The following is a 72,089-nucleotide window of genomic DNA, read 5'->3' as shown; positions in this document are numbered from 1 at the left end:
AATGGACAGACTTTCTGCCAGAGCCTATCCCCCTTCACCCCATTTTCTCTCTCCTCCCCACTGAACAAGTGTCCTCATCCCTGCCACAGGCTCAGTGGTGGCTCCATCCGTATAAAAGCTTGTTTAGCAGAAGTCCTGTTCTTGGTTCCCTCAATTCCCCTGACACTGACCATGCTGTACACCCATGTGATAACTGCAAAATATTAAAAAAGCCCCAACAATAGAAGCTCATGGAGGCTTCTGAATCCAAGTCTGAAGTGAAGAGAAATTTTCAGAAAGACAGCAATTCAAAGGACATAGAAGAAAGAGGAAGGAAGAAGGGCTTTTCCCCTTCCCAGGGCCTCTTTGTGGGCAGTAGCTGTCAGGGAAAGGATGCACTGCAGCCAATCCTAGAGTCCTGCCATGGCACAGGAAAATGCCAGAAATGGCCAGAAAGATGCTAAGGCAGCTGATAAGATAAAATACAGGGAGTCTTTACTGAGGAACATGCACTCCTGTGCTGCTGTTTTTTTCTACATCTCTTCACTTCAGCATCCCTGGGAATTCACATCAACCTCAACCCTCACTGGCTCCCATTCTACAAACTTGGGAGCATTTCTTTTGTTATCAGCCTTCAGTGCACATGCTGTACTTACTTTTCTTTCCCTCATGACATGCCTCCTTTTGATTTCTCCAATCAATCAGTGTCATGCAGTGCCATTTCAAGATTCTGGCCAAATCTGAAATATCTCCAAGATCCTGGGACAATAAACATCTGTGAGATGATCTGCACTGAACCAAGGTTAAAGCATTTTGAATCCTTCTTTTATTCATAATGATGGTGTTGGCATTTTTAGGAAAATGGAGATGGTTTCTTTCAAGTGTCAGATCATGTATTTGCCAAGAAGCCAGTATATTGAATATGTTGAATACATCTCTGACACACAGTTAAGAAAATATACAATTCTACATAGCAGGTACAGCAAACCCTTCATTTAGTCTGTCTCCTCTTGTAAATCACAGAATGTAAACATTCATAAAAGTATATTTGAAACTAATGTCTTCACTCACATAGCCACAGAGGGCCAGACTTTGTGTCATCACTGGCATACACCCTTCAGTAAAATCCCAGACACCATTATCTTGCGATAGGTTTGCATATGTACTTTGCCTGGAAGAGTCATTCCCCAATGTAGACAAGTCTTAGGTATTTTGTTAAGATACTATAGAGAAGTTTGCTATCCTGCACACAAAGGGGTAATTTTGCTTTTCAGAGTAGCTGCTGTAATAGTTTTCAGAAAAAATTAATTTGCTTTTAAAAAGCAAAGCTATGTTTTCCAGTATATTCATGAGCAATAGTGTATATATATGTACATATACTAGTATATGTACATATATATACACTATTGCTCATGAATATACTGTACTGTATATAGTACAGTGTCTATATACTCAATAATTTAGTATTTCATTCCTGCAAGGTACTATTTAAATCACAGCATAAATTCACAGCAACATCTGCTGCCCATGTTAGGCCATATTTCTTCTTTGGTCTTTCAAGTGAGAGAATTCTATTGAAGTACAGCTAGAAAAATTAGCCTTTCCAGTTGCTTTTCACATGTATACATCAAACTGCCATTCTCGGAAACAATTCATTGGCCTGGTGTGTTGGATCTTGGAAACTTGTCTTTGCTTTTGTTTGCTAACAGATTACTTTGTTAATTCCAAAGGTTTAGCAAGCACCTTGTTTTTTCCAGCAGAGTTTCAGTCATCTGTTCTTGATCTATATGAATAGATGTCTTCTGGTTACTGAGAGATAGGACTTTGCTTTCACATTCATACATTTTCCCCTGGCTAATTGTTTGAAATGTTTGATACCCCAGATGTACAAACAGTCATTGGCCTCTGTGGAGTTTGTCAGACTGCACACTGGCAATGGATTTAAGAAATGCATTTAGACGTGTTTTGAATCTGTAAAATGATGTATGCACTGTAGTGCATTAGGCCTGTTCTCTACTGCCCTTCACAATCATTCACATTGTCACAAAAATCAGAGCTGACTTCCATGAGTTAAGGATCAGGCTATTAAGGAAAAAAATAAATCATAATATTTATTTGACAAATGGAATTCCAGTTTGTATTCTCAGAACTATCATGACCAAAGAGGGGTGGGTTTTTTTGTTTGTTTTTTTAATTTTCTGTTGCTTAGATTCTTTTCCTAATAAATACAGTGTTACTGGCAATGTCAACATTCACAAGTCAGGTCACCAGAAGACCAGACGATTGTCTTGAATATGGTCCATTTTGATTGCGGTCTGAAACAATCAAAGAGGAAGGAGAATTGGAGAAAAGACAAAAACCAGTGAGAATCTGGCTCTGTGAGTATGTTTATGAAACCCCTTTGAGAGGCAGAGAAGATCTCTTCTCCAGACCCTGACCTACTGCGTATTTGAAGTAATAGTGAAGGTTGTGCTGCAGCAGGGACTGCACATCAGACTTCCCTCCTTGCAGGATGCTATAGCCACTGGGCTATAGGGACATACCATATGTGGTTAAGCTCTTAGTGACTGGGTGTTGCATAGCTTTGCAATGTGGAGAGGAACAGCTTCAGCAGGAAAATCAGTGTGTCTGGAAAATATCCCATGCCTGCTGAGTAGTTCAAATCTTACGGAGATACTAGGAATGCAGTTAAATGCTTTGAAATTTATAGTAACCAAATTTTGATTTTTAATTTAAATACACGCCAAAAATAACGCTTCTTTTTCCTCAGCTTTAAGGTACAGCAGATTTACCTAAGTCTCTATGCTTGTGGTGCACAGTAGTCATCAAGCTGCCTGTTGAATTATTTCCTTATAAGATCATTTAACTTCAAAACTTCATATTATACAGGTCACATGTTCTGGTGATATTCAGAAGGGAATTGTCACTTTCAGACAACTAATATCAGTCATTCTTCTATCTATATTTGGATTGCAGGCTCAGGAAAGTGTGATGGCAGTTATTAACTGCTCTCAAGAAATCCACTTGCAAGATGGATTTATTTCTTGATTAATGATGGAGATTATTCAAGTATTAATTCCAGTTTTTTATATTGCAAACTTGATATCATCCTTGTTCTCTCCACCCTTAAAATTACTATGATTACTCTAATTGTTAGAAAGCTATTATTTGATTCAGATTTGCAAAGTAATTATCAGCTAGTAGCACATCTGCCATTTCTTACTAAATTTTGGTATGTATTGTTGTATCTCAATTAACAAAAGATCTACTAACTGAAGCATTGCTGTATGAATTCTAGTAAGGCTTTCAAGCATGACATAAATTTTGTCCTGATTGATTCTGACTCTTACTGTGCGCTGTTTAATTTGTTGCTTTGCATTTCAGAATTGTTCTGTGAACCCAGTGCTTGATGTTTTATACAATGATTTCTTCATCTGCAGCAATCAGATGTACATCTAGAGGTTTTAACTGATGGAGCATTCTTTATGACATTATTTTAACTTCTGCTTTGTGAGTTGTATTCTCATTACCTTTTTTCTTTGATTGTGTCACAGGCTACAGGGAGTAAATAGAATTATAGTTTTTAATCTCATCTTTGAGATAGTACTACTAACATAATGGGATAATTATCTCCACATGTCTAGCTTCTCTTTCATGAATATGAGGAGCAGTGAAGGCAGCAAACATACCAGCTATTAATACTGGAGCATCATTAATTTGCTTCTTACACCAGCTGTACTTCTTATATAAAGTTATTCAACCTGTTGCAAAATTATAAACCATTTAAGAATGAGATTTTGAGCATTCATAAGCACGCACAAGTGCAAATGTCTGTGAACATTTCTATATTAGACAAACAATTTCAACAACTTACTACTGAGCTGTTTAAAATGTGTCTTGTACAGAAAATATATGAATAGTTCAGTTCATGTGCAACGTTGCTTTCTTAACACTGTAAACTTCTGGATTATGAAGCTCAGCTTATGTATGTTTTCTGTAAAAATACTTTCACGACCTTTTTTAGAAGCTATTTTCAGACAAAATCCATTTCAAAGTGTCTGCAGGCTTTTCTCAAACTCCTTCGACAGTCTCCACATTTAGAACAATCTCCGATTACAATGGTTTTCCTTTACAACTTATTGCAGTAATTTTAGTTACTGGTTTTCTACATAATGATAGCCATGAAAATATTAATAGAAAGTTGAAAGTTAGAAAGAAAATTAATTTAATTTATGGAATCCATATGTAGGTTGAGAAGAGTGGAATATATACTTTCAGCTGCACTGAATGTCTGCTTTACTTGCTTATTTAGATGATTTTATTGTCCTTAGTATTTACATGCATTACTGTCATACCAGGAACCCTAGCATGTTGCTTGTGTATTAGAATGACTAAATAATTCTGAAACCCTTGAACAGACTGGATTGTGATCCAAGCTTCAGGATTTTTATGAAAGAGGAGCAAAGAAGGATAGTAAAATTTCATCCTGTAGTGGAGCTGTATATCCCAGGCTATAGCGATACTGCTTTTCTTTTGAATTGGTATCTAACCTTTTTATAATTTCTTGGGTTTTGAAACAGTACAGTATTCTAGTTATATATTTTGATTTTTAATATCCAGTCTGAACACATATGGTTAAGTCTAATCTGTTTACAGTACATAAATACATACATATCTGTCAACATCAACAATAGTAGAGTGGAATATTTGAATTGCTTGGAGCAGAATGCTGTAACACTAATTATTTCCATTTAGACTTGACATGGAATTGGCTTCTACAACAGCAAAAAGCTTGAATTACGTATTAAATCAATTTATTTAGGGTGAAATTCACTTCCTGTCACATTGCTGTTTTCCATGTCCAGAATTCTGGTGTGTAGCTGTTTGGAAGAGGAACTGTACTCTCCTGGGCATGGAGAGCTGGGATCTGCTAGGGAAGGCCAGCACAGGGGAGAACACTGAGGGTCATGAGTCTTCGATTTCATAGTCCTGCATGACATTGAAGATGTTCAGCTTCTGTTACAGGTTAGGTGACCCTCTATTCCCTTCCCTCTTGCAAGTTGGAAAATCAAGTATATACTAACTGATACATAGGGCTTTCCTTTTTTTTTTTTTTTTTTTAATTTATTCTGGCTTTGTTAAGTGTCATATAGTTACTAAAGCTTTCTCTAACATCCATTTGGACAGCATGGAAGCATGAAAACACTTTTCCAGAAGGCAGATTAATGTCTTTTTTCTTACTAATGAAAGTGGGGAAGCTGTTCTGTTGCAACTCACTGCTTAAAAAGGCAAATGTCTCCTTCTCCAAACCAAAACCAATAGTCTCTAAAAGAAGCCTATTCACAGGCTATTTTTCACTACAAGTTCAAATTTATCTGATATTTTTTCCTGGTTCTGAGGATTATTTCTCTACTCCTTCACTTGGAGAGAGGCAGCCATTTAAAAATCCAGCAGGCCTGACACTTTGTCTTCTTTCTACCTGATCAGATGTTCATTCTCAGCTCCAGACATACCAGACCTTAGATGCACTAACATGTCAAAAGTGTAGTGTAAACCACGCACTGTCTTCAAAGGACACAACAAGTAAGTAAGATCTATGTGCTGAAAATGCAGTGCTAAAATGAATGTTAAAACAGTTAAATAAAAATGGTAAGTGTTGAAAGCTGCAAAGGGTTTTTGAATAGCTGACAGCTCTATCTGGAGAGAAGAACTTCCCAGGAGCAAGTCCTTTAACTGAGACTTTGCTTGCTGAGCTATCAGGTTTACTCCAGTCTGCTACAGATTGTGCTGAGAAATCTGTTGGGAGCACAGGAAAATTAGTACAGTATGGTCTTCTGATAGAAGTAAAGACCTCAAGCCTGAGTTTTACTAACTTTATGCTCTGTGCTCTGTTGCTTCCAATGAAATTAGTTCATTTCCATGGTTGTTGGTAGAATCAGAATCAGGCTCTATATAATCTTCCTATGTTGTTCTTACAGTAGTTGTTAAAGTCTTATTCCAGGATGTTGACATAAGCTTCTTTCTATCTCTGATGAACTGGGAATTTTGGGATCCAGAGTTCTGCTTTGACAGTATTGCCTGACCCATACATAAAAAGGTAACTGATTAGGGGCAAAGGAAATCTTGAAGTGGGAAATTCAGATTGGAACTGCAAGATAGCAAAGTGAGCACAGACATAGAAGGACAGAGTAAATACTGGAGGAGGAGGAAGAGAGGATGAAATAGTTAATGCAGCTGGCCAGGTCTTCAGTTGTACTGGAACAGGTAAGATGCAAAGGAACCATTCATGAACTTTATATCCAACTTCTTACCTAAACATAGTGTGAACATAGACTATAACAGCCTTAAAGATCATAGGAGAGTCTGACCTCCAGCTTTCAGCTGCATCCTCTATGCCAAAGTACCACTGAAACAAGGTGGTAAGTGAGGTGCCACAGGGGCTTTCAGCCATTTGAGGTGGCCCTTCCAGGACATTTCTCAGGTGCTTGGATGCACCTGGTCAGGAGTCTGTGCTGGCTAAAAAGATTCAAAACTTGGTTAATGCTACAAAAATTGTGCATTTTGACCTATGTCCACATGATCCATTTGGCACAACACTAGACCTTACTAACAGATATGGAATTAAATTTATAAGTAATTATCACTATTTGGTGTAGTACAGATTAAGGATGTTACAACTGTTTTATTGTTTTAACATGCACAAGCCAGATAATACAAACCTGGGAAGGTCCTGGTTAAAATTACACTTCAAAGAAATTCAAAGGTTTAGGTGCAGGAGGGCACATTTAAATTGATCAACCATAGCTGTGTCCTATAGTGATGGTATATTGCTCCTGTGTGACTGTGGGTGGGACATTTTCATTTTCATAATCCTGTTTCTGATTACACCAACTCTCAAAGAGGTTTCATATTTCTTTTTTTCATTTTTTTTTCCTCATGGTGTCACTGCAGGCCAAACCTGACATATCCTCCTGCATCCATGTACATAGCTTCACCACGCTAGAAGAGGTATTTGTGCTCTGCTGCCTCCAAAGGTCTTCCATGACCTGTTGCAGGGAGTACAAGAAACGGATAACTGTTGGGTGAGCATAAATTAGTGTGCATAAGTTTGAGCATCTATACAGCTTGGAGGCTTCTTTTTCTGCAAAACTTTTATTTGTGCCCCTGAATGGTGGTTATTTTCAATACAGAAGAAGTCAAGTCTCAGAGTCAGCAGGTATGCCAGGCAGCAAATGTATCAGAAATTAAACTGTATACTAACTTACTCAGCTTTATAGGCTGAGACATTTTATTGAACTTTTAGAATAAATACTTGTATAAACTGGTGAAGGTCAACTGCAAAGGCAATGTAATTATCTGGTGTTACAGAGGCTCTCAAATAAACAAACAACCACCAAAAATTAAAAATTTATTGTCCACACAATTAACTAGCCCTCCACAACTATTCAATTAGAGGTTCAAATGTCCATGAGATGAGAACAGAACAACTTCCTAGGGTTTAACGACAACCCAAAATGCAGAACAAAGCACCACTTTCTAGGGTTTAACGGCAACCCAAAATAATCCATCACTCACCTAACAAGGGAGGTCTCTCAACCTCGAGGACATTCTCAGGGCAGCATCCCGACCCAAGTAATCTCAAGGAGTTTCCTTGGGCGGCATCCCAACCCAAGGGGAGAGTCATCGACTGCAGCATGCTGCTCCAGGGGACAAGCTCAGACTGGCTCCCCCAGGGGACTCCATTTATACCCAGGCCGAATCTGACCTGTGGTCAACAGCGGCTCCCATTGGCCAAAGGCCCCAACTACCGTGAAGCCCTGAGAGCAAAGGCAATCAGGAGCTGCTACGCTTCAGCAGCCAAGAAGCCCTGTTTTCATTGGGCGGGTGCACCTGCCACATCTGGCTTAAAGTTATTACCTGTAAAATGTTGTTAATAAAAGGTTCTCATGTTCAGGCCTAGTTCTCTTACTACTCATCATTAAGATACAGTTTACTGCAAGTGTTAGCTAATGTATGGTTCAAACGTAACTTCATTATGCAGAAGTAATTTTCTTTAGTGCAAAAAGAAGAGGAGAGCAATTGGCAGTATTTATTTATGAGAGCATAAGTGACCTCCATTCCAGCTATTTATGTCATATGCTGGCATTTCATCTGTGTACTCCCAAAGTAGATCTGCTGTAAAAAGATGACCTCTGTCTTATTTATGGGCAGAACAGAGGTGATGATGGTCAAAATGCTGAGTTCCTGACTTCCTGACATTTTTACCAACCCTGGTAATGCATTTCAGCTGGAAAATGCTGAAGCTGTCAACATGCAGATTTTGGATATTGTGTTCATGTCAGATTTTCTGTAATTCAGCATTTGTAACTGTTGTTTTCACTTCTAAGTGAGTCTCTTACACCACATGTACTGCCTCAGACATTCATGTACAAGCATGTAATTCATCCACTTAATTTTCAAGAACCTTTCTGTCTACTCATTAAATGGTAATTTCCTGTATCAGAAATTTGATGTCCTTTCTAATTGTAGGATGATATTTCAAGATCAGAAGATTATTTATTTTTATATGCTAAGTGGATTTGGGGGTTTGGAATTCAGGTAAAATACCTAATTTTATTTTTTTTCTTATTGCTTTTAAATTTTTACTTTAGGTTGTTTGCAAATTAGTACTTTGACATTCTCATCACAAAATGACATACTAACCCTACCCCTTCAGCTGTGATGAAAAACATTATTAAGATTGCAGTGTCAAGCTTTCAGAAGCTAGGGGGGAAAAATGGCATCTTGTCTAAATCATGCATTCCTAACTTGGCCCTTACCTCTGTTGAAAGTATTACAATATTGCCTTTAAGTATATGAAAAAGTCTATTTTTTCCTTGCCTTATTTCATATCCAAAGTAGACCTGTTTTGTAGATTAATCAGAACTGCATAATGAAGAAATGCTGGGTTTTGTTGCAGAAGTTGGAAGGTATTTAGCAAACTCAGTTGAGGATTACAGGAAGAAAAAAGGTTTGTCTATATTATGGCAGTTGAAGTTTGCCTTAAAGAGATGGATTCCTCTCTTTCACCTGCTGCAGTATTTCCAGACAAGTTACTGAAATCAAACTTTTCACAGGTGGTCACTGGTTTCTTTGTTGCTCAGGATCATTTCAAATATTCTGAACACTCAGAGCTGAAAGCCAGGGTAATGGGAGCTGGGCTTTGAGCACATAAAATGCTACACAATGATTTCATAAATGTGATGTCCAAAGTGAGTGTGTACATTTGACCTCAGTCTTTTAAGACTATGTTTCAAGATGTTCCTCATCTCTCAGGATATTTTGAAAGTAAAATGTATTATGGCTTACAAGGATAATAATAATAAAATAGTGATTGGCTAATTTTGTCTTCAGAGCAGTGTTTGAACTCTATGCACAGTAAGAAAGCTATGGATATGTACTGAATGATGAGGACAAAATAAATAGTTACATGAAAAGAATCCTCCTCCACTGTGGCATGCACGTGCTATACAAACAAACAAAAAGTTAAAACACATTGAAAAAAAAATATGAGAAAGCATAGTGACAGCTACGTAATCAGACTGGAAATATCTAAGCTGGGAGTTTTCAGGCTATGGTATGTGTATCACTAGTGGTATGAGAACTATTTCAAAGTGGTCTTCAAATAAAATCTGATCATCTGAGCAGAAGAATGTCTCCTCCTGTATGTGAGTTCCTCTTATCACATTCCCACAGGAAACTGGGATGAAGATCTGGAAGCATGCATATGGTTTGGTAGGTGCCACTCACTAATCTGTTAAAATGCAATTCTTTTTCCAGAGCAAACTAAATGGTTACTCCAGGCTTAAAGGATGTCCTGTTAAGCGATAGGTCACATTAGCTCAAGCAAAGTGCCATGTTATACACTTACTCCCCTACTACAACTCTTATTTAGCAGGGAAGATGAAATCAAATGGCATTGTGCCCTTCTAGGAACATCCTCAGGTGCACTTCACAGGCTTTTGCCAAGTAAGCTAATGGAGCCAGTGAGAACAAACAGGAGTAACTTGATGTCTTGTGTAATTTTAAAATAATTTGCCAACAGCTAAAAAACTGTATTAAATTCTGTCCCAGGCATTCTAGTACATAAAATATATCAGGCAAAAACTTTTCTCACCTGCTACTCCTCAAATCTGCCCTGACTCTTTTTATTCCTAGCTTTCATTCTCATCTGATTATAATTGCCTGGCATTTGCAGTTTGTATTCCTCAGGCTTCTCATAGCTTCTTGCTCAGCACATCTGGGCTCCTTGTCCCAATGCCAGTTATCTCTGTCGTTTCCTCAATCCAGTCTTTCCATCCGGCCAGCCCCTGAACCCCACCTTCCCCCATCTTTGTCCAAGTCTCAAGTTTTGTCCACATGCTAGGGCTCTTCATGACTAAGGCACAGCAGAGATTTTAGGGCTTTACTACTCAAATCTACATTTTTGGTGAGCAAATATTTCAAAGCAAGTTTTTCTGAAAGTTTATAACTTAGCAAAAGCTGGGTGTTTTCACTGTAATTCTTGCTATGCTTTCCTGATTAAAAGTTCCTGTTACAGTGAGGTTGCTGGATAGATGCATACATTTAACAAGTATATTTAAGTGAGTGCTTTATATCATTATATACTCTGCAGCTATGCAAGCAACCATGTACATACATATGACTGTAAACTAAAAGTATAGATGTAAGCTTAAGCAATTTTGCATAGGTGACGTTATCAGAGAAATGAAAATTTCTTAAATGGACTATACCCAACTAATGGGTAAACTCATAATTAGTTATACTGTCATTAGCTGGTCATTTAAGTAGGTTAATTAATATGTGGCTGTGCATTTAAGAACCAGATTTTAACTCAAACACGTATTAAAGATAATATTGCAATTCTATATCACTTGGAATATTTATTCATTTGAACATTTATTCAAAGAGAAGCAAGTATCCACTTAACTGTTAAAGATACATAAAAGTACAGTGATTTTTAGATCAATACAATGCATCAGAATTAATAGCGCCAAGTGAGTCCTAACCAATATATAAAATTAAATGAGTAGAATAATAACTCACTTAGTATTTCCAACAATGTGAGAGGTGACAAGTATTATTGCAAAGACATTCACAATTGACAAAGGAAAAATGTATTAGTGCTTCCTACTCTATATAATATAAAAGTAAATAGATGGGTGTACATATTTGAATATATAGTTATAAATACACATACATGTGCCTTAATTTGAATCTAATAGAGTGGTAGTATACAGTAATATTAATGGAGGACAATTAAAAATAATTTTATTGGGCAGTCAGTGCTAATGGATTTACTCTTATACTAAATAATGTATGCACGGCTGTTGACTGGTAGAATTATTAAAAACAGTATTCATTGTTATAATTCCAAAGCTAATACACTTAGGTAATAAGCTCTTTTGCTGTCTTTAAACATATACAGATGTTCCAAACTATGCAATATATATTAATATATTGTATCTTGACAGAGTCCCAAATAGAGCTGCCGGTGAAGTTTCTGCATTTCAGGTACTTTCTAGTACTTACAGATGTGTCTGAATGCTTCACTTTGTTGCTGCTTTTGAGAGGAGAAGAAAATAAAGTTAGGGAATGCCTGTTGAATATTTAGGAAAATATTCTGCTGCATAACTGAAGTAGCAGGAGATCCATGAAACCAGTCCACAGAAATGCTCTGTGGTTTATCAATCTGTAGTGGAGGTGAAAACTTCCCCATGGTTAAATCACTGTTTACATTCCATTTTTGGTATTCATGCACAAACTGCAGTCTGTCAGCATACAGCATTCTCCACAGAGGATCACTAAAATAATGTGTTTGGTAAAGCCAGTTTGGTGCTGTGTAGGAAGGGTAGTGTCCCCATGGCATGAAATAATTCATAGCAAGGCAGTGCTCTAGCTCCTTTTGACGCTCTTGTTTTCGTGACCTTCGATGTTGTCTGAAGTCCCCGTGAACAAAGTCATCTAAGTTTGATGGGTGGATACTCCAGTAGTTTCCTTTGCCATCCTCACATCTTCCCACCTTGATGAAGCAATCATTTAGTGAAAGGTTGTGCCTTACACTGTTCCTCCAGCCTTGACCTTTATTCCTGTAGAAAGGAAAATTATCTTCAATATATTTGTAGATAGCAGCTAAATTCAGTTTATTTGTAGGGGAAGAAAGAATTGCCTTTGCAATTAAGGCTATGTAAGATAGGGGTGGTTTTTCCAGAAATCTTGCTTCATCCACCCTCATAGAAGGACCCTTTTTGATGTGTATCTGACAGCTGGGAATTCGGGGTGGAATCCTGTAAAGCAGATTTCTTTCTTCTCCTACTGTATGGATGTCTGGACTTCCTTCATTGTTTTTGGAAAAGTCTTCACTCATTACAGCAGCATTAAGTCTAGCATTTGTTTTAAGTGTCCTGATATTTACTGCAAGTAGTCAGTTGAATAATTGGTTTGCTGAATATAACCAGCAGAAGGAATTAAAGTTGGACTTTAAATGTGCTGCTTTCACGTACCTAGATTCCTATTTTATACTCTGTTAAGTCAACATCCTTAACAATGAAAACTGAACTGCCTATGTTTACAATAGTCAAGGTGCAAGTCCTAGCTCAGTGAAAAAAATACAAAATAATTATACTATGTTAAGTATGAAGATAAACAGACCATGACGTTAGCCTCTCACTTCATTACAGTCTAGGAAAACACCCTTCAGTGTTCCCCATTGAAACATAATGATTAATGAAAAATTGATGGTGGCTAGATAGGGTTGTGAAAGGATTAGACCCTCCAGTGATATACAGAACAAATTGAAACCAATGTGTTGGTTCCTGTGTCCTACACTTAGTCAAACATGTGGTATTTAGTACAATAAACATTTGTTTTATGTGCTAAAAGAAAGTATTGTGTGAAATGAAACTTGATTCCAAATTTTGTAGCTGCAGGGTATCTATTCTTGGTGAAATCGAATTAAAGCGCAAAAACCCTCACAAATTGCTCCCCATTTTTATTCTTAACTCTCTGATTCCAATTGTGCAACTAGTTTTCATGCTGAGTATGCATGTGACCAGTCCTGCTGACCCAGGAAACCACTTGAGGGAGCAAGTACCACTCAGAGCAAGTAAGCGCTGTGCTCTTGGGACCCTCAAAGCATGAGCTGTTGTTTGAACTTTGATATTGCCCTCAGCCTCCTGAGGTCTGACACTGTTAAGGACAAGATACTCATCTCGTGGTTAGTCAAGGAAGGTAATTAAATGTTTAAATATGTTCTAAAGCAAATGAAACAAAATAGTAAAAGCTTTGAAAGAAGACGTATTGTCTTCTTTTGGGTGACTTTTGATGTTCAAAATACATATTCCCAAATGAGATCCATGTTTCCAGGCATCAATAACAGCCTTGAGTATTCAATCTTACAAGGCTGAAGTTGATGTTGTTTTTCAGGCTCTGATGGATTCCGAAAATAACTCTTGGTTGTTTCCTTCAGATGCTAATTCTGGTAAAGAGAGAGAGAGAGAGAGAGAGTGACTACGGCACCCATTAAATTGATCCCTTTTCCTCTGAGCTTGAAGTTCACATTCCAGGTGATCATCTTGACTGGGCACTTGCAAGCTTTTTCTCCAGCTTTCAAGTCCACCAGCCTACATTTCAGTTGGTAGCCAGAATGTTTTTAGATCAAGAAACAAGACTCATAACGTAATGCTATGGTTCACATGGAGAGGTTGGTATTTCTGTGTCAGATCAGAATTACCACCTACTTGCTTGCAAGATTTAATAGAGGACTTTTCCACTAACCATTCTGAATGGGATGTACCTGATCTTGTAACAGCCTTCACTGTTCAAAATTCTAGTGATGACATGGTGAGCTACTAATTGTTTTTCCTTGGTCTGAAGTCTCAGCAATTACTTCTTCTGAAGGCATTCATTTGACCTGCTCTGTCCCTACCAGAAATTCTCTCTGTGGCACATCCCAAAGTTGCCATCATCTTTCTGATACTGGTGGCTTTTCATAACTTTCTGATGACTAATTTACCCAGTTTGTTCTCCTTCTTTCTTATTTGCAGCTGAACAGTTGCCAGATCATATCAGAAATTGTTGAGATTAGCTCTGAAGTGTGTGATCTGGCACTTAAGACTATTTATTACAGATCATCCCATTTCTGCTGCTGCAACTGTAAGCGGGTCATGCCTAAAGGGGTTCCTACAATAATAACATCAAAAGTTTGATTTCAATTCAAAATACCAGATTTGCTATAGATTATTAGGTTATTTCTACTGAGATTTGTGTTTTTATGGAACACTGCAGTTGCAGACTGGAGAACAAATGCCACTGTGACAAGGACTATATATTCCTTCCCCCATGTCTCCAACAAAGAAACACAGAATCAACCACATGTTCTGCTATTTTTATAATGAATTTGTAAATGGAGAGGATTTTAAAGAAGGGCTAGGCACAGAGACTAGACTTTGAGTGCCTACAAATACCCAAATTAAATCAAGAATAAGCAAACCCACCTTATTAAGGTTTTCAATTTTAAGGACAGATTTTCAGAAACTGAGGTTATTAAAGGGAGCCAGACTGAAGAGTTCAGAAATTTAAATGTAGTAAAGGCCCAAAAGTTGAAAGCACAAATCTTGAACTCAAATCCTAAGCAAGAATTGAAAATATGTAGGAAAGGGCTCCATTCTTGAACAGATGAACAATCTTTTCAGTAAGGAAAGGAAGATTCTTCAGGGAATGAAAGATAAAAGGGTGAGCAAAAGAACTACATTTGGAAGGGCTGAAAGCCCTGATATCTGAGATAAAGGTGGGTTTTTATTTTCAGATATGCCCTCAAGGAAAATATTCATCCCATACTTCTGGGCATCTTGCTGTTTTCTCCTTTCTCCACATTATTTCTGGAATTAACTTTTGTTTTCCTCTGAGTCCTATCTTCAAAGGTGAAAGGGTGAAAGTTTCTCTCTTTCCCCAAATCAAGGTTCCTTCTAAAAAATATAAGGGAAATTCCCTGTTTTATCCCTATTTTTTGTGGTAATCTTCTTGTCACTGCCTGAAATGTCTGCAAAGGGAGAACAACCTTCATTGGCTCAATGTCCAGTTTTATCTGAAAAGAACAATCAGAGTCAGGGAAAGCATACTGTCTGCTTTTACTATACAGACTTTTTTCAACCTGGGGAAACAGATTCTTCTTCAAATATTCATACACACCTTATTAAAGCAGCATTTTTCTTACTGCATTTTCTATGGTGCTGCTAAAACTTTGGATGATTAGAAATCTGAGATTTCCCACAGAACACCACAACAAAGAAAGGGCTAGCTTTATCAGCCAGACTAGTTAAACTGTTTTTCATTTTGATTTGTCAAAAAATGAAATGTTCTTAGAAAGATGAATGGAGAAACCAGAGTATTTGGAAATTCTGTTACAGTAATGTAATCTGTTCCGAATTTTCACTGTGCAAAGATTGTCTTTTCCTCTGTCAGTGTTTGGCGCTCTGTCATCAGTTTAGGTTAAAGAGAGTTTTATCAGTGACTTAGCTGTAATTTTATGAGTGCGGGCTTTCTCCTTAAATAATACTAGTGTTTACATTTTTAATATTTACAGACTGCAATTTTTCCACTTGGCACTGTGAAAACAGCACAGATTTTAAAGGGTGAGCTGGTTTCTACTCTGGGTCACAAAGTAGACCAGTTGTGGACAAGTTTTGTAAAAAAATTCTGACCATGCATACAATCTCTAACTAAAAGCAAGAAACAACTGAGGGCAGCTTTTGTCCTCACTCGGTCTTTATTACTGATATTTAACTTCAGTCACATAGAATTTAGAGATAATATCTTTCTTAAATGAACTTCTGTGCTTACTTCCTTAGCCCTACATACTTTGAGAATGAATTGCTGTTTCAAAATACTTCTCGCAATATGCCAGCAATGTTTTTTTCTAAAGGATATAACCTTTAAAATCTTTCTTCTACCTCTTGTTCAGCACTTTTGGCCATTCAACAGTCAGCTAGAATAGTGTTCTCTGCAAGGAGAAAATGTTTTTATGCCTTATCCTAATAGATTTATTTAATAGCATCTCATACTCTCAGCTGAAGAAGTGCAGTTTTCTAGGGCACTAGAGAATACACTGTTAGGAAGCCAAGTGGAACCAGATTTTATGCTACTCATCTTTAGTCCATGCTTAAGACATAATTGTTTTTCAGTTGACACAGAAAGGTATGTTCTTTCTCCTTCCAGTTAAGGCCAAGAAAGATCAGCTGGCCAGTGCCAATAATAGATACGCCAAAAACATAGGCAGGTGCAAGGTTTTTTTAATTAAAGGTCAATTTGGCTATTGCTTTTGTTGTTCTGCTGTGTGTTCAATTAAGTCCCAAGCCTTCTAACTCTGTGGTGTTCTTCCCTGTAATGTTTACTATGCTGTTCAGTAGAGAATCTATCCCATATAGAGCTGTCTTATTTTCTACACAGTCTTCCTCAATTCTACCTGTTGTTTCCACTGTCACTTAAACAGTGTTTAAGAACACTTGGAAACCATTTGTCTTGATTCAACATTTGAATTTGGTGTGTTCAAAAACAGTAAGGAAGATGAAGCTTTAGAAAAGAAGTGATTAGAGTTGTCCCCCCATTAAAATATTCTAAAATTACCTGTTACTGTCATACTCCACAGAAAGGAAATAGTTACTCCGTTGTCTCATTTAGGTTGACTGTTTTGCAAGATGCAGATAACAAACAATATTATTTTTCATTAAAATGTCTTTACAGTGCTGTTGCAATTCTTATATTTTAAACTATGCTTGCTGTGGTGTAACTCTACATATACTTTTGATAAAATACTTGCACTGTCATGAAAAGTTTAACCCAGGCAAGTTAACCTGTCCAGGCAAGTCCTAAATCAGGTGAATAGATATAAACCTCTACTCCTCTGCGCTGAAGAAGATGAAGCTTATGGATAGGAAATTGCTTTCCCCAAGAGTGTGGCCTTTCTCTGTTCTCCGCTATGCTTGTTAGTCTCCACCCCTATAACCACTGGTCATTTCTTTCTTGTTGAAAGGCAGAATCTTTCTTGTGAAGGCAGAATCTTTTCCATCTTTTATATTGTTTATTTCTTATACAACATTGTTGTGGTTTAACCCCAGCCAGCAACTATGCACCATGCAGCTGCTTGCTTGCTCCCTCCTCCCCCAATCCCCGGTTGGATGAGGAGGAGAACTGAAAACAGGTAAAACTCGTGGGTTAATATAAGAACAGTTTAATAATTGAAATAAAATAAAAAAATAATAATTATGATGATGAAAATTAAGAGAGTGAGATAAAGCCCAGGAAAGTCAAGTGATGCACAATGCAATTCCTCACCACCTGCTGACCGATGCTCAGCCAGTCCCCGAGCACCAATCTGCCCCTCTTGGTCAGCTCCTGCCAGTTTATATACTGGGCATGACATCATATGATATGGAATATTCCTTTGACCAGTTTGGGTCAGCTGTCCTGACTGTGTCCCCTCCCAACTTCTTGTGCCCCTCCGGCCTTCTCTCTGGCAGGACATGCGAAGCTGAAAAATCCTTGACTTAGTATAAACAGTACTTAATAACAACTATTAAACATCAGTGTTATCAATGTTATTCTCATACTAAATCCAAAACACAACACTATACCAGCTACTAGGAAGAAAATAAACTCTATCCCAGCTGAAACCAGGACAAACATTTTTCTGTTTCTTATTTTAATGACCTGAGTAAGTACATGCTGCTTCTCTCTAGATAATGGTACAAGACTGAAGACTTTGTCACTCAGTGATAGCTCTTAGGCTAAATTGCTAAATAACCCTTTGGTTCTCAGCTCCCATGTTTGTTTACATCCAGGACAGAAGTAAAGGATTTTAACTCAATGAATGGCAAGACAGTTGCAGGTGCATAGAATAATCTGAGTCAATTAAAGTCATTGCTATTACTTGGTTTAAAAAATAAATATTTCAATACATCTTTGTTTTCAGGACATCCTGCAGCCCTTGTCATGCAACGTAGTGATTTGCTTCGTGGCTTGGGGAGAATAGTACCTGCTGAAGCAAATGGAAGGGGTGTCCTTGACTGAACTGGTGACGGACTGGGCCAAGACAAAGCACTGTTAAGTTTCAGCAATCATTAAGAAAACAAAAATTACAACAAAAGTAATCAACAGATCAAAACCCTCTTTAACTTAACTTTAATCTATTTTCATACAGTCTAGTAGCAATACTAGTTTCCATGGTTTTTCTTTTTCTGCTTTTCTCCTTCCATTTTCAACTAGAAATGAACCTATTCTCAAAGCGCTCTTCGGTCTGAGATACACCCTTTCTTTCCTTGAGCACAGATGGTGTTCAGCCCTCCTTCTTCCTGCACCTCCTACCTCCGTGACCCACCAGAGAGTCCACCTGGGAAGTTAGCTTCCCATTTGCATTTGTCTATGCAGCTTTTTGTTAAGAAACATACAGAATAAAAAAGGGGAAATAGCTTTTCACAGAAATAAGTGAAACCATTAGGATAACAGTGTCATAAATAAGTTAATCTTGTTTGCATAATTACTACAGTAATATTTCCTTCAATTATGTTGACAGAAGAAATTGAGATGCCATTAGAGCAAGAAGACTCATTTCCCAAACTGTACCTAATTCACATGATACAAAGCCAAAACGTACATGCAGCAAATCAGCTCCGCAGCTACGTGCAGAGCAGTAAGTGGGAGGAGGCAGAAGTGGTACTTCTGGGATCCCACTGCATGAGAGACATTCTGGACTCTTCTGTGGGGGGAACTCTGGAGATCTCACTGCTTTCTTAGACACTTATGAATACATGGCTGGATAGCACTACCATCCATCTTTAAACAAGAAATCTTGAATGCTTTTACTGTTGGCCTTTGTTGAAAAATACAGCATTGTACAGCACTGGTTCAAAATCAGTAAGACCTCAGAAGTTATGGGCTGTGGTAGGGGTTATGTAGTTTATGGTAGAAAGCTATTTTGTAAATCTCTCCTTGTATGCCATTTTCTCAAAGTATGATGGTGCTAGGAAAGTGTGACTGTTTTTAAAATAACAGGTAGGATGGCTGTTGAGACGTTAAGATGGAGAAGCATTGGAAAGACCTGGAGATGCTCGCATGGTGTGGGAGGATGCTTCATCAGAAAAGGGGATTCATGGTAAGATGTGGTTTACCTTGTCTGGTAATAGACATACCCAAGTCAGCTTTAAAGTTTCCAGTGACACTGTATCAAGAGGGAGAACAAATCAAAGTGGCCTGCAAGACCTGGGCCATCTGAAAATATGAATGAGGAATTAGGTTTCTAGTCTGTGATGAGATCTCTGATGGTGCCGCTAATGCTGTCAGTCTCTGATGTGGCTAATTCCAAGCAAGTCCTGTTATATTTCTGAGTATGTACTGCACCATTAGATTATAGTGTAGGTTTACCCTTTGAGACAGACACCGGGGTAATAGGAGAGGTTAACTAATATGAAGAAAAAAGTTGACATTTTGAGTTCATAATCTTCGTCCCATAAATACTGCATCTTTCCATGCATGGAATGCCATAAAAGTAAAAGCCAAATGCTAACTGATGAAGTTGATTGAGAAGCCACCATTTCATTTCAAATCATTGGAAAATGTCCTGCACAAAGGTTGAAAACCCTTTAAACGATATAGTGTGTTTCTTCCTCCTGTTTATAGCTGTGTGGTGGAGGGTTTGTGTTTCGGGGTTGGCTGCACAAGTTAATTCTGCAAGTTGCTTTTCTCTCCGTTTGGCTGGATGATGCTAAATGCAGTCTATCACTAGATGATTTCATAATCTAATTAGTGGTGAATTCAGTCATATTTACAATGGTGCATTACAAGTTCATCTTCAGTGTACTCCAATGTTTTATAACATTCCTGGTTCATTTAAGTTGTGATGGCTAATCCTTACCTAGAAAAAGCTGGCATAGTCCTAGGATCTGGCCCGCTGAGTTAGCATGGTATAAAGCCAGGGCAGAATGTGACCTTGCACTTTTATATCTGAAAACATTGTAAAAAAATGGCCTTGAAAATATATGCAGGAATAGTTTACAATATAGAAACTATTTACCTGATGAAGTGTACATCCTAATCAGAGATGAGTAGCTCCTCATTTCTGCAATGTAATGAATTTGTTGTGCAACATAAATTGATAATCTAAAATAGCTTCATTTGTGCAGTTTAACAATGAAAAAAAGTTAGTTTTTAAATACTATTTTTCCTCTTAGCACATAGAGTCACATAAAAATAGGGAATGCAATATTTGAAATGGATTGTTGAAATTATAATACCTAATACTGCCAGATGGAGAACAGACCAACATAGCTCACACACCATAGCATCTATTAATAGGCCTGACTCCCTTTTGCAATGTCAACGGTAACATTAATCCTTGTTTTAAATCACAGTGTCTCAAATATCAGCTGCTACTAGTGTACAGTTCTCTCAGTTTATATCAGAGAGCCCAATGGAGTCTTTTGAAGGACCTAGTCGTGTTAGCAGGGCTAACTTATTAGAAGTCCCCACTGTTAATGATTTCTCTTCAGAGGACGAAGATGTTAAACCTGACATTAAACTTCGTTTCTCTCCACTTCCTCGAAGGCGGACCTCTGCTTCTTCAGAGGAAGAGGAGGCAGATACCCCCACCACCATCGCAAGAAAAGTTTCATTTGCTGATGCATTTGGGTTTGATCTTGTGTCTGTTAAAGAGTTCGATACCTGGGAAGTTCCAAATACAGGACAAAACGATGACATAGAAGATCAAGTTTTCCCTCAGGAGGAGTATTTTTTCTCTCAAATGTTTACGTTACCTGCTTCACAAGAAGAACTTTTGCAAAAAGTGCGAGAGCAGAAAGTACTGTTGGAGTCAGTTGTGTTCCTGCCTGGGATTACCTGTATGAACGGCATTATACGAGTCCTCAATGTATCCTTTGAAAAAATGGTGTATGTTCGAATGACACTGAATAACTGGCTCAGTTATTACGATATCCTTGCAGAGTTCATGCCTAATTCTTGTGGCAGTGAAACCGATCAGTTCTGCTTTAAGTTGACTTTGGTGCCTCCTTACCAGCAAGATGGAGCTAAAGTGGAGTTCTGTATACGCTACGAGACATCGGTTGGTACCTTCTGGGCAAACAATGAGGACAAAAATTACACGCTGATTTGTCACAAAAAAGAAACTGTGCCCAAGGTGGATAATAAACCACACAAAGAGGTTACTGATAGACATCTTAAAGGCTGCTTAAAGACAACACAAAACAGGTGAGGTTGTACCTTAACTTTCAGTAATTTGCAATATAGCTGGCTAATTCTAACTTTCTAAGTGTGCTTGCTGGAGCTAAGATTGCCCATGCTGTTCTCTTCTATTATTTTTTTTAATGATAAATTAGATCAAGACTTGTTTTCAGTAAAGCTCTTGCACATAACAACCAGTAGTTTTCTGCAGACAGATCGGTCAGGATCATAGTTTTAATATACGGCATGCATGCCACTCATTTGAAAAGTAGTGTGAGGGTCTGTAAATTATGGGCTGTGTACCGATTTTGATCTCTGTAGGATATAAATTGAGCTGACATCAGTGAGAGCATTGCTCCAGACTGAGCTAGCTGTACAGTTAAAACACTTTGCATCCGCTTCCTTGGTAAGTTGACAAAAATTTAAAAGCAAAACAAATCTTGGGTTTTCACGTGATTTATTTAATGCTTCATTCTCTGCATACAATTATTAAAACCAAAATGACACTGGTGGTTCAGGAAGCTGATAACTCAGGGAAGGATCCTATTGCAATTAGAATAACTGGTACAAAGTTTTCTGCAAGTGGTTGGGCTATTCTGCAAGTTGTATAGTAGTGTAATAATTCCTTTTTCCTGCCACTGGTTGATGTTTCTGTTTCACAAATGGTGAAATGAATAATGATTTATAAGGCAGAATTGGTAATATGTTAAAAAAAAAAGATATATAGAATTTATCTCATATATATTACTCTAATTAAATTTAGGCAAGTACTATGTTATAAAGTGGCAGTGGTTGACTTATAACTTAACCCCACATAAAAGAAGACACTCAGGAATAGTAACTTTTGGCTTCCTACTCTGTTTTTAACTTGTTTCTGTGAGCAAAACAATGTTGCCTGTGAAAATATAATTCTCAACTTTTTGTTCACCAAATTTGCTATAAATCAGTTGGAGTTCTGCAGAATTGAATCTATATTTTACCTGCAGCATCATTTGCAATACTTAGATCCCAGAACTGAATTCACCTTAAGTTTTTAGTTCCTATACTCTTTCCAAGTAAGGCAGTGCTGTTTGATTTCCCTGGTGCTCTTCCACTGGACTGAACCGGGGGGGAAGGGAGAACAAAACTGTAGGAGTGGTGAGAGCTTAAGGAGAAGGGAGACAGCCAGGGCTTCCGCTGTGCAGAACCTCTCTTCCCAAAACCCAGACTCCATGTGCTGAAAGCCTCTGCCAGCCCTACTTACATGTCAGCCCTGTGAGGAGAGCTGTGCAGTGTGGCTTAGTGCCTGCATCGACACCATGGCGTAAGAGCAGCCCCGGGGCTAAGCCAAGGCCCAATTCATAGCTCTCCTGGTAAGTATAGTTTGGGCCAGCTCTAGGGCCACCACAATGATGCTTCTGTGGGGGAACATCCCTGTATGTCAGAGCAGAGGGAACAATGCCTTTACTTGCTGTGTGGTCAGATCCTGACGTTTGTGCCTGGTTCTGTACGTTGTTTTTGTCCTTCAGGAAGTGTCACATGACCCATTCTGGGTAAATTAGATAGCCTGAGATTCCCTGCAGAAGAGCCAAGATATCAAATACCACAGGCATATGCACGCAGTGTGACTTCAGCCTGAGTTCAGGTAGCTCACATGGAGCAGATGATGGACACAGAGATCTGAGTCTTAATTTAGTGAGGCCTGGGCTTCCAGATGCTTTCACGACTGACCTGAAAATTTAGATAGAATTGCACATTTAAGTTTGAATGACTTCTAGGAGTTTAATTCCCTGAATTCTCCTGTGACAGGCCTAGTGCTAACTTAAGTTGTAGAAGCATTTCCTCTGGGGGTTGCTCTTTTAAATGTATATGCTAAAGGTATTATATATAAGTCAGACAGAGAGGTATTTTAAAAAATGGGAAAGGAGATAACGTCTACTCCTTAACATAAAATTACCTTGTCTCTCATCAGAGTGTAAATTTGTCTCTCTCCATATAAAGCTGCAGAAGAATGTATATATGTATAGATGTGTGTTTGTGTGTAGACATATATAAGTGTATATATACATATATGTGCATATATGTTCATATATACACGTACACACACATACACACATGTATATTTGCGATATTAAAACCAGAGTGGTCAGATTCTTGTTTACATTAAGATCTGTTACACATTTTTGGCAAAGAGTTAACTAATGTACACTTTCAAGACCCCGTTTAGTGACAGAAGGATGTAAAGAGACTTTACAGTAAATGCAAAAATGAGCTGAAAGTATTTTTGGAATATGGTTTCAGTGGTCGCCAAGGCTTCTGAAAGACAGTTCTGGCAGATTGTAATCCAGGACCAATTTTATGCCACAGGGACTTCATTGACTTCACAGCAGTTACAGCTTTCACCAGTGTAAATGAGGTCAGTATCAGGGCCTTTCATTTCAAAAGAACTAAGATGCCAACCTCCATTGCTCACTTGTTTTTCAAAGTGTCTTTGTACATGTTGCCCCTTTGAGTGAGGAGGAACACCCTGAAGACATCTGCAAAAGTACCTCATTATTCTCCTTCAGACCCTCATTAAAACTCCTTTGCTTTGATGCCTAGAAAAAAGCACAAGAAAAACAAACCCCCCAAAACTGGCAAAGTAAGGCTGCTGATGTGCTATGACTCCTTCATATCATGTCGAACAGTGCTGCCTGTTTCCTGTCTCTCCTCCACCATCCCATCTCTCTCTCATCTCATTTTATGCTCAGATGATAAACTCTGCAGCATTTATATATGCTGTGCTGGATTTTTATAGAACATTTAGCAAAGTGGGGGTCCTGGACCGTAACTAGCTTGTCTTAGGAGCTGCAGCAATGCAAACAGATATACACAGAAGTAATAATGGTTTTACCTATGGTTCACACAATAAATATGCAGGTAAGGAATATTGCTATCCATGCCCATGAGCTGTACATCTTAAATGAAAGATTTCTTTATAGCAATCTGAATAGAAGGATATTTTAACAGGACACTTATTTAGGCCCCTATTTCAAGTTTAGAAACCTGTTATAACTTTTTTTTTTTTTAATCTTGGCTCTGAGATATTTACACTTTCTCTTAAAACATGCAATTTACCTCTTCAGTTAAAAAATAATACTGTTAAAGAATTATGTTTTTTAAGCAGAGAGTCTGATCCACTCTAGGGCATACTTGTGTGGCTCATTAAATGTCATTAGTGAGGATTAGTTGCATTAGTTAAGTGAAAGGAATAATATGCACTTTCAGAGGAAGTTACTGAGGAAACGCAATATGACTGTATCATGTTACCCTTAAGAATATGAGCCAGGATGAAGTTGTGTGAATGAGGGCAATGGGGTGGCTTCTGACACCATTATTAAGAAATAACATAAAAATAGACTTAACCTGCAAAAGTTGCACCTTAAAAAAATAATAGTGAAAAGCAAAACTGCATGGAATAATTAATGATGAAAACTGTCTAGCTTTGGATATTCAGAACCACATGATTTAAAATCCTGCCTATTCATTTCATGTTTCATTTGCTTTTGCTTCTATGTCCAGGCATGGACAAGTACTCTTCTCTTAAAGTTTCATAAAATATTTTCTTCTAACTATTTTTCCAAGATAAAATTCTTTCCAATATAATTTTTAACAATATTTGTGTCTTGAAAGGATTCATAGGCACAAAATATAGTTTGAAAAAATAACATTTGACTTTATTAATTTATGTTTTAGTCTATCTGAAGGTGTGCATTTAACTCACGCATACTCATAAACATACTTTGGGAAAAAAATTACTCCTAAAATTTTAAGGTTTTCACTGGAAAAGAGAGAGCTTCTGTCAGTAAACAGCCCTGATTTCTATCATATATATATATATCTATCTAAACACTCAGAAAAATGTAAATAAATTGTATCAGTTTCACTCTTTTTTTATTTGACTCTCGTGCTTTTGGAACATGGATAGTGAGTCTGAACACAAATTTCTCCTCATCCTTACGTTTGGACCATATACATAATTTTGTTGTAGATCCCAGGCTCTTGCATTGGTCTGATCAGACAGGGATTAGTTATATGTTGCATGAGGCAAACTTCTGTAGATCATGCTGCATAGAGCAGCATTGTTATCTGCAAACCATTTCCCCCTTCACTGGTGAGCCTGCACCTCATTTCTGTGCTTGGTCCTGGTTTGCCATCTGTCAAGAGAGCAGCAGGAGCAAGAGCACAAGGAAAATAGCTGATAAGCATCAGAATTTTACAAAAGAGTAAAATGTGTATTTGGACTCCTGTCCTCTGACAAGGAAGGGGAAGGCTAGTATTTTTGTAATAACTGTAAGAGCTATCCTCCCTCTTAGCTCTGACCCCACAAGTGTATCACTGAACTGCTTGCTGTTGGTCCTGTGCTTTTTTTCATAATTGCCAGATTGTATTTCTCTTTGAATGGTAGTACATCAATTCACTTTCCTCTGTGATGCCACTTTAAAACAGAACACAAAATAGAGTGATGTCTCATACAAGAGCTGCCCTATGTACTACGCACGATGAGAAGGAAGACATTAAAAATCCTGGGTCTGTGGGCTGCCAGTGCCATCTTCAGCAGCATAACTACTGAATGGTCTTAAAACAATTGCCAGTGAGAAAATTTCTGTGCATGAGTACTCTCCTGTCTGCAGCTGCTGTCTCATCCCCTTTCTGATGGAAGGCAAAGGAAGTAAATTACTGAAGGTCCAGCCTGTCAGGACTGCGCTGTGCCCAAGACTAGTGCCTAGGCTGCCCCGAGAAATGCAGTTCTGCATCAGCTCCTCTTGGCCTTTCCCACAAACCCATGATGTGACTAAAAAAATCAAAGCTTTTGAGGAAGATGTTTGGAAATAGCTTTGCATGTACTTTGCTGTGAGGAACAACTGTATTATTCCCAGCTGGTCCATTTAAAATATGGCATTTAAATTATGTTCCCTTTTAATCCTTGTTCTTTTGATTATTGCACATCATAATCAGAAAGGGAAAAGGAGAGCAGAAAAGATGTTAAAACACACTTCTTTTTGTACTGTTATTTAATCTCAAGGTTGTTTCTGGCATCTCAAGTCACAAGTTACACCTTGATCAGCATACAGATATGGGATTTGACTAAAGTTTATTACTATTATTAGGAAGTGACTGCAGTCACTGTTTTTACCAGGAGAGCAGCTGCTAGAGAAATTATCCATTCACAGGGAGCCAGCTAAAAGCAGCACTCCTCTCCTTTTCAGCTTGACCTAGTATTCCCAGCCCTTCTCTTGACTCCTGGTCAGTGCCAGTCTTTGCCAGTTGTAGAAGTAGGTAGCACTGGCACCAAAAAAAGACTTCTCCAGGTACTTGAAGACCGTGATTATTGGGGACATGGGATAATTATTTAAGGTGATCTAAAATATATTATTGAGAAAAGTGGGCTAAAAGCAAGCTGTGGAACTGGGGCCAAGTATTAGGAATGCTTCTTAATAATGACTCTACAGTTATCTTTTAAGGAAATTGCTGCAACCTTGCTCTCCAAAGTAATTTAAAATAAGCTAAGGTAAACCACTTGAAAAATGTTCTACAGGAAACAATCCTACCTGGCCAGGAACTATGCTCAATGGTCTTTTTTCTGTCTAATCATAGTATTTCAAAATCCAGGCATACTTACTATTTGAACTATGGAATATATTAAAGACCATAAAGATAGATATCTAAGTTAATGGCATAAGGCTTTGAATGCTATCACAGAAATGCCAAAGAAACAGTTATGTTGATGTTATGGATGAGAATGGCATGCACAGAACAAATAGACACCTGCTAGCCATACTTGTGGTTTCCTCATTGGAGAATAGTTGAAGACTGAAAATTGTCTCATTTTTGCTTTTGTTGATTGCGAACTGTGGTACTCATGTGCCATCCATTTATTGCACTGGAAATATTAAAAGAAGCCTCTAAACTTTTAAGTAACAACATATGCAAATAGCACATTGCTTTACTGGCAGTCTTAGTGTAGTATTTACTCTGGATCTTATCAGTGGTTTCTCATTCACTTCCATGATCTACCTTAGAAACTGCTCTTACCAACGTTACAGAACAGAAAATTGTGCTCTAATGTATGGAAAATACTGCTTGCTATAAAACTTTTTCACTTGTTTGCATAAAACCGTATAAAACTGATGCTTTGTAATCTATCATTTCTCAACTATAAGGTAAGTACTTGTAATTATACATGCATTGCTTGGCTTTACACTTGTAAGATTTTTTTGCAGTTGTTACAATTTCATCAGCTTATTTAAATATGCCAGTACTGTAACACTATTGCAACTGACTCTTAGAGCTCTTTAATGCAGCAACTGGCTTGATCCTGCACCATAAGTAATTTAATGAACATCAGGAGTCTCACTGAACTTTATAGAACCCTGCATGTGTAAAACTATCTTTGAATGCTAATATTTACAGGACCAGAGCTTATTTCTACGCTCTTTCAGATCACTGATTAAGGACCTTCAGACAAATAGAAATACATTGCTAAATTAACTCCTGTATTTCATTATTCAATGACTCTTTTGTTTAGGGAGATATCTGTTTTGCAAATTGAACCAGGCTGGTAATGATCATTTCAATACTCTGTCTCCAGTCCACTCTTCAGGTATTGCAGTTCATAAATGTTCAGTTGGAAAAAAATTGTTCCATTACATTCACCTTGACTTGGCTAAATGTTAGTCTTGAAAAGATGTTTAAAGTCAGTGAAACATTAACTGAGAGCACTGGAGTCATATTTAATCAATGCATTCACTACCAGTGTCATTTGAGCTGTTTATTCTGATTATGAACTTTAAGCCATGATCCAGCCACAGCACAGCAGCTCTGAAATTGAAGCAATTGATTCAGCTACAGTGTAGATCCAGAGAACCAATCAACCATTGTATTTTTAAGATAAAATGTGGATTATCTTCTCAGTTAAGAAAGGTAGAAAAAATGGTCCAAACAAATACTTTGCAAGTTAAATGTAGTCCCTGCCTTAGGGCAAAGGAAGAGATAAGACCTTTTAAACACCGTGGAAGCAAGTTAGAAGTGGTTATTTGATCCCTAGGCCTTCAGTGACACACAAGAAAATATTAGTTGATATGCCAAAACATAGTGGGGGGCTGGTTTACTGACTGTCTCTCTACTCTCCTCCTGATCTGTGGAACCAGCTGATAAACTGACACTAAACCCAAAGATTTATTAGTGCTGGTTACTAATAGTCCTAAAGAGCATTGAAGAGCACTGAGCCACACAACTGAATGTGAACTAGGCAGGTTTTTCTTACTTTGCACTTAGGTGCACCAAGTAGATTTGTATTTACATTGTGTTTTGATGCATAGTTATTGTCCCTGCAATGAAGTTTATGGCTGATGAATGATAAGGATAAGATGTTCAAGCCCGGATCACTTCATGTTGTGATAGAGGGTTGGGGACTTTATCAGTCTTTCTCTCTCTCCAGCTACCCTAGTAAACCTGCACCAGTGTCTCTTAGATTATATTCCAGGTCTTCTGGATAGAAATATTGATACCTATCACACAGCTGCCTTCTTGCTGCGTAGAAGTAAAACAGCATGTGAAAAAAGAAAAGGTTATAAAGTCTCTTCTTGTCGTGATAACACCTGGGAATTTTATCCTCTTGAGATACTTGCTGAATTTACAATTGCTTTCCAAGATTTAGATCATAGTTGTCCTCTCTCAGGAACGACCGGCTAAGGCTTTTTGTGGTCACCCATTCTGTTCTTCTCCCCAGGGGTGGTATCTGTATCTTAGTCTCACCTGACTGTCATCTATCTAGCTACAGTCTCTCTAAGGCATCTGTCACCTTCTTGCATACGTGCCTCAGCATACTGCAGTCAGCCTCTAGGAAATTACTCTCTTCTGACATGGGGACTGCTCCTTCTCTATTTTTGCCATGTGAGATCCAGGGAAAGACCAGGTGCCACATAGGCTGAGGTCTTTTTCCTCTCAGATGTCTCAAAAATAGACAGAACTTGAGAGAAGTGCAAGACCTGTTGATGGTACTTGCTTTTCTCTCCTTCCATCTTTTAAAACAGTGGGAGAAAGAAGCAAGAGAAGAACAGAGGGACTCTACCCCCAACTCCTTTCTACAACACCATTTTGATACTTGATCATGCCCCTTCCAGACTAAATAGCAACCTAAGATGCATATCCTCTGATCTTAGGCCAAAACTAGCCCTGATTTACCTTTTCCTCTTTTTCAACAGCTTGGCTCTGAAGATAAGCACCCCAATAGTAAGGTTGTGTATTACTAATTCACAAAGGAGCTGTCAATAGATCTTCTAATCCTGTCCAGGGTGAATATTTCCTAAAGAAATTCTCTGTTTCTGAAGTAGTTAGCCCATTCTGTTGAAGGACTTATGCAATTTTCTGATCAATCTGTGTATAAAACAGTGGTGTAACAAGACTTCTGAACTGATTTATTTTCAACATTGTTATGTGGATATTGTAATAAGGTACAACAATCCTGACAGAGCTATAAAAGGATCTGAAAAAAGTTGCAATCTTCCAGTACATAGTGGCTGTAACTTAATTTGAGGTATAACTGACTTATTATGCATGGGTTTTTCTGCAGTCTTCATACTTGTAGTCATGATATTTGGGGATACACAAGGCTATATTAAAGGTTTGAGCCTAGCACCAAATTGGTGTTAGGCTCCTGATTCAGACTGTATGGGACTAAAATCTTCAAATGGACAGATATACATGTATATTTTTTTAAAAAATTGTACGAATGTTTTCCCTTTAAAACTCAAGGTCTTTTTTAATGAGCTAGAAAATAAAGACTAATTTCTTGGGACTCTGTTTGCTTTGAGGCTATGATTATTCTCATCCCAAACCAGGCCAATGCATTTTGTTCTGTGCCACCTATGTCCCTGTTTCAATCATAAACTAAGACTGAAAAATGAAAATATTAGTAATTGGAAAATATAATCCCCTGGATAGCACCAATCCAATAATCTTAATAAAAATAGGTTTATTACAAACATTGCCTGAACCCTACTGGGAATTATCTTTTCAGAAAAAACAGTCTAATTCCCTTACAGCTGCTCTCTCGATCAATTGTCCCCCTCGATACTATTAATCATCATACTATATACTGCTTATTTTGAGCATCTTTTTGCACTTCAGTTTCCAAACTTCCTTTCCAATTTTTCCTTGTTTAGAAGTTACCGACAGTCCTTTATTGTCCTTTTGCAGGCCCACCTTTTCTCCTCTTCTGGTGTCAGCCCCTTTTCATAGATGAGAAGACCAAAACTAAGGGTTTTTTCCTCAAGGTGGGAAATACCACAGATTAATATTCTCTTTCTCAGATTTCAGACATTTAAGTAGAGGTTCTCTGTGGCTCTATTTTCATGCAGAATGCATGTGAAGGTTGCCAGACTGACTCTCCTGATAATGCAGTCTTCTATTCACAGCATAGTTTCAAAATGGCAGCTGCAGTGCAAGCCTCCATTGCCATTCCAGCGTGCAAATATCCTCACCTACCACTCTAATGATGAGCAGGTCACTCCGCCTCCCTGCCTCTATCCTCTGTGTCCTGACTATCAACAAGGGAGCTAATTAGTGTCAGTCTTGTTTGCTTGGTGACACCTATTTACTAAGAACTAGATTGAGCCTTCTCGAACACTGCTGGTAGTTGAAGGTCATATAAGAAAATCAATCTTGCCTAGATTTGTAATAAGGGCTCTGATTTTACCTACACCTTCATTCTAACAGGATCACTTGTAATGACATAGTATTTTAAAATATTATTCAGTAACTTCTACTTAATGTTCACACAGCTATTAATTTATGGCTGTTGATTTTCTTTGCAGTTTTTGCTTTAATTTCTGAACCTTTTCCTGTGTGGTCTCAATGAGTTTGGATTCTAACAATGTAATTTAAATTATTGTTTTCTGCATGATTTAAATGAAATTATTTTTCTATTGTGCTTTTAATTTTTAAATACCTCCTGAAAAAATGAAGCATATAAACAGAAGGCAATGATACTGCCACACATGACATGTAATAACAACGTCATTGTTCAGGCACACATAACATAACATCTTCACAGGAGGGATTATTTGAAGTAGAAATGCTCTCAAGTAGGAATTGGCCGTATTTTCAGGTAAAGCCACCTGACAAGTAGAAATTCAGGTGTGTGTGTTAGGAGCCTAGAACTGAGGAACAGTGCTTGCTGAGCTTCAGTCGCCCTCTGCTTTGCTGTCAGCACAGAGAGCTCTTTACAGTATTGGTCTGTCTGTAATTTGTGCAACTGTTGGTTTCTGCTGTACCTAAGGTCTAGTTCCCAGGACTCTATCGCAAGTTTTCGTAGAAGGCAGTTATTTCAGCCTAAGGATGCAGCCAGCTGCCCAGGCCCACAGTCCAGCCACTTCCCGAGCTCTGCTCCCCAACACCTCCCAGAACTTAAGCCCAGTGTCATCAGTTTCCAACACAGCTGTGATGTCCCTACCTAGCATTAAGATCAGCTTCTCTTAACAGTATGTAAAAGCCTGAGAACGACTTAGAGCATTTCCCTGAAAGGTGGTACAGCTGAGTACTTAGTTCCCTTGCAACTTTCTTTCAAAGCCACTTCACTGCTTTACCCCCCCAGCCCCACTAACAGATTTGGTACTTCAGAGCTCACACATGCTGCAGTGTTGACACAGACTGCCTTTTGCTGGTTGCTGCCTTTGCTCTGCTGCTTACTTTGTCCTCTCCTCACAAACCCTGGACAGACTTGCCCCAGTTCTGATTCTACGTGCCCAGCACCTCTGCCTTCTTGACCAGTCATAATTCTGTGTCCAGTTGTTTAGTGCTCTCCTTAGGGTCTAATATCTGAATTTTATTTCATTGGGGTTTATCCCTATGTCCTATCTTAAAAGAGCAGAGGACCATTTAATTTTCTCACGCAGTAATGTCACTTTTCTTGTATTTTCTTCATTATCTACCATAGTCTATTGCAATGTGTCTTCTTGTAGGGTGCATGTCTTTTTTTATGCACCCTGATTTTCATATGCTGCAAATTGGTTTGAATGACTAAAATTTTTTAGCAATCATAAAAAACCTTATTCTGTATTTAGATGATTCCTAAGGAAAAAATGTATTCCCTTAATTTCTAGCAAATTCTTATCAATATCTTTATATACAAATTGTTATAAAGATAAGCTATTCTTATCTAATGGTTTCTAGGAGTTTAAGACTGTCTCAGCAGGAGTTGCTGAGGGATGAAACTTCTAATGATGATTTAAAGCAGTGAAGTGTGTAGGCTGAAACTGAAATAATTATTGCTGTAACCCTCTAAGCACTCTAAGTTCCTCAAGAGAAAATACTTTGTTCAGAACAGACCCTGAACAACAAAATGCTAAAAAAGTAAAATAATAAAAAAACCCCAAACCCTTGGAGCAGGATGATAATTTAGAACTAGAATCAGTATAATGTGAGGATGTTCTCAACAACTGCTCACAAATGCATCAGACATCACAATTAAAAAGGAATAATTATGGCCCCATTCTAAAGTATGTAATATTCTATTCCATTCAATAAGCCATGAACACTTTAAAACCATCAGTGTAATCCACAAACCTATATTTACAACATTAAACTGGATGTTCTGCCTTTTCAATAACTGTCATCTCATCTCTATTATTTTCACCTCAGACTCTAATTGTTTCTTTTATAGGAGCTAACCTACCAGTGTCCTTGGCAGTACAGTTTATGGCTCATGCATTTACAGTAATTGTTTGGGCAATTTGCCACACAGTATAACAATCTTCACATCACAATCAGTTTTTATAATAAACAGCATTAGTTGTGAAAAATACAAGTGATGCATGATTCTTATGGTAGATAAAGGGCACAGAAGATGCCCTTTAGAAAAAGAAAGGAAAATGTTCAAGCCTTGAACTGCTTGAGAAAAATACTGATGTCACAATAGAGCTAATTAATTTGATGGTACAAACAAGAGGGGGAAAGGGCCTTGCATTCATTAGTGTCAATTCCACATAAGAGCATAACGTTCATAAAAATAATATTCTGCCTTCGTTTAGACAAAATGTGCAGGTAAACAAATCAGAAATAAGCACCAATTCCTGCAATAACAATTATTTTGCTCCTTAGGTTTATCAAAGCTCTTTCTCTTCTTTAGCCACAGGGAGCTCAAAGCCTAGATAGGTACAACTTACAGATAGACTTCTGGATGAGGCCAGATCCTGCTGCCCACCAGCCTGGCTGTCAGGCGCTGCTGGGCTCTGGAGCCTCTCTGAGTGGTACGCGTCTGCTCCTGGGAAACTGAACACTTACTTAACGGCTTCTCTCCACAACACATAGATGGTTGCACATAAACCAAGCATGTGGTTCTGCTGCAGACATTTTGTAGACTGTCAATTTTCAAATGCCCAGAAATAAGAGGTCAAGCATTGCTTGGTGAGGAGGCTGTATGATACACCTCCAGCAGGCACAGTCTCCCACATTAGAAATTCTCCAGAGGAGAAAGAAGGTATATGCTCTCTCATGTTGGTGCAAAGGCAGGTGATCCTCAGCTTCCTTGTCATCTCCACACCACCTTATGGACTCAGTCTTGTGCTGAGGCACAGTGAGGCAAGGCCCCAAGAAGCACAAAGGTGGCTTCAAGCCAAGGTTGTACCTCCCCTTCTTGAGCGAGGCTGTGAATTGTCTGCCAGTGCCAGGGCTTGAGACTAATATTTATAGGGTGCTAGAACCATGTGTGATAAGAAATTGTGAAGTGGTTGTATTATAAGACTATGACTTCAACAGTTGATAACACAGGCATCAATGTAAATCAATAGGAGACTTGTCCCTATAGTGAGTTTTGGACTGAACCTTATGGAGGCAAGGAATGAGTTTACATTACCTGTTAAATATTTAGTTCATATATTCAGTGAGGGAGATGGAATAGAATTAACTACAGAGACCCTATCACAAGAGAAGTCAAAGCCTGCACATTGGAGATCCACACACTGGGATCCTTGGTGGCTTCTGAATCTCTTTCATGAGTTGTCGGACAAAGAGAGAGAGGCCAGCACATGATTTGGATCTAGAGCCCAGAGGGTGGGTGGGATATATCTTCAGTGGTAGTCTCACCATGATAATGAGACCAGAATCAAGCTTATGTTTTGTTTTGTTGTGGTTTTTTTTTTTTTAATAGTACCAGCTTTTTTTCCATTCTTACGTGTTCTTCTCTACATGAATTGGTTTTGCTAATATTTTCTCCCCTGTCCCACTGATATTTTAAGACCAGTATAAATAGAGCAATATTTTAAATGTAATTTTCCAGTAAGCCAACTGTTCAGGGAAGATTAAGTTAGTAAGACAATGTGTTGAATTCTTACTCTACTGTGTCTTTAATAGAACTTTAAAATTCTGTTTAGAACTTTATACATATACAGTCTTTCCTACTGCTTTCCAAAATTCCTTCTTCCTTAGAAATTTATTTTTGTTGTATGTTCATGGGTTTTGAATAATATTGCATACGATACTACTGAAGTTCAGAATTACATGTGGAAAATACTTTATTTAGTTTCTCATCAATATTCTTTTAACCCAACTCCTCGAAATGTTTTACAGGCTTTCTGCTTCCAATGTGCATGCAAAATCTTTAAAATAATTTTGTTATTGCTTGGGTTTTCTTAAATAAATGTAGTTATTTCCTCCTCTGCTTCCTTTTGATATGACATCTGCTGCTAATGATACAAAAATAACCAAAGAAAACCACCAGTCCTTCCCTCCCAATGTGCCCCTCTCCCCAGCTCTGTGGGGTTACAGTTCTGTGCAGGATTTCCTTTTGGCTCCAGTGACTTTTCAAACCTGAGCATTTACCTGCACTAATTTACTTTTTGCTCTTCTGCTTCTCAGTAAAACATTGCTGACATATTTAACTACTTCTTTTCAAGGATCTTATATGTTGTTTACATCCCAGTAGCATCATTCTTCAGCAAGGCTGGCTGGTTTTGGTACTAGATCCAAAAGCACTAGTTGTATTGAAAGTTGCTGCTGTGTTAGGCTCCTCTTAACTTTAGAAACCTGACCTGAAATTAAAATAGAATTACTGTTTGGTTAGCAATTTCAATCATCTTGCCAGCTCTTTTCATGAGGACATTTTGGCTTCACCTCAACTTCAGGATAGAAGAGGATCATTTTGATTTTGAATCCACCTTGAGGTAAAAACCAGAAGCATGAAAAATTCTGTGAGAGCCTAAGCATATCTGGATTTTTAAATAAATTGTATTGAAAACTTTTTTCCCTCTTACATGTTTTTACTAAATATTTGAGAAATATATTCTTTAAATACTTTAACGTTTCCATACCTCTTTAAATTTCAGACTAAATAATGTATTCCCACATTTTCTGTTAAACATGAGATAGTATAAAATTCTTCAGGTTGCATTAATTTCAAGAGTTTTACAGGTACATTTTCATCTTTCTATACTCTGCACTCCAACAATTTTAGTGTTTTCCTACATTCTGTATAATAAACATCTTGTGATTTAGGTATTAAGATCTAGCATAAGTGGGTATAACACAGAACAAAGTGAATAGTGCTGCGAGTTATACAAACATACAGACACAACTTCTGCCAAATATTGGTGTGTGAATTAAAACCACAACAAGCTATAACAATCTCACCCATTATGAAGAGATTAGTAGCTCCTGGCTATAGTCCCAAACTTATTTCAGACAAGACCAAAGCACCTGCTGTTCCACAGTGAAATGTGTGCTCCTGAAAGCGTAACTCTCAGGGCATATAGCTGCATAGGAGCATTTGAAATAGATCTGGCTGGACTGGTACTATGGGACCATGAAGTCTTATCCCTTGGTGAACGTGTTACATAATCACGTTCACAAAAATAATATCCATTTTTCCACACCAAGACATTTTCAGTTTCTTGCACCTGGTACTTGCACAGAAAAATTACAGGATATAGTTTTCTAATGTTTACAGATCTTCTTTTAAGTTTCCACAACAAATGTTTTTGTGAACTCGTTCTATTAATATATTAGCAGGGTCTTGCTGCTTAGTATCTTTTCTGTCTTCTCAGTATTTACCCCTTTGCTATATTAATAGAGGGCATTTATTTCTCCTCTCAGACTATTTTGCTAGGCTGAGAATAGAAACACTCAATTTGTCTCCTTGGTTAATATAGATTTTTCATCCTGCCAGTCTTCTTGTAGTCCTCTTCTGCACCTGTTCTAGTTTGAATTAATCTTTCTTGTACATAATATACAAATGTTCCAGACTAGTTCTTACTAGCTCCTGGTGCCATGACATGAATATTTCTTGGAAATCTTTCATTACTGGGAATACCTTCTCTGACACATTACTGCAGAACTCTGTTTGCCTTATTGCCATGGCCATTTCACGTCAATGCCTTGGAAATGTTTTCTGCCAAAAACAAACTCAGATTTTTCTTGTTTGATTGTTTCTCCCAATTTCTGAGCCCTCATTTTGTGGCAGAAACTCTTTTTAGTCCCTAAATGTATAACCTGGCACTTCATAATTTTGAATTTCATCCCTTATCTATTATTCTGATCCTCCAGGCCACCCATTTCTTTCAATCCTCCTCTGCTTTAGTGGTGTCTCCCAACTTCCTATCTGCTGCGGATTTAATTTAACTTTGACTTTTTGTGCCTTGGTCTTTAATAACATGACTGAGTAAGTCTGATTACACAACCGGTCCTTTCCAATTCCTCTGTGATGTCTGCCAGCTCTGTGCAGCCCAGCTTGTGGGGCCCCACTCGGCACTGAGCCCCTCTCCCACCACCCAGCTCTTGTACTCATCTCCCTCTTCTCCAGTTTAATTAATAAATTTCCCATGTGGCTGCACAACAAATGCTTTAATGAAGTCCAGATAGATTAGATAACTGATTTTTAGACAAGGGAAATATAGTAATCTTATCAAAGACAGATATTATGAGGTGATTCTGGCATTTTTATGCCATTTTCCATTTATCTGTATTTATTCTTTCATTTAAGTTTTGTTCTAAATCTATTGTGAAAACTTTTTGAAGTCACCTGGGCCTTGGTTGCTCTGACATTACTCTTCTTTTTCCTAGATATAGCTACTACTTTTCCTACTCTTCTGATACTGTTACAGTAGTATCAGGTCCAATTTGATAGATTTGAATAACAAAGATTTTAAACCAACGTGTGATTTCCTCTGCTCGGTCTCTATTTTGGGTTGGAGATTATGTGCTCCTCTTAATTAGAGCATATTTAAACACCAAGTTCTGCTCCCAGACTGGATGAAATAATATGATTTTCTAAATCTCTGTTCCTAACAGTTATGCCCTGTAAGATCTCTGTTCCTATAAGATTCTGCCCCACTCCTAGCACTGTGGTAGAAAAGTTTAGAAGTCTTCTGATTGTGGGGTTATACATAGATTATCTGAAATCTTTATCAAACCTCACTTCTAGAAAAAATTCCTATTTAATTTAAAAAAAAATCTTGACATGTCTTACTTTATCCCCACCCTTTCTGAAGTCAAAGGAATATTGTTTATTGGCTAATTAATTTGTTTTTCTCATCACATTGTCTATCTACTCCACATCTTTAGGGTTCAAGTTTAACATTTTTTTCTCTGTTTGGGATGCCAGTTCCACATAACTTTTGGAATTCTGAACACTTTTGCAAAATGTCCATCAAATTTTCAGTCCTCTCAGTTCTACTAACTAGTCCCTGAACTTCCCATTTGTTCTTTCTAAGTGCAAAAGTACAGTGATGACCTGTTTTCATTCCTGCTTTCTTTTTATCACTCAGTCCAAGTTATTGATAATTCCATCAAGAATGAATCATATAAGCATAAGTATTTTTTTTTGAAGCTGGTAGAAATTCCTAAATTCATGATGCATTTGATGAAGATGTGTCCCATGCAGCTGAATGAGAAAAAGCAACTGAGCTTCTGCAGGTATACAGCTACTTATGCTAGAGGGGAACTGCATCAGCTGATATCACTGATTTTTCTAGCTCTCATTGTTGTCAGAATGCCTGGATCACTTACTTAAAAATAAAAGTAAATGGTTTTAAACAGAACACAAATTTTGTGTCTCTCACTACACAAAGTAGTCACATTTAGACTACCCTGCACAACACAGTGAGATAATTGATTTCCAAAACAAAAGCTTAATTAATATTATAATTAAAAAATCTGATCATGGAATTCTGATAGTGACCTAGGAAATTTTCAGAGAAATATGGAGAAAAAACATTGAGTCAGAAACCTTACTAACTAGACAAACACCCTCTAATTGCCACTGTTTGATGAAGGAGCTAATTTTTATTGGCTTTTGGGAAGTATCTCAGTCTTTAGGGTGTATATATAAGTTTGAGATTGTTCTGTAGTTGTATGTACCTGTAGTCTCAGCATCTTTGTATCACTTACATTGAAGTAGTGCTGTTAAATGACTATTTGTTTATGCTCCTCAAATACTGCAGTATCAATATCCTCAATTTGGGTTAATTTTAGATTTCCCACTAGAATATTATATGAGGACAGATATTTCTGATGTGGAAGAAAAATAAAGAAGATAGCTGTTACGCTGACCTTCCCTGCACTCAGCTATTTACAGGACAGGTGTGCACAAATAATGGGCTATAAGCCATCAATCTTTATAAAATTCAGTGCAACATGCAAGAAGTTATGTTACAAGCTCTGCAGTGTAGATCCAGGCTGTGAGGCTGTATTATCATCACTATTTATTACCTGTGTTGCAGTTGTGAAAAGAAAGTTGTGGGCCAGGGCTTCAGATGCTGCTAGAACAAGAGTTAAGGGCAAATTCAACTCTAATCACAACAAAAGTAAAACTGAGGTGCTCAGGTCTTACACTGTGTGTTACAGCCCCAGCCACTAAAACTCAGTAGCTATGTTCCAGTTTGAATTTAGAGTTACAAGGTGAGATTCACTCAGCTAATTTCAGTTATCTAAAACTTATGGCTCCAGCCTAAGGTAGTCACTGTAGGTTCCTGTTATGGTCAGTCTCTTCCAGAGGCAAAGAAGCTCCTTTGAGGGATATGTCACTCCATCTCACTCATGGTGTCCATGACAGAGGGAATGAATCTCCCTTCGGAATTGTTAATCTCTCATTGCTGATGATAGGGGTGATGTATGTGACTGTCTGAGCCCAGGTGCTTAGAAAACTAAGTCTAGATAAGGAAACCCCATCTTGGCACATGCCCATAAGCATCCAGCTTGAAGCAGTTTTATACTTGCTCATTTAAAGGTTGAAGAAATAGGTACTCCTTCTTGGCATCCTTTTTCAAAGACTATGTCTATATTTTACACTGAAAAGTTGGTAATCAAAATCAAAAATAATCACTGGATATGGAACACAGGGAACAGGAGACAGAATCCAGTTTCCCTTTTCTCCAAGGAATGTAGAGTAAGCTAAAGAGTAAGGGTCCTGTTTTTACATCCAACTTCAAGAGCAGTAGGGAAATCTGCCCTTCGGTTTCTCCTAAAACAGTCTGCATCCTGGTAATTCGGATACTTTTTGGATGTGTGTGGAGTGTGGTTTTTCATCTCATCAGGGTGTGATAGAAGCTGAAAGTGCCACTGCATCTTGGATGCCAGCTCTGGCTGCCAATGGACTATTATGTTAGATATGGGCATCAACATCTCCCCTTCTTCTGGGAATGCTTCTTGACAGAAAAAAATGTGTCAAACTCCATTCCTTTAAGATGAGGCCCCTTCCAGCATCAAAGGATGCTATTCCTGCTTCCTGAGACTTGCATTCACATGGCTGAAAGATGCAGGTAGCCAGCTAGATTCAAAGAAATGCTTTGAGACACTCTTTTTTCCCCCACTGGATAGCAGTAGAAGGTTCCCTGCTGGGCCCATGTGGTTTTGGGATCATTATTTTGGGTTGACTGACTCCGTTCATGTGTTATACCTGTCTTGGCTCCTAATTCAAGGCTTTTGCAGACACTCTATTAGAACCTAAATGCTCTAATGCATTTGTCTCACAGTAAAGCCCCAACTTACACAGTGTCTAGTCTCATGGAAGCAGGTGGGTGAAAAAGATGCAAAAGGGCAGAAGAAAGTTGAGAACAAGATGTAGCACTAGGACAAGCATTTGAACAGTAAAATAAAAAAGCATAATGATGTATAAATAATAAGCAATAATGATTTACCTTAAAACCACCACAGACTACTGAAAATAAGGCTCTGCCAGCCTTTTCAGGATGAACTGCAGATTATAGCAACTGCTGGCAGGGGAAAGTACAACTCAGTGTGAGTAGGGAAGTGAGAAACATTCAGAGGCTATGCATGGACCAGAATTCAAGAGTGATGAGACATTCAGATGGATAGCAAGAATATTCAGCATTATTGCAATTAATGGTGAAAAAGAGCTGTTGAGAGAGCATTGAATCTTGTGCTTCAAGGACAGCTTCTAACAACAAAAGGGCAACAGGAAAATTTAAGAGTAGTGCAAATTACTCCAAGTATTTTCCTACAAGAACTTTACATCTTCCCCTGAAGTATCTGATGGTGGCCAGCATCAGAGATCAGATGCTAGACTGGCAGGATCTTCTGTCTTCTTTAGTCTGGCAATCCCTATAAAGGCTGGATTTTAAAAAGTTGGTGACAGACGATGTCTAGGTTCTTTTAACAGAGTATAAATTTAGCATCCTCCTTCTGAATTAGGCATTTAGGTGGCAGAATTAATGTTACATCAATTCAAATGAAAGACGCTAGGAGAAAATAGAAGGGGAAAAGATTAATATTTGAAAATTAGAAAGTAATTTTCTGTAACAGAGGTGGACGACTGGTTGAAAAACGCATAAATTAAGACCTACAGAAAAAAAAATTGCTCCTCATAGAGAAGTCATTAGGAGTGATATAATAATTTACATTTTACATAAGTGACATTCTTTTTATAATTTTTTTCCCTTTTCCACTAAAGGTTACATCCCTATAAGCATGCAATTCAAACTGCTATCACTTTGCATTGGTATTGATGAGGTCTGCAGGCACTGAGCATCTCTCTGTAGGTGTTTGTCATGTTGGACCTGGCCTTTGTTTTCACAGCCAGCAAAGCAACAGCAAAAATTGCACCGGCTGCAGGGAAGCAGAATTTGTTCCTGCCAACCAGGCATAGCTTAGCAACGGGATTTATACTGTATACATGCAGGGAGAATCTTTTGATTTATTTCAGGTAACAAAGATGTCTTTTTCCAGTGATCTCTGTATACATACAAATATTTGAAAAATATAAACAAGAGAGAGGCCTGGTCTCCTGAACACATATATCCTTCCAGACCCTTGTCTGACCCCAAAGTTACGCTTTTCTGTCACTGACCCATCTAATCACCTTTGTGCTGCTTTCTCAGAAAAGGCCTGGGAAAACCAATCAGTTTTGCAACGTAATCTGAAGGTCAACACATTTTCATTTTCTTGGCCAATTCTTTCTTTGACCAAGACTTAATATCAGGTCACTCAAAAAAAGCTACATTTTGTAAAGCTGTTATTTACAGAATTTCAAACAGCATTCAAAATTTTGTGTAATTAACTAACCGTCTTTATATCTGAGTCTAAGAGGAATTAGAACAATATTTTTTTCAGAATAACACAGGAAGTTTCTTTTTGTTTAACAGCAAAGAAGAAATATTGGCAACGTCTGATGATGACACATGGAATAATTCAAGGACTTCAGGTAAAACATCCAGTTTAATTAGTTCTTCCTTACTGCACACGTTAATTAAAAAATAGTGTAACAACCAACCTCATGGAAATTATTCGAGTATGTTTTTGTTAACTCTTCAGACACAAACATCCCAGAGATTGTTTATTCACAAGCAGAAGACAAAGACACCAAACCAGTTAATGAAAATATAAAAGATAAAAATGCAGAATACAACCTGAGTGATCATGAAGATGATGAAAAAGAATTAGAGTTGCTGGTAAGTGTTATACAATTATATCTACAGTATTAAATGATTTGAATCCATTTATGCTTCAAAGCTGGTGAAATGCCCCCTTTTAACAGAGCTGACTGATGTACTAATTTACAAATGTAAAGCCTTGGTCTGTACTTTCATTGAATCTCTAACTGATTCAACAATAGAAGGTGCTTTGATTTCAGTATAGTGCATCAACTTTTTCTGGTCTTAAATTAATGACTTCTCCCTTTTACTTCTTTACCAGAGGCTCTAAATGACAGTTTGAATGAATTAGAATAGTAGCATTTAAAAAAATCTTCCCTCCTAGTCTCTAGGATGGAAATATTCTTAAATAAATGCTTTATATTCAATAAAATTGTATTTATGGCACTGTTTGCTTTTGGGGTTTTTCAAATGATAACTATGTAACATGCTATATGAGCAAAACAAACATATATATTTATATTAGCAGATTTTTCTTTATCAGTATTTTTTATAATAAATTTCACACTCAGTAAACATTCAATCTATTTGGATTTGTGTGTGTGCATGTGTGTGTGGTTTGGCTTGCATTTTTCAGTATGAAAGAAAAAATGGCAATAAATGAGACATGTACAGCAATCTATTATTCTCAGTGTCTGTTCTCAGCTCATATCATTTGGGTGCATAGATTCATAATCATAGATTATAATAGCTATCACCTGTGAAAATGTGAATGCTGAATCAGACAGGAGAGGAAGATGAAAACCATTCTTTTTTTTTCTTATTGATAGAGAGAGAATAAATTCCCCTTATTTGAATATAAATTTTTCTTGTCTTTTACTTAAAAAAAGTTGAAAATTGTTGCCTATTGTGGGACCTTTCACTGTCTGAAAGTCAACATCTTCTTCTTTTTTTGGTGAAACATAAAAAGGAGGACCTTTAAAATCCCTTGTTGTTCTCAGTTCACCCTGTCACAAACAGCAGGATCAAATTTAACCGTTTGTTTATCAATTGCCAGGATTGTCCGTACAATAAATGAAGAGGGAGCTATAATTTAGATGTTAATTTGCACTATGCGCTCTTTAATGAATTAAACAATGAGGGCTTATAATAGATGGAAATACAACCAAATCTTTGAAACGCACAGGCATTGGCTCACAAGACAGCTGTGCAGTTGACAAGTAACATGAGCCTTATGTGAGAAGAAGGGGAAATCGTAAGATTTGCATATAATTATTGAGATCATGCAAATGTCAGTTATGAGGAGGGGAAAAAAACACAGGCATCTCACTGTTAAATCCTGACAGTTGGCATCACCGAAGAACTCAAATACACTTGAGCACTGGTTGGCAGAGGGTCATTAAAACAGAATTTGCAGAGACATTAGCTCCCTCACTTTTCTTTGAGTGACGTTTTACTATTAATAGTTTGCAGAGGCTTTGCAGAAAACATATTAATAAGAGAAACTGTAATGGGTGTATCTACAGCAAGTGCAAATGCATAAAGGGGTGCCCAAGAAGCTAGCCTCTAATTGATCAGCTAGTGCTATCAGTGTGACTGTGCTAAAGTGAGAAGAGAGTGCAATGACAAGCAGGCATAGCTGAATAATACAATATGATATTTGGGAGCTAGGAGGGAGAGTGATTAGTTTCTGGCCTTTTACTTCGCTAATCTCATTTCCAACTCATGTCTTACCAGATTGTCTAAAACCAGGCTGGTTTGAAGACTGTAAAATGGTCCCTGAGAGAAATGAAGCACAGATAATCCTTACAGTATTTGTCAGTGTGAAATGTGTCTTTGTTTTACTGGACAATACCGTACATTACCGGGCTTTGATGTACTGTATCAATGCCCTCATTTGAACACCAATCCTCCTCCCTTGCCTCACGGCTTCCTCTCTTCAAACCTAGAACCTAATGTATAGAGAATGAATTAGCCTCCCTTTAAGGGAATATTCTCTTCAGATTTAATTTGTGTAAAATGCACTAGCGGCTTACTGAACTCATGAATAAAGAGAGAGGGTTCTGAATGCTGTTTTATTTCCTGCTTTTTTCAGCATCACCATAAAGCTCATTACCTATGTTAAAAAATACATACAATGCAAATTTTGCAAATGGTTTGGAACATGTTTCCGTAAAAGCTTTGTTACTGAAAACAAAACTTTTCATAACAGAATTCTGCTTCCTTCATTTGGCGTATTTTTGCAAAGTGCTTTTTGATCATTCTTTTCTATCCTATTGTTTCAGCTAAATCAGCACTTCACAGGAGCTAGAGATACCTCTTCCAGAGATGAAAGGAATTTATACAAAACAGAACCAGTTAATTTTACAAGTGAAACTGAAAGACTGGAGGAAAAGCTAACCTGTATAGAAGGAAACAGTGACTTGCACCCTGTGCCTATGAGTTCCTCATCTGAAAACACTTCTCAAGAGATAGGAGGAAAATTAAAAGATAAAGTTAAGTATTCCCTAAGAGATTATAATAGTCAACCATCAGGGAACGAAGTCACTGCTGGCTCAGTAAACAGCAGTGAGAGGTCTTTGGAACATACTTTGCAACATACAAGTGAAAGCCTTTTATTGGGAAAATATTTTCCTGGGACAAAGCAGAATGAGGCTATCGATATTACAGCTACTGTCTCAAGCCGACAAGGAGAGAGCCACACAGATATTTCAAAAGGTGAAACAGATAATGTCTTGGGAAGTAAGATGATGGAGAGGTTATTCATCAGTGAGGATACTGCTGATACCTCGAAAGGGGCCTGTGAGATAAGACCAGAAACCATTTCTCCAGAGCATGATGAATCCATGCAATTAAATGCATGCATAGCAGGGACACTGGATGGCAATGCTAATCCAGCTCCAGAGCACCAGGCGCCGCAAATGTCTCACCAAACTCTGGATTCATTGTTGTCAGATGCTGACAAAAATGAAGGAAAAATCAAGATGATTGAAAGCAAAGTTCGGGTACATTTAAGAGAAGATTTATATGCCGACACTTTTGCACATGCTGATGTCCCAATAGATTCCACAAAAAGCCAATGTACGCAAAAAAATGGAGTTGATGAAATGTCAGGAAAGAACTATAACACTGATGCAGGGAAGGAGAAGAAAGTCATCGAAGTAGCCGATTTAGCACTAATCGGTGAGGAGGAAGCACCCAAGCCTTTGAAGTCACATAGAAAACACACCACCAAAGCATTGAACACAACGCCTCTGTCAGCTGAAGACAACAAACAGGCACCCAGGCCTGCACAGGCAGATCCCCCGACATCCTCTCTGGGGGATGAAAGGAGAGCTGAAGACACTCGGGAACACAGAGTATTCACAAGGTTAAAAGACAGAGGAAAGTCAGACAACACAAATAAAGGAAGACTGATAGGAAAGGAAAGCGAAGCAAACCCCGTGGAGCAGAGGTGGCAGGAAACGGGTAGCGAGGTTCGGTGGGGAGCGAGGGGTAACATAGGGCCTTGGAGTACGTCTGCCACAAAGGAGTTGTTTATTTGCCAGGAGGCAGAGAGTTGTGAAAAGTCTTCTGTCTCTGAACAGGGTATTACAGAGGAAGCAGAAGCAGGTACAGCTTATATAATTAAAACAACATCAGAAAGTGCTCCAGAAAAAATGTCTGCCAGTGAAAAAGCAGTAATTGCTAAGCTACCTCAAGAGACTGCACTAAGTGACAGGCCCACAGAGGAAAAGGAAACAGCGTTTGATACACATGAAGGGAGAAATGATGGTTCACATTATGCTCTTTGTCAACTCAACACAGTGGGTGTATTATATGACACTGAATTTGAAAAGGAATCAGTTTTAGGTATTTATAATGCATGCGTACATGAAACACTGCAAGGAGAAACGATGTCTGTATGCAATAGAAGGGAAAAACGTGCCAAAGCACAACCAGACATGGGCAATATTCTACCTGTAGGAGAAGCAGTAAAGGCTTCTGCTACAGGAAAGAAAGAGGATTTGCAGCAGGGTTTATATTCAGAAGTATCTAAATATCCCTCCCTGAGCACCCAGAAGCATCTATATGGTGAGGAAGCAGAAGAGCGCTATAGGGAAGAAAGCCATGTTGGTACACTTTCCTATTTACATGCTAAAGCTGAAACAAAAATGCCACCTTCTGGTACAAATGTTGTGCCCAGTTACCATTACAAAAGCTCTCCAGTGGCATCTTCTGAAGGTTCCACTGTGGCAGGAAATATGGAGCATCTGTATAGACACTTTGAATTCAAAGTCATTGACAAGGCTGCTGCTGAGTCAGGGTATGATTTAAACCTACCAAATGAAATGACATGTATTAATAAAAACCTCTCTCCTGAAGCTGAAAAAAAGGAAGTACCTTCCACTTCAGACATAGCAATTTCTAGAGAAGGAAGAGGAAGAAATATAGATCAATGTTTCCATCAAGCAGAGTTCAAACAAGAGAAGTCATTGAGGCCAGAGATTTTAATTAGTAAGACTACTGAAGAAGCTGGAGGGACAGGCTCTCAATCTGACCATTTAATAACTGAGGGGAAAACGCTAAACTGGTTTGATGGCTCACAGAAGGAAAGCCAACACATTTCTGATTCTGCAAATATTTCTAACCAGAAGAGTGAAGCACGTAAGTTACCTAGTGAATCTCCAGGTTTAAAACATATTGCTTGCAAAATCTTTTATTTCTTCATCTTTCTTCTGTTTGCTGCAACACTCTACCACTATGATTTGATGGTTTGTCTTGCACTCTATCTGTTCTCTTTGTATTGGCTATACTGTGAAGGAGGAAGAAACAAGGAGTCTGTCAAGAAGGAATAACACTGTTTGATTGTCAACTGTGCTCAAGATCCATGGTCCAACCCCTCCAAAGCATCTTCACTGTTAAGGAGCTTATTCATTGTTAGAACCAAAGCAAGTTTTCCACTGAAGCATCTTTTTTAAAAGATTACATATGAAGTTGAGCCTTCATACAAGTAATTATACTATATAGGACCATTATGTTTGGATCATTAAATACCTATATGAATATGAGTTTTGAAGCACATCAAGTTAAAATGAAGTACAGCTGTTGCTCATTCGCAGGATACAAAGAAGCAATGCTTCATATCTCTTTAGTACTTAAAAAAAACATTTTCTTGCATTAATTTCTTTTGCAGTAAAGCTTCATATTTTTCTGGGAGTTTTTGTCTAAGATTTCATGTAGTACATAACAACACAAGGAACAATATAAAAACTCAGTATTTTGGCACTGGCATTGCAGTTGATAATCTGCTAGTGTAATTAGCCAATGCTCTAAGAAATATGACACCCATTGATAGGTTAATATTTTTTTCCAAATTTTTATTTCATTGTTTTGGCTTAGAGCTCCAGTGGTACCCCTGTTTGAAAAATGTAAGGCTTTGACTTCAGTAGCATCATGTAACTTTTGGGATGTAACTGCATAGCAGAATAGATGTGCTGTTTCCACCCTGAAAAGATTGAAGGCCACAGCCACAGGCCTCTTACCATTCACTCATGTGCACGAATGTTTTTGTTTTTTGTAAATGAGGACTGTGTAACATGACTGAGAATTTCACTGAGCTAAGTGTTATTTCAGACAAAGCCTTTGAATGACATTTTTTCATCAGTGTTGCTTGAGCATATCTACAAAGCATTAAATAAATTTTACAAAGGAGTGCTATGACTGTGTTGGGCATGTCTGAATTAGGTTTACTGCTTTCTTCTATGGCTTGTTACCTAGAACTAATCAAACACGAAGAGAAAACACAGGGCATAGCCCTGATGTTCAGTGAAGTTGCTTTGTGTGGTTTGGGTGAGGCAGAAAAGCCTGGTATCTGCCCTAAGGAGAGCCCAGATTGATCCAGCACAGCAGGATTCCCATGAGGCAGGCACGCTGGTGGCTCCACTGCTCCAACATTGTGGGTCTCCTACATAGGGTCATGCCCTAAGTTTGTCTGAAAAGAAAAGGATGGACAGATTATGTTGTGCTTCAGCCATTTTCCAGACGAAGGTGACAAATGCCATCATAAGTAGTATGTTAAAAGAAGCACCAAGGCTACATAATGTTACTAGAGCTCTAGAATTTAAGAAAGAAAAAGAGTTGGTTTTAAGCTGTGTTTGTTTTTCTCTCCTTACTGCCACTGTGAAATACCACATCAGCTGTGAAAGGCTTGGTTGCAATATATGGCTGAAGCTACATAATAGTGAAGTTATTTTGTTCTTATCTTAGGTCTGAAATAAATCTTTTAAAATCCATTTAAAACTGATTCACATGTTTCAGGATATTAGGAGACTGCTACAGGAGAAATCTTGGCATTCCTGTTCTTCAGGAGGGCAAAACTTCGGAGCATTGTGGGAGCGGTGCTTTCAGTGGGGTGGGCAAGTGTGTGGGTAATCTATTGCTGATGTGCAGGCTGATGACTGGATACCTGGACAACTTTTGACAGCAATCCATGAGTGAGTTATAGTGATGGGCTAGAGGCATTAAGGAGTGACACAGAAGGCTGTGTCCAGATGTTCAAAGGTATGTTAGAGCAAAATGTTCATTGAGAAAGAATTTCATTCAATAGGCATTAGGAGCTAGATACAATAAAAAGCTTAGGCTTAGACTTAAAGCAGGATTGAGGTTGAATCTGTATAAGTCTCAATGATCACAAACCCTTCTTTACCTGGAGACCACAAATGCCAAAAGTACCTAGCCTTTTCATGATGATTATAGGTACTTTTTAAAAAGCATGACATTCCCTTACTTTTGGTGGTTCACTCTCTGCAGTGTGACAAGTCCCTGGTCTAAGTGGTTCATAATTTCAACCTCACTGGGATAGAGATGTCAGGTATTGCTTTGCTTCCCAGTACAGTGGAAGCTCTCAAGTAGTGTCTAATATATTCTGACAAGATCAAGGTCCTCAGTTAGAGATCTAAAAAGGTGAGGAAAGCACCCTGAATCTGTCCTGCTGAAACTGTCACCATGTAGTCAAGTACCAGGCTCCTGGGGTGAGAGAGAACAAGCACATGAGACACATTTTAGTCTAATAGTTAAAACCACCATTCCAGGAATAAGAATCTTTAGATTCAGTTCCCACTTCAAAGCCTTCTTAATCTAACTTACCCTATAACTGTTTAAAGCAAAATTCATAACATTCAGAGCAAGGACCAAACCCCAGGTCCCTGTCCTATTAGGTAAGTGCTCTATTCACGAAACCATGGGATTCAAACCCATGTTTGAATATCTTCAGCTTTACCAAACCTGGGCCTTCCATCCAGCAGGTTGTACTTTAATCATTGGACTACTATTGTTGTCAGGAGGATTCTGGTCCACAGGGCTTGGAACTACCTCTGTGCCTAGGCGGGTTCCTACTTTCTCAACTGGGTTAAGCTGAAAGTGGTTCTCTCCTGAAAATAATAGCTACTTTGTTTTCCATTTGAGAGTAGAGACTTTCATTTGCAGCTCACATCCCAGGGGAGTTTTCTTCTCTCAGACCGTTGGTCCTAAAAAAGACATGTAATGTGTATTTCTTAGAGAAATCTAAATCACATGTAGTTCAAATGCTTAAGCAGCTGAATGTTAAATAACTTTAAATATCTTGGACATAGACCTTATTGCAAGCAGAGCTGAGCAGTTCAGCCACCATGGAAGTGAGAAAGCCTGGTTGCATTTTTTATTGATTCTTGGGGACTCCAAGTGGTGTGCACTTTGAGGAATCTTTTGCTCTTTTACCTGGGAGCCATGACATCCTGGACCTATGGGAACCTTCGTGTGGTGGACCTCTGTATGTAATGTGCAAGTTGAAAGTGGTTTCTCTCATTTATTTCAACCCCAAATATTTGGTTGGTTGTCAAGATTCAGCTCAGCTGATTGCACAGCAAGAAAAGGGGTCAGGGATAATTGATAGGCCTGGGACTGTGGGTGGAAGAATGATATTGGATTGAATCAGTCTCTGGAGAACAGCAGAAAAATGTTACAAAGAGCCCAGGAGAGTCAATATGACCTGCAAAAAGAATGCAGGGGATAAATAGAGAGTATCTATTAATACAAACATTCATTAAAAATTAGTGGGCTTTTAGTGTGTGTCGTAATATATTTAAACCAGTTGCTAAATATCAGCTAAAATTTAGCTAAATTGCTTCAATCTCTACAGAAAGCTAGCTCCAAACAGCTGTATTTCTGTGTTCAACAGGTTAAACATCTGGGTCTGCCATTTTAACGTGTACAGTCATTCAGAGCTGGAATTTAGGGTAAATATTTGAATGTTAGAATAAGCATATTTCATCTACATACAAGTGGAATACTGTTAGCATTTCTCAGATTTGGAATGGGATTTTATGTTCTATATTTAAGATATTTAGTCAGCATATCATACTTTATGATTGCAAAACAGGACTCTAGACTGATCTGTGAACACAGGTGCCTCAACTTTTAAGTACTTATGTACTTAAAACAACAAAGCAAGTAATTTTATCTTTTTTATTTATCATTTGATAAGCTATCTTTTTAAAATCCTCTTACTTCTGTTTGTACTATGGAAGAAACACCTTTATAACATTGGCAAAATATTCGCTTTTATTTACTTCAGGGAGTAAGTGATGTGTTGCATTTTTGCAATGATTCATATGTAGCATGCCTACTAGGCCTCGGTAACATATTTCTAGTTAATATTTTCATTTCTAGTAGTTTCTAGTTATTTCTTCAGGCTATGCAACATAAAGAAGTTGTGATCCTATGTGGCAGGCCCGCAGACATGAAAGGCTCAACTCTGATATGATACAGAGATTAAAAATAATATAATAGAAAAAGGCTTGCTTGCATTACTATAGGTATATGAAGTATATACATCCCATACCATGGGAGGTATGTCCCATGACTATTATCTGAACTACACATGTAACAAATAAATTAATTTTCATATTGCAGCACCTATAATCTGTTGAATTCAGTTAAATCTATATTCAGGGCAGCAGGGAGAGGAGTGGGAAGAAGTTCCGTATCCAGATAACTCCCTATAAGATAGTGAGAACAGGCTACACCATTAATGCCCCAAATATTTGTTGTTGCTAATTGCTTGCTGCTTCTTATACATTAGTGACTTTTGGCTCAACAGTAGATAGCCTACAGAAACAAGCCACAGCCTTTAAAGGTCTACTTGAATGTTAGAAATGAAAATTAAGGATGACAGAGTATGAACTAGATCCCTAAAGGAAGGTTAATATGGTAATGTTCAGAGTCACTATACTAAATTTTAGGTGTCTAGTGGTATCTACACCCCTGAATAAAACACTTAAGCTCTCTAGTCATTGAACCAATGAATGAGAATCAAAATAGGCAATGTGTTGAATAGGGAGCTGCTAAAGTTATCTAATTGGAAACCCTGATGGCAGAGTTGGGTCTTATACCCTTGCCCTGTCAGAGGGATTAGATATTTAATGCTGGGTTGCAGGGACACATTTTTATTAGATCAGGTTTCATATCCTGCAGCCCTCTTGTGCACTGAGGTACCTAAAATGCTGCTTTCAGAAACAGAACACTTTGCAGAAAACAATCCCAGAGGTTTGAGACTGGAGAAAGGAAAATTTTAACCACTTAAAGCATAGATTGGTACATTCATCTAAGAGGGGATATTTGAATATAAAACCTGTTCCAAGAACAACTTGTGCATTTTATGTGAAAATCTAGATAGATAAAATATAAAACTGACACCAAGACCTTCACGTCTCCTCAGTAAGGTCAACTTCTTCCTTAGTTTGTAAAATCACTCTTGCAGGCCTACACCAGTGCCTCATGAACCAGGACTGGAGAATTGTTCTAGCCATGAAGGTATCATAGGAAAAGGGGTAACATCTCCAATGGCTGAGCCCACTGTGATCTTTGAAGAGCTTGATCTTATAACTGTACTTAAAGGTCAGGCCTCTCCTGATCAGGATTGGATTGTTCTGCTCAGCTACATAGCCTAGAGCAAGGAACTGGACTGTTAAAATGTGTAAATGTCTAAAGATAGGTGGAATTTGTGGATTTCTCTCTTACACCTACAGAGGTGCTTAAATCTCAGCACAGTCCCACTTCAGGCAACTGTATCCTTTTGTGAATCTCAGCTGAGCTTTCTAAGACTTGGAGCTCTTCTGAGAGCACTGTCTGCAAAGGAGATCATAGAGGTAGTTGGATAATGATGGGACTCAGGATGCTTTGCTGATCTATGAGCTCTTGATGCTGATGAGGATTCAGAGTTGAGGTGGTAATTCAGAGCTCTGGTCTTCCCTGGGTATCAGGGGAGATTTGTTGACCAAAACTACATGTGCTTGAGTGAGGACAATATTTGTGAAACAGGGTTGGTAGGTTGAAGGGAACTGATAATTTCTGCATTCTGAGCAGGCATGAACTAGGTGAGCTGAGTCATTTAACAAGTGAGGTATGCATGACTTGGTAGTACATATGAGATGTGTTTGTGCATATGTGTGTGGGTGGCACTAGGACAAGTGGGTGGAAAGGTGAGAACTAGATTTCGTGGGTGAGTGGAGAATAAATAATAAACAGAATGGCTAATTGGAAAGTTTCAGAGCAGCCTTCTCTAGAGATGTGAAAGTTTAATAAGTTCTGAGTAAGTTAGACAGATAACACAAATATGGCATTAGCTATGTAAAACAGTAAAAATTAAAGTATATGCTAACTTCTTTTTGTAACTTATCAGTTACCACTTAATGGAATTATAGTGGAGAATGTCTTGCCCTTGACCTTAATATTCAGTGATTCAAGGTTAGAGCATAGCTCTGAGGACCAGAAACACAGGCTCCTTCTCAGGATACTTTAGCCCTCCAGGGAGGGACAGCCTCCAGTTGGAGCCATGAACCTGCCTTGTGGCCATTCATGCAGGTCAGTCCCCAATGACATGAATCTATGTGTATCAGGAGAAAACAACAGTACATGTCAGCCTGTGGTTGTTAGAGCAGAAATATAAAACTATCTGTAAATAATTAAGCTCCTGCAATCCCTGTGTCATCTAGTATAGTTCAGAGCCACCTAGGAGCTTCTTTAATTTATTTTTATCATACATGGCTGCAGGAGGACATTCAGATTTCCAGGGACCACAGGGCATGAGCATGCCTTGCATACAAGTGATGGCAGGGAGATCGTAGGACATATAGACTCATATGAGCCGCTATACTGATTGTATTTATGTGGAAATTTCTTCTCTTCTCCTCTCCACCAGGGGATCTTTCTGGGGCTGAGTGTGCCAACTGCTTGTGCTCCTGGCACTGTCTTCTCCAGGGGAGGACAGAAGACAGCTCCATAATTCCATACTTCCCTGGTGTCTCTGAAATGCAATGAGAACTGCCAAGGGATAGACAGTGAAAGAGCCAGTTTACTAATTAAGGCCCCTTTATTAGGGAGGAATACTTACTACTCCCAGGGCAATTGGGGACAATTAGGGGCAGCCTGAACTCTTTAAATACAACAGCAGTGACCTGTTTGGGGGAAAGTCCTGATTAAGCTCCTCAGAAACATCTTATTTCTTCATACAAGCAAATGTCTGTCTGTCCCTCCATGCTATGGATGAGCCAAGATCCATGACTGATAGATGACAAGGGTAGGAGGCCTCTCATGTATGTTTCTTGCCTCCTTGAATGATCTAGGCTGTTGAATGACTTGGGACAGTTAGACACACTAAGCAATGCTTTGACCATCCTCAGAATTAGGCAAACCTATGGGAAATGAGCTAGCAACCACAGGGGCGCTTGTCTTGTATCCATCATAATTTCATGTTAGGGGTGACAGAAGTCAGACTTTTATAAGAGTTTATGTGTGAAAGAGAAATACTGGTTGATAAACTACTGGTTTATCCATATCAAAGTATTTGCCGAAAAAAAGGACCTTCTAAGTACTAACTAGAATTCTTTTACAAATTTTGTGATGTAATTTTAGTGTCTAATACTTTTATATAATGCAGTATTTTTGTAGAATTATGGCACAATTACTAATAAAACTTACAAAACAGAAAGAAGAAATGAAGAGAGAGAGAAAGAGAGGGAAAAAGCAAGCAAGCAAGCATGTGACTGCATTGTTCCATAGTAGGCAAGAGATTCACAAATAGGAGAATTATCTTCTTCTAAGTTCAGGTTGAGTTTGTGATCACTCATCACTGTTCTCTAAGACATGATGCACTCCAAGAAAGGGCCCAAACTCAGACAAGCCTTTTCATTTCTCCCCCTCATATATTGGTAATAACCAAATAAAAATCATCAGTAATACAAAGCCAATTACTGAGGACTTTATTCCTGGGGGCAAAGGCATTGCCACTGTTAGCCTTGCAGGTGAGGTGGGCAGGCTGCTATAAATGCAGATTGTTTGGATGGTGTGCCCAGGACATGCTAACAGCCTGCTTTGCTGGGATGCTGTTTCCATGTTTCATGTACACGCACTTGTGTGACCATTACCAATCACTTAAACCACCTACGTCCTGGAGCACAGACACTTGCCTTCAATCTTATGCTAATGTGCATGGTAAACTGCATGTACAGTAATACATTGTTTTAGTTGTTACATGATATATAATTTGGTATAAAGAGAAGTTTAAATAAGCTATTATTGTACTGAAATTATGAAATATTGCAAGACATACAGTGCAAGAAACTCAACACTAACAACTGCGGCTGCGACCTTTTAGACTAGCTGATCTGGACAGACTTACACCTGTAGTTGTACATCATCTTTTAGTGTAGACATATCAAGTGAGAAGCAAACACTGTGATTTTTCAAAAGTGTGTTGTCTGATACTGCATAAGGCAATAGCATGACTTGCCGTGTACTTTCCTTTTAATTCTACAAAAGTCAAGAACTTACACATTCAATAAACATTGATTATAAATTATATCCATGACAGCTGTGATCTCATTAATTGTATTTTTAATAAACTAGTGCTAAACCATGTTATGTTGTGCGGATACAAAGCTACATATTTTGCTATGCACTAGGCATCACAGTCTTCATGTTTATTTGTTCTATGGGATATTTAAGCCACTCATAGTGTTGTGGGCAAGTTTTCTTCACAGTCCACAGGGCTTCACCCAGTGAAGGGCTGAGGTACCCACCATCTGGGAGTGCAACCCAGAGCTCTGAGTAAGGCTTCTGTGTTTGCTATCCAATGCAATGGAAAATAAGATATTTCAGAATAACATCTCAGAAACTCACTGAATATGGACTCATCTCTCTGGTACATCTAAATAAATCCAGAATTAGGTAGAAGCCACAACTGAGTCTACACAGTGGGAAAGAGGCTTCAGTACTCTGGAGAATCTTACCACCAGAGAGCTTCCTGCTCCAAACTCCAGGTTAGGGAAGACTGGGCTGCCCCACCACTCCTCTGTACATCTGAATTTCCTTTTCTGGGGTCACTGAGAGGAAGGGGCATCAGATCATCAGGTATATGTCAGGTCTGCTGATGGGAATGTCCAGGAGACCGTAACTTGGGGCACGCTGTGGACCCTGCCTTACAATGAAAAGCCATCATGAGTCACGGGATTATGACTTTGGCTTTACATAACTCAGCTCCACCTAATTCTTGTTTTAAGCACCTGAGACCTTTACTGAATATAGACTAACATTATCCAGCCTCAGTGACAGAGAAGAGACAGTATTTTGGAATAGAATTTAATGTTACTCTTAATTAAATTAGTAATAAAAACTTGCAGTTGCCCTTCAATACCTACCTTCTTTCTTTTTTGACAGTATTTTGCCTCCTGTCTGGCATCATAGTTATAATTAAGAGAACTTGCTTTTCAGGTGCCCAGCTCTTTAATACTTATGTCCTTTTAAATGTTCATATTCCACAAGAACTCCTATTCAATTCGACATTATGGAGACTGGCTTTTCTTACTTCTGGTTAGCACAAAGGTATATTTATACAAAGATATGCCAGATACTTTACTCACATGATGCACATAAAAACCATATGATTATTTAATTTATTACTATTACATAAGTGGTAAGCAAATCATGGCCCAAAGCAGACAAATGCCAGATAGGCTGGTGCTGGCAGTCAAACAGATAGAGCTCCACTGTGGCAAATCTAGAGAGAAGTGACGGCAAAAACAGAGAAGTCAAACTCCTGACCCTGCAATATCTATTGAATGGCTTCTCTTCTAAAAGGACAGGAGCTCTTCCAGTGCTACTGATGCTGAAGATTTCAAGGAGAACTTATCTAACCACATCATTAAAAACTGCAACCCCTCTTCAAATACCCACCTTGATGTCTTCACAATGTTTTTCCTCCTATTTGACATCAATGTCAAAGCTCTTTATTAATCATCCTATAATTCCTCCTCCTGGCATAAAGGCTTCTGCAGAATCTGTCCTGTGACTGTAGGTATGTCTAACTGGTATGTTGCAGGCAGGTGGAGGCTTGGTCAGCCCATACTCCAGGTCATCATGGGGCTGCTCTCCTGCTGGGCAAAAATGATTAAGCACGCTGCCAGGTATGAGCAGTGACCCCTCCCTGGGATGAAATACTCTGACTTCCTACGATGGGAAAGTGGTCTTTGGTTGGCACAAAGTATGGCACAATGAACCCACATCTGCTTAGAGGAAAGGAAGAAATAGCTCATATATTGACCGAGTAATGTTGAAGTTGCTGAGGAATTGAATGTGGCTGAAGAAGCTTAAAGTCATCCCAAGCAAATTATTCCACAGATCCCAATGTGAAATATATGAACTTTAGACAAATTCTTCACCTAGTTTTGCTTGTAAAATCTTATTGACTTTATATAAATAAACAAAAAGTATACATTGTAAGTTTCATTGTGCCATTTTGCAATGACACAATTGCAATTTAAAGAAACTGATAAAAATTTCACATTGATGCATAGAATTAATTCACTCAAAGTATTAGTGAAAAGCAGTTTTAGCGCAGCAGGGGTGGGAAATACTGAGGGTAGAAATGGGAAAAAGTCTGCGTTGGAGTGGAATTTGGCTCATTGCTTTGCAGCAGGCATGTAAGCTATTCATGCCTGGGACAGCATTTAATTCAGTGTTTGAACACCTTTTGGCACGACAAGGTCCAAATATTTAAGTCTAAGAAGTAACAGTTGTATTTTTAAATTTATTAGGGTAGTGAAATCAATGAAAGATTTCACTCTTAATTGGGCTCTTACATCTTAATAAAAGATGAAGGATAACATTTTCTTTTGTAAAACATTTTCAGAGCAATTACTATATTATTTTTATTCTAACAAGTAAAGTGATTTCAAGGCCAGATGGAGAGGTGTAATAAGATAAGTGAGAGATGCAGACCAAGTGGGGACAAATACCTCTAAAACTTGCTGCTGTTTCATCTGCAGGAAAGAGAGACTGCAGGCTGATGGCAGCTGACAGGAGCCAGAGCTCAGGGATGTGGTATGTGACTGTCCCAGGAGCCAAAATGTTCTTTGACATCTCTGACAAAAAATGACCATCATTATTATGACCTCCTGCATAGCACAGATCATGGAACTTCAGATAACAATCCCAGCATAAGATACGTTGTCTTTTAAAAATGGACCTACTCTTGATTTAAAGAGGGTGAATGAGAATGTATTGTATCCTTTGATAGCCTGTTCCAGCAGTTAATTATTCTCACTGTCAAAAATGCATGTCTTTTTTTCTTGTTTCAATGTATTCTGATTTCAAACAGGTGTTTGGTTTTGATTGTGCAATTAAAAAGCCGTGGAGAAATCTTCAAGGCACTTTAGACAAATGGAAATTCTGAAATACTTCTTTATTATAAAACTTCACAGTTGCATAATTATGATAAAACTGTTTTTCACCTCTCCCTTTAGCTGGCTTGTAATGATTTTTGAAAGAATTTGGTATTTTAAAGGTATAATTAGGAAGTAAATTTATAAGACATTTTTATTTCTATAAAACAAATGTAGATTTTATTTTAATTGGGAAAAACACTTTAAGTTAGTAGTTTATTACCAGCTTAACTGTTATAAGGCCACAGCTTTTGACAATCAAAATGGGTCTGCACTAAGTGTGAGATATACCATTCTGAGCCAGCCCCAAAATAAAGCTAATCTCAGAGTCTCACTTCTCAAAGAATAAAATGGGGAAAAAATGAAATTATAACAAGTTAAGACCCATGTGCCGTTGCTGCACTAAGTACAGAGTCATGATACATGCCTGACCCACCTCTCTGTGGCCCATGATACCCTTTCCCCACATCCATGATCCTTAATCTCTGGCCATCTGAGACTGTGTTCTGTCGGCTCTTGGCAGTGATGCTGCTGCCTGCCAGCACACACTGCACACAGCCTGTGGCACCGCATGCGTCTGCATCCAGCTATAGGAAAAGCGGCAGTTGACAGGAATGCTACTTAAGGGTTAGAAGTAGGTGTGAAGATCAACCATGTCTGGTGGTGATGGTTGGTGGTTCAGATTAGAGCCTGCACACAGCTGGAGTAATGTGGGCCCACATGATGGGAAATACATCTGCCTGCAGTGGCACGGCGTGGGAGGGCAGCGCTATGGCACCAGCCTCTGCCTTTCGTGGGTTGCAGCTGTGGAGATGCTGAAGTTTGCTGGGCTGTTTGATGTCTTTATTATTATGGCTTCTCTCACCAAAGCCCCCCCTTACACCCTCAAGTGTATATTCTAGCATATCTCACATGAAAGATCTGTGTGTATTTCCTTTGTTCTTCACACCCACTGTTAACAACGAGAGTTTGCAGCATCTCAGAGCAGAGCAGAACTCTGTGAATGTAGCAGAATATTCCTTTCTGGATTAAAACTAGTTCTGGACATCGAGGACATGTAGTTTGGACTAAATATGGTTTATACTGCTCACCTCTTTCCTTGCAGTTGCTCAAGAGGTTGTAGAGAAAAAAACCAGCAGAATGAGAAGCAAAAATCTACATGGCCAGGTGCATTCTTTAGTTCTTAAGCTCCTGTGGTAGCTTAGACGCACTGCAGCTCAAGCTCTTTCAGCAAGCCGGCAGGTCAAGATGCGACTTGAAGCTGGCCAGTGGGAAAAAATGATAGGGGAGCTTGCAAGTGAAATGTCAGGAAAGAGGCATAACATTTGGCACATTTATGAAGGTGCCTTGTGATTTTGGATGCTCGGCTGAAATAGAATATGGTCCAGGCATCTTTGATGGGTACAGAAGTTGCTTTTGGAAATAGTAGCTGTGATGTCCCACACTGTAGCCAACAGGGCACTGTGGGTCATGACATAGCACAGAATTTGCACTTGCAGTGTTTGCACAGAAGGGTTCATTGCTGTTCTCACACCTGTGTGAATCAAGATCCTTTCCAAGAGTTAAGATGTTGACTTATATAAAATTAGGACAAATAAGATCATGTAGTGAATAGTGATTGTAAAACTTTTGAATTATTACAGCAGCATAAATTGAAGTTTGCATCGCTGTTTTCAAAGCAATTTGATCTTAGATTTTGTAATTGCTACTAATTCCAGTAACACAAACTAAATGAGACAGACATTTACAGATGGTTTGTTTAAATATTGCTTTTTCATTTATTGTTATTTTTATTTCACAAATTATCTATTTTTGCATCCTGCAGTGCTCAGAAACTTATTTTATAAAAGTATTATCTTGTTACTGTGAGATGTGCTTGTGAGTCACACCGCAGTGAGAAAAACAATGCTATATTTGTCAGCCCAGCAGCACTGATGTAGCTATAGAACAGAGCTGTGTCCCAGGCACAACATGAATCTTTAACAAGGCTATCAGTACTCTACCAAGATGCTATAGTTACGGTCACATTAGGAATAACAGCTAAAACTGTAGAGATATGTGGCTTCCAAATCATTATTGCTGATGCTTATGTACTAGATTTGGCAGAAAGAACACAAATTGAATTTTAAATGTCCACCATGGTCAAGCTGAGTTGTCAGTGGAAAAAAATTGCTTTTGACCTTGTAAAGTGAGCACATAATTTTCTTGCGTGAATTTATTCAAATTCTGCATTTTAAATTAACATATGTGCACCTAAAGTTGCAAACTGTAAAAGTAAGAATGTAAGAGGAAACTAAGAATGACTGATATGTTAAATGACAAAAGTTTCTTAGGTCTCATATATTACTTTCACAGTCTCACTACCATTAGCCTCTATCCCTTTTAGTCCACCACACCAGAGAAGTGAGCTAGACAAAGTGAGTAAGTGAATTCTCCATCATTCACTTCTTTATGTTATTGTGAGGATCAATAAATGCCCATTCAAAGGAACTGAGGTTAAGCCACACATTAATCCTGCGTCCCAGAGATTCTAAAATATGATTTTCTTTTCTTTGTCATCACCTTTAAAGCATGCAAAATGCAGTTTATGGAAAGTGAAAATAACACAGAAAAGAACTTGATGGAAGATTAAGCTAGTATTTGTATGGGGAAAACTCAGCGTTCATTGAACAGGTCCTCTTATAATCTATGGTTGGGCCACTTATAGCACTTTTTTCTTTTTCTTTTTTTTTTTTTTCCTAAAGATTTGTCTCTGTGCTTAGTTTGGTTTGTTTTTTTTTTTTTTTTTTTTTTCCAAAGATTCGTGTTGCTTCACAGACAAAAAAGTGTGTCCTTGAATGTAAACGGCATTTGACAACATTTTTGAAATAATAAACTTGGAATATAGACAAAGGAATGTTCAATGCATCAGACCAAATTCAATAAAGTTGCTCAGAATAGCTCAGAATGTCTTTGTTTATGCATCCCAATAATATTTTAACTCTATAGTTTTTATCTTCTTTTAGCTGTCTTTTCAGTAAAGAGGGAATTAGACTCTAAGGTCCTTGAAACACTGAGGCATAGAGTGACTGTTGCAACTCTTTCCACACCTGTAACTGAAATGCTTTACCTTGTGATGCATATTACAACCCATTTGTACTTTCCCACCTGGACTTTCAGAGCTGGGACTTGCAGCAGCAGGTACCTCAGCTATTTGAACAGTACTGTACAGGCCAGTTATCAGGAAGGTCTGCTTCTGTTTGATTTTGTGTTTATTTTGGCAAACCCCCTAAAGTTAATGTTTGTTACTCTAAAACAACTTTAAAACTTAGTTGGGAGTGAACCATTCAAGGTATGTACAAACAGATAAAGATCTGTGCTGGAATACAACTCTGGCTTGGAAACAGTGTAACTACATATGCCTGATAGCCTACCTCGGAATATGAATAGAGCAAACTTGATTTGATTTGCACCCATCTACTCAGATGTGACATAAATTGTCACTCAAACCAGGGTCCACCTGGAATGCCAGAAAAATAAAAAAGTTGCTAACTGAACTCAGCTCACCACACAAAAGGATGCTTCAACATGAAGAGAGGAAGGAAGCATGCAACTGGGGCTGCAAGGAGAAGGCAACCTGCCTTTCTAGCAGCAATTTGCTCTAAAATCAGCTGTCAGCATGCATCCCAACAATCTAATACAGAGTGAGAGATTTAGTGCAATGTAACATTAGAAACTAAACATCTCAAAATAAATGCATAAAAGGCCTTAATGAAAAAACATTTTACATTCCTCAAAATCGGTGTTTTTAAAACCTTCAGGATATCAGCTTTCCTAGAGAAAGAACTTACAGGAGTAGCCATATTTTATGTTTCTTTTCTGTGGAAAGTTGGTGAATTTATGTGAAAGTCTAGTCACATACTCTGCATGACTGATAGAGAAGTATCTATAGAGCTTCTTGTCTAGATAATTCATTGCAGTACCAATCCTATTCTGTAATGTTAATGGGATACTGTACAAGACTACCACTGTATAGGAAACCACTCTTAAATCCATTCATCTCCTTTCCATCACAACCACAGGAAGAGAAAGACAATGGTAGGATGGATTTTATGTCTATTCAGTTACATTTTGTACACAAAGAGAATACAAATATATTGTTAGTCTTGCTCTTTATTAATTGCCTCACTGGCTATTGACTCAAGCTCAGGTGGTATATTTTTCAAAAGCATTAATAACCTCTTTGTGTTCTAGGCCAGTCTTCCTCAGTCTTTTCAGGATGATGGTTCCTTATTTCAAGTCAATATTACAACCACCCTTCCAACATTTATTATAGAGTAAGAGTAAAAAATGTTTACACACGGTAATAGCAATGAGGTGGTTTAATTCAGTGTGTTTTGAAAGAATGACTCCATTGATGCCTAAAAATCAACCATAAATGGCATGTCTGGGGCCTTCATACCCTGACTGCCTCTACCTGGGACGTGACCTACCTGTGCCCTAGGAGGTGTCCAACTTCCCTACCCACAGAGCAGGTGCCATGCACCCAGCTCTTGTCCCAGTTGAGACAAAAAAAGAGATTTGCACCCAGACTGGTGAGCTAGGAAGTGCTACACAGTCCAGCATTTTGGTTTTAGCCAGAAAACACTGGTCTTTTAAAGCTGAAGTCCTGTGAGGACTGAAATAGCAAGGAAGAGTCACTTGTGGTGATTGAGAGGAGCAGATCTCAGGTAACTTGTTAATTTTGACATCCTCAGAGTTATTCTGGGACTTCTTTTCTTTGAAAAGGATCTTACTCATACTTTCAGTTCTCTGCAAACCCACTAATTTTTACAGTCACAAAGTATCACAGGGTAACGATGGTCCAGCACTGCTGCCTAGGCAGATGGTGGGAGCTGGCTGAGGAGGTGTCTGATGTCCAATTCTGCAGTTCTCCCCCTACTCACAGAACCCAGCATTTTCTTTGGAAACCACACATACATGCATGTCCAGTCACGATTTCAGTATCTCGTTTCTTTGCACCTCAGGCTTCAACTGGCCTTTTGATTTTGTGGAACCTCATAAATTCTCTTCCTCCATGCCAATACTTCTGGCACCAATTCACTGCAGTCACCTCAGCAAGCCAGAATCTATTTCTGCACTTGAATCTCTCTCTCTCCTTGAAGCTATTACAGGGCAGTTCAGTCACCTGCCAGCCTTTTAAAAGCACAGCAGCATTAATTCAACACAAAAGCATATTACAGAAGTAACAGCTTTCCATATCTGAAATAATGGGCAGACAGTGCTTGAGGTTGTATTAAAACTCAGATAAAATAGCTGAAGACACTCCAGGCACTTTGCTATCTGTCCAAGAAGGCAGTTGGGTCCAGCTGGGCTTACTGGTTTTTTTCGTACTTCTGGACCTTCTCTGGTTCCCATAGAGCTAGGAAGGAGCTCTGTGCTGTCATCATGCATTCAGCAAAACTCACCAGGCAGGGCAAATTGCTGGTCCTGAGGTAGTACCTGTGTCCTAATAGTACTGAGCCCAAAATAAAAGTGTCCTTCCAGGGTAAGTAGAAAGTACTGTGGAACATGAGAAAAGTTAGTGGAGTAACATGGAATCAGTTCAGGTCCTATGTGGCCAGAGTAAATAAATGTGGTAGGAACCAGCTTAATTCCAGGGGGATCAGCTGGCTGTTGCTATGACGTTTCTAACTGTCTCCAGCTCTGAAAGCGCCTTGCAGGTTTGTATGAGCTCAGTCTCCTTGGAGCCAGCTGGGTTTGTTCATTCCATCTCTGAGCCATATGGGAAGCAGTCAAAACCTTCCTGAACCTGCAAGCCAAGGCTGGGAATGGATGCTCTCCCACACCTGTTGGACCTAAACTGTTGCCTGCATCTAGGGTATGGACAATCTGTGGCCAAAATCATATCATCATGGATACAAATATCTCAAAACAATTTATAAAAAAGATAACTTATTAAGTTATCTCCTATCTTTTATGTCCTGATAGGTCCAAAAGACTTCAAGTATGACTGCAGAGTCTGTCGCAGTATCGTGTTTGCTAGTTTTAGGTGGTATATCTGTGAGGCAGAATACAATTTAAAGTCTCTTTAGGCTTTCATCTAGGTAAATGTAGGTGTTTCCTCTTCAGGAAGGTGAGTTTCTGTGACCTTTCAAAATGCTTGCTATCATCCATGCTTGGCTGCTGGGGATTTGCTTTTGTTTACCTCCCGCTGCCTTTAGAAACCACAATTAGTGCTCTTGTGGCCCCTCAGACAGCAATATTAGAGTTTGCAAGCTTCTAAAGGTACATTTGTAATGCTGTGCTCATGGTGTGTTTAAGTAGTCTTGGATTCTGCAAAACAGGTTTCACGTGTATTCAGGGACATTTCACTCAGGCATTCACGTACTTCAAATATCTGCTTTAAATTGGAAATACAACTCATGAGGTGTGGCTTTGAAGGTAATTCCAGTTTTTATCAAGTCAGATGTTTAGTTTAGCACTTTATTGCTCTCTGTAAGGGAAATCTAATATGGCACTGTGTAAAACAAATTCGGATATGGTGGAAAAGTATATCAGTGTTTCCAACATAAGGAGAAGTACAGTTCCACGTGCAATATTTGTACTCAGACTTATTTTCTGCCCGTGAAATAGCAGTGTGTCAAAAGACAGATAAGATCACTTGAAGTGGATAAATCACAGTTCCCTCGTGATTGTTGTCTTCTGTGCGGAAACAGCACCTAAATTTCATGTTACAACGTTACATTATTATGGTGTTTTTGCATGAATACTATGCTGTGTTAGACTGAATGAAAATACTGAAAATATCCCTTATTTAATTTCTTGCTCACTGTAACTAGTGCGAACTGAAGAATGGAGTACCAAAACGTAAAATATAGTTGGATGCTACAGAAAATTTCTTGTCTGAAACCAGTTTACTACTATAAAGTGTATTATACCAGCAGAGTTTGTGGAGTTGCTATGTCACAGAGTGACACATTTTGGAAAACATCAACAAAACTGGAGTTTGCATGATGTCTCTAGAGGTTTTTAGAAAAAGAAAAATAAAAGTAGAGATGTATGGGTTGGTTTTTTTTTCTATTTGATAGGCTTCTTCATGTTTGCTGATTGAAGCACTTGGAAATAAGGGTTAAAAAACAAAAATTATTTTTATTTGTCAGTAATCTTTAAGAATTTTTTTTTTAATTAGGCTAGTAGAAGCTTTATCATGACATTTCCTGTATCCAAAAAGCCTTCAGAATATTTAAAGTCATACTCCAACAAAATAAGAAACTAGACCATAAAATATAAACACAGTATGTACAGATAAAACAGTAATATACATGAATAGAGGAAACACAAAATTTGCCATAAAATATGATTAACCCAGTTCCAAGGAAAGACTCACAAGTGATGATGTCATTAGTGAGTTATGGGGGTTTCCACATGAGTGAGGAAATCACGTATAATGGTTGCTTATTATATACCCTATTTATTCATAGGGCATCTTTAGAAAAATTTTTGTCCCCAATTAAGTTGGGACCAGTAAAAAAAAAAAAAAAAGACAAACAAAGTTCCCCAGAACTTCAATTTCTTTGATTGTATGAGGTTTTTTTCACTAAAATGAAAGTTTGTCAATGTAAAAGTAAGAAAATAAATCAACAACAAAAATCCCTAAAATTCAAACTCTTGTCATGTTTAACAGATAAATAGAGAAAAAGTATGCTGATTTTAGAAGTTATTTGATAAGGACAAAAGCAACATGTCTGCATAATGTCTCTGCAAGCTTTTTCAGCATCAAGGTTTCAACTTCGAAGACAGACATTTATGGCAGTAAGAGCAGGGTATGAATCTACAGTATCAAAACCGGAAGAACCCCCTATTTCATATTTACCAACAATATTTTCCAATCAAAAAACTAAATAAATAATTACATCTATTATTACTTTGGAACTGAAAAACTATAGAAAGGTACAGAAATTCCTGGGAAGAGTTGGAGGCTGTGAAAATGTCTCCCAGCTGTCCTCAAACTCTGCTGAGTAAGGGCTGCTGAGTATCAATAACACAAATGTTGAGTTCACAAATAACAAGATGCTGTGAGATACTCCATTAACCTACTCTCATCTGATTAACACCTAGCATCTGAAGTTGATTTCCCTCCCCTTAGGTTTAGTGGGAATATTTGCAAATGAAAAACGGGAATCTTGATTATTATTTTTTCTTTAAATTTCCATTCCATGGCATTTTTGTGCCATGAAAAGTGCTAAATGAAACTAGTCGAATGTGGAAACTCATACTCATAGAATAAAAATGGAATATCAAGAGTTGAATTAGCATTTTTGGTACAATTCAGAGCAAGAGACTGTTCAAGCAACAGTGAGATTCTTTCTGGAAACACAGTTTTGAACATTGCTCATGTTCCATGTTTCATTGTTCTAAGAATTTCTGAAAAATGTCAGGGTACCTTTTGAATATATGTTGGGGCAGTTTTTCTCTGAATGCAGTTTTCCTTTTACTAATAATAAATATTTTCAAACAATTTTCACTGCATTAATATTTTGTTTTCCCTCAGTGTGAGTTCTAACAAAATCTACAGTGTTTTGATAATGTTGTTTAAACTTGAAATACAGAGAAACCTTTCATAATAAATCTCACATTATACACTTAGCAGACAGGATGCAGTTTGGGCTAGCTTGCTCTGCTCCTAATGGAGGGAAATGCTTTCTCTGTATAGTCCCTCTTCTCACATATCTGTCTTAAAAATAACAGCAATAAAGATGTGATATGCCAGTAATACTCATTAGATCAGACCTGGAGCAATTCACACTGTGGATTAAATTTCTAGATATTGAAAATTAATCTAAAATTCTGACACTAAGTAACACTCACAATAGCATCATAATATTTGTATCTGAAATGTCCCAACTAGAAGAACTGATATGATTCAACGGCTGATCACCATCCTGACAGATAACATAAGCCTTTCTGGTCAGTGAAACAGGTAACTCAGCTACCTGCTTCAGGGAGTGTGACTGGATGCTTACAGTTCACATTTTCCAGGCATGGAAAGTCAAAAACTTGATGAAGAAATTAATTCCTTAATGAAAAAAACCAACGTGCCTGCTTTCTGCATATGAACAGTCTGGCATATTTTTTAAATTTTAGTGACATTTCCTGCAATACAGCATGTACTACAGGGAAGGTAACAGCCTTTTTCATATATAATCGATACTGTACCAACCCTGCTCAAAGACAAGTCAGACTAACAATACTTTGAGATGGCTGGCACATTACGCATTCTGGAAATTCTAATTTTATGTAAATTTTGGAAATGTATGCATGTGCCAGAGTTTCTCTTTGTTCATGCACTGTTTTAGCATGTCTAAGTAGGAGAGGCTGCCATACAACATGGGTTGCAAAACAGCAGATGGGGGTGATTTAGTCTCTGAGGAACTCTAATTTTCTCTGAAAAAGTACTCAGGTTTGTTATTTTATTTCTATGGGGAAATATATATATTAAAATATATTAACAGCTAGTGCTTGTCTAGTTGGAAAATATCGCAGAATACTTTTAAGAAATAGTCCTCTGTATAGACACTAATTCCTCTGTCGGAGTCCACTGTGAAAATGGATTAAGTTAAACTGGAAAAAAAACCCAAAGTCTTAGTGTTGAAGAGCATCTACACAGAGACTTAGAGCACAGCAGTTATTGTGCTTGAAATTCATACCCTGACATATTTTGTTGTAACTTCCCCATACAGACAGGCCCATACTTTATTACCTCCAGATGGAGTTATGAAATACTACTATTTCTTTCTGCATTTACTGATAAAATTCTACACTGAAGACTGATTAGGGGTGACAAAACTTTTCAGTCAGAGGTTGAATAGTGCATCCCTGAAATACTCATTTTATGCAGATTTAGAAAATAAATACATTTACAATAGTTTCCTCTTTGTTCTGCCACTGTTCTGGCATGTCAGATTAGTGGTAGATGCCACACAGCAGGAGCTAGAAAATTCTGTCTGAAAAAGAGATGAGGTTTAGAGTCATTTTAGTCCCTGTCAAGACCAGAGTTCCCAAGTAAAGGGACACAGATTTAATGCTGTTGTAATCAGGATATTTTAAACATGTAAAGGGTTCATGTTTGTGTTGTCAGACTATTTGCTGGAGTTTCAAATCCAAGCAACTGTGTGTGTGGCAGGGGCGTAGGAAGAAAGGAAGCTTGTATTTACTGTGCTCTTTTACATTACTTCAGCCTTAAAAAGATTTGAGGCTAACACAACTTTGATGTAGAATGTCAAATTGATATTCCTGAAATCCTCATTTTGGTTATCACCTTTCAGATATAAAATGCAAAGTTGACTCTAAGTCTTGTTGGTAGTAGGATGAGGTCAGTGTACACAGGGCTGGGTCCACCACTCGTCTGCATTTGTGCAAAAGTTCCCTCTGATTTTAACTGTACAGAATCAGGATACTTATGACAAATTTCTGGTGTTTGGAAAAAGTGTGGTAAGATTATGGTGTCTACAACCTGTGACTTTTCTAATGCTGTTATATTTGCCTGTAGAAATACTGTGTTCAACTGAATATCCATGATTTGTCTGTATTCAACTTGGATCTTTAGAACATATAATTAGGTAGCAAGAATCTGTTGCATTTCTTTGAAAAATACTGGTTACAGAAAAAAAAACCCTGAAATACTGTCCACAGAGCAATCACAAAATTCTCTACAGTCATGAACCTTTAGTGATTAGCAGGCTGGCCAGTGTTTGCAAAGTTTCCCTGTTAAGCATTTATTGGACTTCCAAGTCTGAATCCATTTTTTAGTGCCATTTGCTGAGGGCAGCCTTATAGGATTGTCCTTTTTCTTGGTCTCTGGCTTATACCTAGGCCTAGAGTGTCTACAGGGCACATCATCTTCAAAGTGAAAACCAAATATACAACTGGCTGAGGCCCTAGGAGCAGGTTTGCTAAGTTTCCTGGGTAACAAAAACATTTATTCCTCAGAGTAACCCCTTCACGGAGGTTTAAGTAAACATATTTTAAGGAAAGTCATTTTACTTTGCAGACCTCTAAGAACACACATATGGAATCAGCTACCACATTTCAAACAAGCCACTGCATTTCAAAGAGAGTACCACACTTAAAAACTATGGAAGTATACAGGATCATTTTTATCTTTCTTTTTATAAGCATGTGTGTATTACCAGGATCTTGATCTTTGATTTTACATTCTGGTGGATGCAAGGACCCAACTGCCTTTGTTGTGTTCACCTATGAAGAAATAAGTTACTGAACATTGGATCAGAGAGAGATTCAGCTTGCAGGCTAGGATATGGAAGTCTCTTAGTTTTTAGATTTTATTGGAGAGGATTCTGTTTCATCCTGTCTGTCATTCCATATAAATCATATCACAAATTTGAAATCTGAAGCTTGCTGTTGTTGGCATTTGAGTCTAATGTCAAATGCTTTTGCTGTTTTACCTGTGAAGTAGACAATCTATATTGAATGTCCTTGAAATAGTCATTTTGTCAGACTCTGACCTTTTTCATGCAGAGAAATCTCAGTTTAGAAGCACAGATAAACCAAATATTGTTAACTTTCACTAGCACACTTTCTCACTCATGAAGTGGGAGTTATGAGTATTAGCTATTAAATTACCAGTGGGAGAAAAATGGAATAGCCTGACTGACCTTTCACAATCCAGTAGTCTTGGGCCCTCAAAGAAAGAGTTGCAGAAGCTTTGCTTGTCCAGGGGCAGCACCAGCAACCCCTATGTCTGCCCCATAAGGAAAAGCACCATCTAGTCCATGACTGTTTCACTAACTACATCTTCCACGACACTTACAATGCTAGTTTTACAGAGTCAGTAAATTATATTTTTGTATTTTCACAGTTGAGATGGTCTGGGATCCAGTCTTGGGTTTAAACCTGGTAAGTTTACCAGTGTAACTTCACTGTGTAGCTTTGCATAACTAAATATTTTCAATATGTTTAGTGGATCTGTGCTTCACATTAATTCAGGAACATGCATGATCCAAATAAGCCCTGGAGAGCATGACATCTGACTTTCCAGAATATGCAGATTATATAAAAATCCAAAGTATATCCTAGAGCATAGATGTAAGCTAAGAATCTAGTATACTGATATGACTGAAGCGATATAAGTACATATATGAATAATCTTCCCATTTTAATAAAATATTTAGTTTTGCTCAAATTAATAATAAATATTTCCATATTGGAATAGTGAATATAAAATAATTATAATTTTATCTTGCCACTTACACTTATTTATATCTTGCATTAGTCACACATTCTTTTTTCCTTTGCATTTCCTTTTTCTGATGTATTACAGTTACATTCTAGCACTTACTTCTTTCAGGCTACTTCTACAGTTCACCTCTTTCCTGGATCCACTTAGGAAGGGTGTATCCTTCACTGACAAAACTCAGTGCTGTTTTGTCTTTGATATTTCAGTTCTTGTAGCCATATTCAGCCTCAAAGATTGACACAATCACTGCATGTCCTATTGATGCAGTAAAAGGTATACTTTTTAAAATGTTTGCATTTAAAATTGCAGTGTATATTAAGGTTCAGCTGAGGTTTTAAGCTGTGTTTGTACATGTAAAAACTCAGATTTTGAGATGGACTGTGTGAGAGTTTTTGCACCCCACACCAAAACATGCAGTATTCAAGCTCCGTTTCTCTCCTCAGATGAAAATTGCAAAGAGGGGGTGATGGGGATGTGTGGGTGTAATTGTATAATTAGGCACATACTGCTGTATTTTAGCACATACTGTCCCCTGCTGGGAATATTCATATTACTGGTAAAAGCAATCTTTAAGTGCAGGTATGTGTTTATCCTTCCACCTACCATTCAAAAAGGTAGTCTGGCAAGACCTTCTTTGCCTTTCCCTCTCAGACAAAGGTATGGCCTGCCTGACCCACATCTTGATCACCATGATGTCAAGAATGTAAGCATTTCCATTTGCTGAGGATTTCACCCCATCAGATGGGATTGCTGTATGCAGGGTGCAGTTGAAGGCACTGAAGAGGCTCCCACAGGAGGGGAATGGCATAGTTTGACCTTTCATATGATGCGCTGCCATGTGCCCATCAGCATGTCTGATGTCCAGATTGGTTGCTCTAGAGAAAATCTTTCCATTGTGTTAGTGACTGTCTGCTGGCTGTCCCACACAACCCTCACTGAGCTTCAGACAATTTTGTTTTTCCAGAATATGTCAAATGGAGAGGAGTACTCTCTGCAACAATTCCCTGTTTTGCTGCAGAAATGAGAGATGAACATTTACATTCCCCTCTTCTTCTTCCCTCAAAAGGTTAAAACCTTCCCTCCCCACTACAATGCAGAGCAGCAGGTGATCAGTGGAAAGCAAAGGCCTGGGGCACCTGATCACCATGGCCTAAGGTCTGACAAACGCAACAGGGCTCCTGGCCTGACCACGACTCTGTGCACATCCCTGCTATCACCCATCTCCAGGTTGCTGGAACTTCCTGACTGATGGTCTCTGAGGTTGTTGCAGTGCCCATGCTCTTAACAGCTGCACGCCAATGCAGCCCTTCAGTGAATAGCAGGATCGGTGTCATTAATACAAAGCTGATGCCAGTGGGAGTCAGAGATTTTTGGCTGCTTAGAAGATTAGTTTTTTGGGTACTTAAAATAGTTCTTTTGGTGCAGCTTTGCTAGACTTGATTAATTTGTTTATGTTCCTCTTTCTCCTCTTTAAAATTTGACTTGTTAGCTCTATGCACATGAGGTAAATTCTTGCCATTCATTTCTACCTGGCAGTGCTAAGAAGTTTCAAGGGACTGAAGTCCCACACATCCTTCATCAACAAATTCTCTATTTTGAAGACTGAATTTCTGACATTCATGTGGCATTTTCTATAAAACTTAGCAATGCATCAAATATGATGACTGTCTGGTGAAGGTCTTAACAAAATTATATACATCTTGACAATTATGCAGCCTGTGTGTGATTTTCAGAAAACAAGAACAATTTTCGTTAGCTGCATTTTATGTTGATGTCCCTCTGTTTGTTAATTACCATTTTGTTTTATCTTTCTCAGCAGCTGTCTTCCCTTTTAGAGGGTAGACTATATCACAGACTCAATGTGTTACCAAATATTTGTTTTTCTTGGAACCTCAGAACTGAGTGTTTTGGACAAGAAAATTTTGCACTGTGAACCACTGCTCAGATCCTTTTTCAACAGCTTGTGTAGATAATAAAGCTGTAAAATAATGTGTGAGTAGGAATCCCCAGTATTATTTGTTCCCTTAT

The 72,089-nt window shown here is 38.2% G+C and overlaps 1 protein-coding gene across 2 annotated transcripts; it reads left to right on the top strand.

The window, feature by feature from the left end:
• Positions 1–20,479: 20,479 nt before the first annotated feature.
• PPP1R3A (protein phosphatase 1 regulatory subunit 3A) lies at positions 20,480–47,786 on the top strand. Of its 2 annotated transcripts, XM_074825469.1 has the most exons (5): positions 20,480–21,273; positions 41,859–41,917; positions 42,028–42,164; positions 44,372–46,733; positions 46,890–47,786. In XM_074825469.1, the coding sequence occupies exons 1-5, from the start codon at positions 20,480–20,482 to the stop codon at positions 46,922–46,924; spliced, it is 3,387 nt and encodes a 1,128-aa protein (XP_074681570.1). In that variant the 3' UTR covers positions 46,925–47,786. The 2 variants fall into 2 exon arrangements, with proteins under 2 accessions (XP_074681570.1, XP_074681569.1); XM_074825468.1 differs by having other exon boundaries at positions 44,372–47,786.
• Positions 47,787–72,089: the final 24,303 nt, after the last annotated feature.

The sequence above is a fragment of the Strix aluco genome, chromosome 5, assembly GCF_031877795.1.
Source record: "Strix aluco isolate bStrAlu1 chromosome 5, bStrAlu1.hap1, whole genome shotgun sequence".
Classification (NCBI taxonomy): Eukaryota; Metazoa; Chordata; class Aves; order Strigiformes; family Strigidae; genus Strix; species Strix aluco.
This window is presented reverse-complemented; position numbering and strand designations above follow the sequence as displayed.

Coding starts and splice junctions, on each gene's coding strand:
- PPP1R3A (XM_074825468.1), top strand. CDS start 20,480: ATGGAGTCTTTTGAAGGACCTAGTCGTGTTAGCAGGGCTAACTTATTA. Junction 21,274..41,858: donor TTAAAGACAACACAAAACAG/GTGAGGTTGTAC, acceptor TTTGTTTAACAG/CAAAGAAGAAATATTGGCAA. Junction 41,918..42,027: donor GAATAATTCAAGGACTTCAG/GTAAAACATCCA, acceptor TTAACTCTTCAG/ACACAAACATCCCAGAGATT.